Source organism: Rhinoderma darwinii, chromosome 2 (assembly GCF_050947455.1).
Source record: "Rhinoderma darwinii isolate aRhiDar2 chromosome 2, aRhiDar2.hap1, whole genome shotgun sequence".
NCBI lineage: Eukaryota > Metazoa > Chordata > Amphibia > Anura > Rhinodermatidae > Rhinoderma > Rhinoderma darwinii.
In genome coordinates this window covers 96,101,676-96,173,764 of record NC_134688.1, presented here as the reverse complement: position 1 = coordinate 96,173,764, position 72,089 = coordinate 96,101,676, and the positions used below count along the sequence as shown (strand labels likewise).

The following is a 72,089-nucleotide window of genomic DNA, read 5'->3' as shown; positions in this document are numbered from 1 at the left end:
AAATCAAAAATTTGGTACAAAAAATTGGCGGTGCACTTTGTCCAAATGGCATTGTACAACTCCTTTGTAATATACAGGAGCACTGGTCAGGAGGGGACATACCTGGAGTACCAGGAGAAGGTAATCAAATCCCTTCTCTTTGGGAATGTGGCAGAGGTAGGGGAAAGTTCTACCTCTGCAAGCAGTGATGTCCCCAGGATAGTTCCAGGACAGCACTTTCCTGGTGAAGTGCCGTCCACAGAAAAAAAAAAGCGCCCCCAGAAAAGGTGTCGTGTCTGTGCCAAAAGAGGCATAAGGAGAGACACGACATACCAGTGTAACACCTGTCCCACCCACCCTGGACTGTGTATCAAGGAGTGCTTCCAAATATATCACACCTCTCTGGAGTTCTAAATTAAATTTGTATCTGCCCCTTTCAATTATAATTATCGTCCCTTTCATTTAAAATTACAGTGCCTTACCATAACCATTTCACCATTTAAAAATTGAACATCCCCTCCATAACAAAACTAAAAATACCCATTATACCCCTAGATGAATACCTAGGATTTGTAATACCGTGTAGTATCTGCACAATTTTTTAGGCCTATGCAAACATGACATGTGCCCAAAAATCATCCAAGTAAAATAAGGCCTCAAAATCCTTGTGGTGTTCCAATACTTTCTGGCCCTGCCATATGTCCAGCAACAGCAGATTAGGGCCAAGTTGGGGGTATTTATAAACTCGAAATAGCCTGATAAATGTTGAGGTGCTTTTCTTCACTTGCATGCTCTGTGTCTGAAAAATCTGTCCTATAAATGAAGCATTTGTGAAAAAAATTGAAAATGTTCTTTTTCACACCACATTTCCACAAGATTCTGCAAAAAAACTGTGCGGTCAAAAAAGTGATGACACCCCTAGATAAATTCCTTGAGGGGTGTAGTATTCGAAATGGGGTCATTTCTGGGTGTTTTCTATCATTATGGGGGCTCAGAGTCTCTTCAAAGATCAAATGGAGCCGTTGAACCAATCATGCAAAACTTGGGCCCTGAAAATCAAAGGCTGCTCCTTCAATTCCAGGCACTGCCATGTGCCCACGCAACATATTTGGATCACTTTGAGGGTATCTCTGAACTCGGTTCAAATGGGCCAATAAATGTTGGTGTTTTTCTTCACTTGCATGCTCTGAACAATCTGTCCTATAAATGAAACATTGGTGAAAAAAATTGAAAATAGTTTTTTTCATGCCAGATTTCGACAAGATTCTGCAAAAAAATTGTGTGGTCAAAAATGTGATCGCACACCGAGAAAAATTCTTAGAGGGGTGTAGTTATCAAAATGGGGCTATTTATGGGGGTTTCCCATAATTATGGGGGCTCAGAGTCTCAAGCAAAACTTGAGTCCTGAAAAACTAAGGCTTCTGCTTCACTTCCCTGCACTGCCATGTGTCCACACAACATATTTGGACCACTTTGGGGGTATCTCTGAACTCGGTACAAATGGGCCAATAAATGTTAAGGTGCTTTTCTTCACTTGCATGCTCTGTGTCTGAAAACTCTGTCCTATGAATGAAGCAGTTATGAAAAAATGTTAAATTTTCTTTTTCACGCCAGATATCCACAAGATTCTGCAAAAAAAATATGGGGTTAAAAAATTGATCACACCCCTAGAAAAAATTCCTTGAGGGGTCCAGTTTCCAAAATGGGGTCACTTTTGGGGGGCTTCCACTGTTTTGGTCCCTCCAGGGCATTGCAAATGCGACATGGCACTGAAAACTATTCCAGCAAAATCCGTGCTCCAAAATCCAAATGACGCTCCTTCTCTTCTGAGCCTTGCTGTGGGTCCAAACAGCAGTGTATTACCACATATGTGGTATTGCCGTAATCGGGAGAAATTGCTTTACAAATGTAGTGGGGCTTTGTCTCCTTTATTCCTTGTCAAAATTAAAAATTTCTATGTTTTTCCAGAAAAAAAAGTAGATTTTCATATTCACACACTAATTCAAATAAATTTTGCAAAACAACTGTGTGGTCAAAATGCTAACTATACCCCTAGAAAGATTCCTTGAGGGGTCCAGTTTCAAAAATGGGGTCACTTTTTGGGCATTTCCACTGTTTTGGTCGCTCCAGGGAATTGCAAATGCGACATGGCACTGAAAACTATTCCAGCAAAATCCGTGCTCCAAAATCCAAATGACGCTCCTTCTCTTCTGAGCCTTGCTGTGGGTCCAAACAGCAGTGTATTACCACATATGTGGTATTGCCGTAACCGGGAGAAATTGCTTTACAAATGTAGTGGTGCTTTGTCTCCTTTATTCCTTGTCAAAATGAAAAATTTCTATGTTTTTCCAGAAAAAAAAGTAGATTTTCATATTCACACACTAATTCAAATAAATTTTGCAAAACAACTGTGTGGTCAAAATGCTAACTATACCCCTAGAAAGATTCCTTGAGGGGTGCAGTTTCCAAAATGGGGTCACTTTTTCTCTCTTTTTACTGTATCGGCAGCACAAGAACTCTTCAAATCTGACATGGTGCCTAAAATATATTCTAAAAAAAGGAGGCCCCAAAATCCCCTAGGTGTTCCTTTGCTTCTGAGGCCTGTGCTTCAGTCCGTTAGCACACAACAGCCACATGTGGGATATTTCTAAAAAGTGCAGAATCTGGGCAATAAATATTGAGTTGCATTTTTTGGAAAAAAACCTTCTGTGTTACAGAAAAAAATGGATTACATATGAATTTTGGCAAAAAAAATGAAAATTGTAAATTTCACCTCTACTTTGCTTTAATTCCTGTGAAACGCCTAAAGGGTTAAAACACTTTCTGAATGCTGTTTTGAATACTTTGAGGGGTGCAGTTTTCAAAATGGGGTGATTTATGGGAACCTTCTAGTATATAGGGCCCTCAAAGCCACTTCAGAACTGAACTGGTCCCTGAAAAAATAGGCTTTTGAAATTTTCTTGAAAATATGAGAAATTGCTGCTAAAATTCTAAGCCTTGTAACGTCCTAGAAAAAGAAAAGAATGTTCCAAAAACGATGCAAATATAAAGTAGACATATGGGAAATATAAACTAGTAAGTATTTTGTGTGGTAATACTATCTGTCTTCCAAGCAGATAGATTTAAATTTCGAAAAATTTTAATTTTTGCAAATTTTCTCTAAATTTTGATGTTTTTCACAAATAAATATTAAATTTATCGACCAAATTTTTTCACTAACATAAAGTACAATATGTCAAGAGAAAACAATCTCAGAATCGCTTGGATAGGTAAAAGCATTCCGGAGTTATTACCACATAAAGTGACACATGTCAGATTTGAAAAATCGGCTTCGTCCTGAAGGCCAAAACAGGCTCAGTCCTGAAGGGGTTAATGGCATAGAAATGTATCCGCAAATAACATCTCTGGGCCGCTGGTCATCAAGGCTCAGTGGACGTAGGGCTCTATGGGCACGATCAAGCTCAATATGGGTATTTGGCGGACGACCCAATAAGTTGTTGAAGATGGTGGACAATGTGGAGAAAAGATCGGATGCTGGAATAGATTCAGGTAGTCCCCAGATACGTATGTTGTTCCTCCGATTACGATTCTCAATGTCGTCAAGATCTTGTTGCAGAGTAAATAATTGAGCAGAATGATGCTGCAGGGTGGATTACACAGTGTCTAATGTTGCGTTGTCAGTGGCCGGGTCTTGAGCGAGGGTATCCACCCTAGTGGAGTGAGGAAAGTTCCGCTCGAAACCGGGAAAACTCCAATTTACATTCTTCCACAATCTGTTTGGCAAAGGAAGTCATATCGGCTCTAGTTGGTAGCATTTGGACCATCTGACGAATGTCCAGGAGAGTTCCCGGTCTATTTTCACAAACAGGTACAGGTGAGGAATCTATATGACTTAATCTGAAAACAACCGGAATATCATCCGGATTTGCAAGCAGAGTCCCGAACATGGTGGCTGGAAGAGAGGCTGGCGGAGCCCTGGCTGTGGGCAAGGGAAGGAGGTAAGGGCTGATAAGGCGGGGTAGACCCCTGGTGCATTGAGGATGAGGAGGTCGGCTGGGCATGAGGGGGGCTACCACAGGAGGAGCCAGAGGACCATGCAGGGGAAGCTCCCAAATGGTCTAGGGCCTAGGTGAGGTTGGGGGAGCATGGGGGCCTGAGCAGCATATATGGGGACATGAGGTCCATGACCCCTATACTCACAGTTTAGGCCCATCAGTGATGTGGATGCATCCTGCAGAAGAATGGCCTGAGTGCGAGGCAGCTCCCGAGGCTCAGAGACAGCAGGGCAGGAGTCCTCCAGTGCAGCTGTGTCTTGGTCGCGTGGAGACATCATGCACCCATCAGAGGTGGTAAGAGGGACCTCAAGCCTGAGAGATGATGTCGGGAGGGCTGCCAAATCAAGAGGCGACCGAGCACCTACTTCCGGTCCCCTCGTCCCATGCAGCAAGTGCCGGCGGCCATTTTGGAGGGCCGTGTGTGTGTCAGGGAGCAGAGCGTCATCCACGGCAGTAGCAGAATGCGGGGGGACCCCCAAAGGCACAACCCCCCTTCAGGTGAGTTTCGGCACATGCAAGGCCAGGATCCGCCATTGAGAAGTTGCGGCAGCCATCTTGGGCGGCATCCACCTGTGGAGCACCTTCTACGCCCCTGTCACGGAGTAAGGAGTCAGGGGTCCCTTGAGCAGGCATCCACAAAGGTAGGGAGACGTCTGTAGGTGGTGGAATAGAGCTCTTGGAGCACTGGGGCAACCCAGGTGTCGGGGCCAGGCGGCCATCTTGTCCTCGGGTCTCAGGCCGGACCAGGCCCGGAGTTGCATGGGTGTCTGCGTCCCGAAAAATGCCCCAATATCGTTCTGAGGGGATGAAGGCCGTGTAGATGAGGCAGGCTTGCCTTTTTTAGATGCCTTCCCCATCATAAAAGCTGGATGGCAGCTGATTTAGTGGAAGCTGGTGGAGAAGCTCAGAAAAGCACGTCCTCACTCACTCATAGCTGGCTACGCCACCCAATGTACTTATTTGTAACGATTTTGTCTTTCAATAAAATATTGTCTATTTTTCGCTAATAATGGTTCATGTGTGATTTCTTATATAGTTGTTCAAACCAATAAAGGAGCAAAGTGTACCTGCAGGCTTAACCTTTGTTACCCCTGTGCCTTTTCTGAATATTGTTACATAGTACGGTTGAAAAAAATGCTCGTTCATCGGCTGATCTGCTCTTTTATGCAGAATTGAAAATAACTTGTCAGCAGCACGTCTCCCTGTGTAAACGGAGATGCGCTGCCAACACGATTAAAATGTATGGGGACGAGTGATTGGTGTAACGATCCCTCGTCCCTAACATAAGCAATCATTGCTCCGTGTGAAAGGAGCAAACGAGTGCCGATCAACGAGCTGTCTCATTGACCGGCGCTCCTTTACATGGCCCACGTTGCGCAGTGTAATAGGATCCTTAGCTATATGAGAACATATAATCTGCCACAGCGAGGGAGGAAGCTCCCTGCCTTGATAATCCTCCTATTTGGACAAATATGCATGTTTAAGTGGAGTCACCTGTGTAGGCTAAGACAAAATTCCATATATGTCCGTGAGAAGACCTTTTGTAGAGGGACTCCGTTTACAAAGACGCTCAAAGAATGTAGGCAAAGAAAAAGGACATCAGTATGGAGAGAGAGGGTATAGTGTTTAATCTGTAAGTAATGAAAGCGTGCCATAATATCCCGTAAAGTGAGGATCCACTAAATCTGCAAAGTGGAAAAGTCGAGCTATCAGGTATTAAGGGGTATATAGAAAGGAGGTCATAGAATGTATTCTCTTTCCTCTCCTAAATCTCCTATTACTTACGTGCTATATATTCTTGGAGAATGCCATTGGACCGAATAAAGTCCCTGGGAGGGTGACCACAGAATCCGACTAAAGCCAACGCATTAGGATGGATTGGAGAAATCCACAGCTTCTCAATTACAGTTCAAATAGCATAGGCATGCAAAGAAAGCCAAAAAGGAATTCTACGGAAATGGACCGCTAAATAATAGCGATAAACATCAGTGACTCCCTAGACCTCCCTGAGATGTTTTAGATAGAAGAACTGATCTCCAGATGCGGTGGCATTTATTGGCCCAAAATGTAATTGAGAATTGAAGATTGACATTTTTTGACAGTAGATTAGGAATAGCCACTGGAATAATTTCAAAGAGCTACAAAAATGTAGGCAAAATGGTAATTTTAACTGCATCCACCCTGCCAAAATAAGATAGAGGGAGGGGATTCCATTTAGCAAGCAGGGCATTTATAAAGGATAACACCTACTAAGATAGTTGGGCTAATACATGCATATAGCAACCCAAGTGAACTGTGTGATATACGAATATGAACACCTATATAAGAAATCACACATGAACCATTATTAGCGGAAAATAGACAATATTTTATTGAAAGACAAAATAGTTAAAAATAAGAACATTGGCAGTAACATTACCCGCAGAAAAAGGATCCCCACATAGGTCGGGTCCCACAGCCTCTATAGTAAAGTGCAAATAACGCATGCAAAGACTGGTACATAAGTAATACGATGAATATGGATAGAAACCATCAAAAGCAAAGTAATATAAAAAACCTTCCGAAGCTACGTGCGAAATACATGTTGGGGGTTGATCCCCCATATTTCTGGTCTGTATGCCTCCTTAATTGTACCTTTCTGGTGTCATTTTTTTTATATTACTTTGCTTTGGATGGTTTCTAGCCATATTCATCGTATTACTTACGTACCAGTCTTTGCAAGCACTATTTGCACTTTACTATAGAGGCTGTGGGAGCCATACTTTTTCTATGGGTAACGTTACTGCCAATGTACTTATTTTTAAAGATTTTGTCTTTCAATAAAATATTGTCTATTTTTCGCTACTAATGGTTCATGTGTGATTTCTTATGTAGTTGTTCAAACCAATAAAGGAGCAAAGTGTACCTGCAGGTGCACGCTTAACCTTTGTTACCCCTGTGCCTTTCCTGAATATTATTACATAGTACAGTTGAAAAAAATGCTCGTTCATCGGCTGATCTGCTCTTTTATGCAGAATTGAAAATACGTCTCCATGTGGGAAATTCCATCTAGTGTATATGGGGTATCATATGAAGTGTTAAGATTGACATCTAGGTATTTAAGAGCGATGTCTGTGTTATAAACCAACAATTTCTCCACATGAGTAATTGAAAAGTCTTTCAGCTGCCCCATCACCAAAACAATGCATCTGAGTCCGCTTAGTATGCCCACATTCAAGGGATTTAAGACGCGTCGACAGGGTGTAGAATTGATGCAAGGCGTTATGTTTCAAATGTTATGCTAGAGAAATACAGTGTCCCACATCACTACTTTGTGGGCCTCCCAGAGGATAGAGAGAGAGAGAGAGAGAGAGGAAACAGAGGGCTTATTAATCGCAAAGTAATATGCAGCATGTTTTTTAAGTGTATCGACATGTACAGGGGATTTACGCAGAGATTGATTCAATCTCCAGTGGCATGTCCTTGCGGGGGTAAGTGTATAGCCGTAAATCAAGGGACACGGGCATGATCAGACCAGGAGATCCGACCTATATAAGCAGAGGCAGAAAGTTTAAGGCCAAGGTAGTTACCAAAAAGGAAGTCAATACGTTTATATGTTGAATGTGGATGTGAATAAAAAGTAAACTGTCTAGCGGTCGAGGTAGACATACACGAAAAGTCGAAGAACTCATAACGACGTACTAGTTTCTGAAATGCCGATGTGGGCCTAGTTAAGATGGAGAGGTAGAGCGAAGTGAGTATCAGAATCTATCAGAGTATCTATCAAAGTAAGGTACGTTAAAATCTCCCCTTAAAAACAAGGCAAAAGAAGCAAGATGGGTCAATTTAAGGAGATTTTTTTCAGGAATGGGAATTGGGAAGTAATAGGTCATACACATTACATAATGTAACTGGAGTCCCCCACAGAGAACATGTAATAAGATAGCGACCATAAAGTCAGTAATCTGTAAGGGACAAGTATTGGAGATCAATATTGCTACCCCTGCTTTTTTGTGATCTTGAGAGGCCACATACACTGTGGGATAGCAATGCCTTGCAAACTTAAACAATCCCAATCTATCATGATGCGTTTCTTGTAAAAAATAAAAAAAAAGGCAACATTCGCCTTAAACACCTTCCACTCACAGAGAAGTAATCATTATTTATTTAACATCAAAGTTAAGTTAAGAGACGCACCACGTAAATCAGTTCGATATAGTGCACAAATAGAGTAGATAAAGAACATACCCAAAGGAAAGTAGGAAATTCGGCCTTCTAGCAATGAGAAAGACTGGACCTGCCAAGTACAGTGGATATAAAAGGTCTACACACCCCTATTAAAATGCCAGGTTTTTGTCCAGTCAAAAAATCAGTACAAGATGACTTATTTCAGGACTTTTTCCATCTTTAGGCCAGATTCACACGAACGTGTTCGGTCCGTATTTCGGCCGCATTTCCCGGACTGAACACACTGCAGGGAGCCGGGCTCCTAGCATCATAGTGATCTATGACGCTAGATGCCACTGCCTCGCTGTGGGAAAACTGTCCCGTACTGTAATCATGTTTTCAGTACGGGACAGTAGTTCCATAGGGATGCAGGGACACCTAGCGTCATAGATAACTATGATGCTAGGAGCCCAGCTCCATGCAGTGTGTTCGGTGAAATGCGGCCAACATACGGACTGTATCTAGAAAGGACCGAACACGCTCGTGTGAATCCAGCCTTAACGTGACCCATAATCTGTACAATCCCATTGAAAAACAAACTGAAATCATTTAGAGGGGAAAAATAACAAAACTACAATAATGTGGTTGCATAAGTGTGAACACCCTCTTATATTTGGGGATGTGGTTGTGTTCAGAGTTAGACAATCACATTTAGGCGGGATTCACACGAACGGGTCGCGCCCGAGCCCGAGTGCCGGCCGGTAAAATCGGCCATTCTGCCTGGCTGGTTTGCATAAAGTTTTGCATCCGTGCCGGGCCGGGCAGATCTGGACAGTGACATCAGCGGCAACTCCTGAAGGGGAATCCCCATGTGTTCGGGGATTACGCTTCAGGAGTTCCCCCTGATGTCACTGCCCATATATGGACAGAGACATCAAGCGCTCTGTCCAGGAGCGGAATCCCCGAAAACACGGGGATTCCGCTCCTTCAAGGAGCTAAAGTGCGGCTAGCACATAGAGCGGGGAGATACCTCCCTGCCCTGCTATAGTGGCGTTGCTACAGTAGTAGCAGCCGCAGCAGCTGCTAGCGGCGCCATGGAAGGTGTCGCCGGGCCAGGAAACCAAGCAGTGGAAGGGAGCCAGCGCAGCGCTCCCTTCCACCTGCTGTACACCCCGGCCCTGCCACACAGTGTACAGCGATGCCATTCGTCAGAATGGCATCAACTCCTCCTCCTCACATGCACTCTGCGCAGTGAGGAGGAGGAGGAGCTAGAGCGCAAGCGCCTGAAAACCCGGCCATCACTCGGGACACATCCCGGTGATGGCCGTGTATTACCCGGCCCCATAGACTTCTATGGGAGCCGGGTGGCCAGATACCCGGCCGAAGATAGAGCATGTCCTATTTTTTGACGGCCGGTTTTCCTGGCTGTCAAAAAATCGGTCGTGTGAATAGCCCCATTAGGGGGTCTATTATTCCTAATGCAGCCGGGTGCCGGCCGATTTATGAACGGCCGGCACCCGGCCGGGAAACCCTGCCTTGTGAATGAGGCCTTAAACTCATGTTAATTAGTAGTCAGTACACAGCTGCCATTATTTAAAGTGATTTTGAGTAACCCCATATAAAGTTCAGGATTTTCCTGACATTTTCTTTGTTGCATGTGACAGCAAAAGCCATAGTCTGTAAAGAGTTTACAACGCATCAGAGGGATCTGATTGTTGTAAGGCATCAGTCAGAAGTGTACCAAAGAATTTACACGGCATTAGATATACCATGGAACACAGTGAAGACAATTAAGAAGTGGATTACATTTGGCACAACAGTGACATTAGCAAGAACAGGACGTCCCTCAAAAACTTGATGAAAAGACCAAACAAAAATTGGTGCGGGATGATACCAGGAGGCCTACAAATGCATTAAAGGAGATGTAGGACTTTAGGGCAGGTACTGGTTGTATAGTGCATGTGACAACAATCTCTTATATTCTTCATGTGTCTGAGCTGTGGGGTAGGGTGGCAAGACGGAAGCCTTTTCTAACAAAGAAAAACATCCAAGCCCGGCTGTGTTTTGCAAAGACCCACATCAAGTCTGCAAAAAGCATGTGGGAAAGTGCGTTATGGCCTGATGAGACGAAGGTTGAACTTTTTGGCCACAATACCAAAAGGTATGTTTGGTGCAAAGCCAACACTGCACATCACCAAAAGAACACCATACCCACAGTGAGGCATGGTGGAGATAGCATTATGCTTTGGGGTTGTTTATCTGCAGTTGGAACTGGGGCTTTAGTCGAGGAAATTATGAACCGTTCCAAACGTCAGCCAATATTGTCACAAAACTTGCATGCCTCTGCTAAACCGCTGAAGATGAATTTCACATTTCAGCACGACAACAACCCAAAGCATACCTCCAAATCAACCAAAGAATGGCTCCTAGAACCAAATTTAAAATGGCTTCAAGTGTGACTTTCAAATCCTCATTGTGCATTTCCTCAGGGAGATGATGTGGTGGCCCCCCACTATTGTCCAGGACCTCTAGGTGACTTGAATAGTCACAAATGGCATGATGTTGGGAAGAGACCATAAACTGCAACTTAATAGTATAGCTCCTAGTAGAATCATGATCATCTTCTAGCGTTTCCATGCTATTTGAAATGTGTTGAACATCTAACCAGACAGCTGTAATTTCCAAGCAACTTGTGCCTTGAACCTCAATAATTAGTAACTTAAAGTCCTCTTTAATAGGGAGTTATTTCTTGTAGGTCTGTCACATTTTCATATAAGGAACCAGTTCATCAGTATCGACTCAGCGTACGAGTACTAGGGCTGGGCCTCAGATCTAAAATTAAACAGGGTTGCAGCTAAGGAGAAATCAATAATGTCCAGAGGGGGCTGTGGCGCTGAGGGGGCAGGCAAAGGTTCAGAAGAATGGCACCTTTGTTCTTTTGGGGGGGGGGGGGGGGTAGGGCTTGAGCAGCATGAAACTACCCGTGTGGGGCCTTACTGGTCTACTGCTCTGAAGACACGGTTTTGGCTGATGAGCTCGGTTAGCCTGGCAGATTGCTAGAGGGAGCTCTGCATCCAAAGACCATGACCGTGAAGCATGGATGAAGTCTGTACAGGCTGCGTCCCGATGAAGGTGGTAGGCCAAACCCTCCTTTGGTGGTTCATTTCCGTCCCCCACAGTGGGAGATCAGCCAAATTATAAGCCCCTAGCAAACGGTATACTCGGCCATATGTAAGTGGCCCACTGTTTCAAGAAAAGTGCTTTGAGGAAGCACCTGACTTCAACGGTGCACGGCCGGGTGTGTGTGTGTGTGTGTGTGTGTGTGTGTGTGTGTGTGTGTGTGTGTGTGTGTGTGTAGGGGGCTCTATGCACCATGATTAAGACTGGTTGCTCAGCTAAACCACTGGTCAACCGCTGGTTTGGTGCAGTGGGAGAGTGGCACTCAAAAGCAACACATCTTGCTTGATCAAGGCGCGGTGAAGTGGTGATTTTTGCAGGCCAAGCTGTAGTTTTTATTGGTACATACAACTTTTGACCACTTTTTATTCCATCGTTTTGAGAAGCAACGTGACAAAAGACCAGAAATTTTGGCAGTTTGCGCTACGCCTGCATAAGGCGCACGGCAGAAGACCACAAAAATTTACAGTGTAGGTTTTTTTTCTCTTTAGACAGTGGATCCAGGAGAGCAGACATTTAAGCCTTTCTTTATACATTTCTTCTGTTAAGTTTCTGTTCCTAGTTTTGAATTAAAAAAAACCAATGTCTGTGAACCCAGCCTAAGGGGTGCAGTCGCACACAGAAGATTGTTGCAGAGATTTCTGCAACTGAAAACCCATTCATTCATCTGAATCAAACTTGCATAAATCCCTGCAGAAACTCCATTTGGATGAATGGAACAGATTTTCCATGAGCATATATTCACAGCAGTTGGTTAAATACACATCTGAAAAATGACATGTTTTTTTTTACCGTGACTGATTTGGTATAAAAAAAAACCCCAAAACAAATGTAACAGCATCAAAAGCAAATGTAGTTTTCCCAGAGGCTTTTTAATGCATTGCAATTGCTATGTGGGAATGTACTCCAAGTGTTAATGTAGCCCAACTCCAAAGGCAAATTTTATTAATATAAAGGAAGGTAAGAAACTTTTATTTAGAAAACTTTGGATCTGTAAATGCAGTATTACATTTCACAACTGTTTAGGAACAAGTAATGGATTACAATAGATATCTTGTATAGCAAACATTAGATATATTTACAAGAAAAACCAAACCCCCAAAAAAACCAACACTGGTATTTATGTCCATTACATATATGGTACAAACATGGTGTGAAAGACCAAGGTGATGTGGGGATAAGTATTATGGCTAGTGTTAGATTAAAATGAAAAAACCAAAAACAAAAGTATATACAGAATTCCTTAATTGGAAAAAGGAATGGCTGATGTTACAGATCTACATGTGCACTTTCACATAAAAATAGCTAAGGCCTCCAGAGTGTTTTCTGCTCCACTGCATTTCTGGTTTGGATCAGATATTACACCAAAATAAATAGGGAATTGATTTAGTCCATCACTTCTAGTCCACACTGGGTGCAGATCACATGAAGTATTCTTGCTTTTCTTCTCCAGGTTCACTGTTCATTTGTAAGGCCTTTTGTGCTTCCGCTTCCTCTTCCTCATCTGTCTCGTGGGTACGATAGGTGCCCTTGTGCTTATACAAGTAGACTGCAATCAGTGCCACCACAACCAACAATGTTACGAGAACTGCAGCTATTACACCTATAAGGAAAATACAGTCAGATTAGAGCACATTTAAAAGGGAAGTGGTCATGATTTTTTTTTTTTTTATCATATTGCTTTTAATATAATATTTTCAAAAATTGTATTTGTGTTCATGTTTTACTTTATGTATTCTTACTTCTCTATGGAGGCTGCCATTTTTTTTCCCATCTCTGTATGTGTCGATTATACGGCACATACAACCCCATAGAGAATGAAAACTTGAGCCGTTCCATTCTCTGTTGCATGCGCCGCTCCCACACAGACCAAAACGAAGCTCGTTTGCAGAGCGAAATCCAGCGCCATTTTCATGTGGACCGGAAGTCGCTGCCGGACAGTAAGATGACGACTTCCGGCCATATGTTCAATGAAGCGAAGGCGGAAGGAAGAGGAGCGTAGACCAGCGGAGGAAGGAGCAGGTAATTTATGTTAGTGTATGATGGGTGTATTATGTGCGTGTATGTGCATGTGATACTGTCTGCTGAGCCCTGTATCTAATCCTCCTAGCACTGCAGTCACTCAGAAAATGGCGGCACAGTCTATAAGGTTTGAAGACATTGAAACCCTTCCTTCTCCTGGCACTAGTCAGAAGAAGGGAGGGGGGGGGGGGGGGGGGGAATTGTGTGAGGACACTAGAGGAGAGTATGTCCACCCCAAATTTGCAGCATACATCAATGAGGTTGCTTTACCACAGTGACCATGCTGTAATTTTGGGAACCGCTCCCTCTAGTGGCCAACACATGGAAATGTTATCAATTAGAATGTAATTTATAATATTTCCCGACTTGTGAAAAAATTAAAACTAAAACAATGTGTAATCACTTAAATACTAATTGTTTGAACACGTTTACATTTTTGTATTATTCCTGGACATGTCAGCTGCGCGGGGGTCAAGCAGTTTATTATGCTAATGTGTTTATATGTCACCTTCAATAAACGGAGTTTAAAAAAAAAAAAATACTAATTGTTTAACTGCATTTTTTTTTTTTTAAATGTCTAGCAACACTACTGGACAATTGACTACATACAACTTACAAAATGATAACTAGAAGCGGGCTGAGGCAAAGAAGAGCAAACACCTGTTTGTGAGGCCTCATGCACACAAACGTATTTTTTCCCTCCCATAAATACGGGTCCTTGGTCACACGTATTCGACCAGGTATTGCACCAGTATTTACGGACCCGTGCCCGTAAATACGGGTCCGATGTTACCAGTATTCCACCCGTATTTACGGGCACGTTTTCGCTGCAAAATTGAACTGCACTAATCGGCAGCCCCTTCTCTCTATCCGTGCAGGATAAAGAAGAGACAGCCCTTTCCGAGGTAAAAGTAAAAGAAATTCATACTTACCCGGCCATTGCCTTGGTGACGCATCCCTCTCGTGACATCCAGCCCGACCTCCCTGTATGACGCAGCAGTCCATGTGACCGCTGTAGCCTGTGATTGGCTGCAACGGTCACATGGGCTGAACTGTCATCCAGGGAGGCCGGACTGGAGGAAGAAGCAGGGAGTTCTGGGTAAGTATGAACTTCTATTATTATTTTTTTACACGTTGATTTATATTGTGATCGGTAGTCACTGTTGATGATGCTGGAAGAGTTACTGCCGATCAGTTAACTCTTTAAGCACCCTGGACAGTGACTATCCACTGACGTCACCTAGCAACGCTCCCGTAATTACGGGTGCAAACACGTAGTCACCCGTAATTACAGGAGCCCCATAGACTTCTATGGGCCTGCCCGTACCGTAATTACGGCCTAAAATAGGACATGTTCTATATTTTTCAACGGCCCGGGCACCTTCCTGTAAGCATACGGGGAGGTACCGGTGGCCAATAGAAGTCTATGGGCCCGTGATTACGGCCGTGTGCATGGGGCCTTAGTCTGAAAGGGTTTCTGTAAGACTAGTGCAGATTGTTTCAGAAAAACTTCTGCGAATGAAAATCAGTTTGATTCAGATAATTGGAACTCGCAGAAATCCATATACCAGAAACCGCTCCATTGCAACAGATTTCAAGTTGCAGAAATCTCTGCAACAAAATCTGGTGCATGTGACTGCATCCTTAGTTCTCAAGTTTGCTGTTTCGGTTGAAAAATACAGTGTGAACCCAGGTTTAAGGCCCTCTTACACAGGTCAATGATCGTGAAAACAAGTGTTTATATGAACGCTCGTTCCCGATCATTGTCCTGTGCCAACATACAGCTGTGCAACGAACAAACTCGTTAATCTGATCTTTTATGCAGGCAATAAAATGGTCGCTAGTTGGCAGCACACGGCTCTGCATAAACAGGGAGAAGTGCTGGTGACATTATGCCAATGCATGGGGCAAATGATCCTAGTAGAGATTGTTCGCCCCATACATTAACTATCATCGCTCCTTGTGACTGGAGCAAACAAGTGGCGATACACGTGCCGTATTGACAACCTGCGCTCATTTTCACAGCCAATATTGGGCATTTTTTTTTTTGTTTTTTTTAGATCTCTTCAGGGAAAGAACTGCCTGGAGGACCATGCCTCTAGGGGCCATATTAATTAGCACATCCAGTCTATAATGCTTAGGGAAGGTATGCCATATCTTCCACGTAGCAGGTCTAAAATTGGAACAAGATCTGTGTTGCCTCCTAATTGACATATACATCTTATAATCTAATACATTAAGCAGGACATTTGTTTAGACAGCAGCATTTGTGTTTTTTAACCATCAACATGTAAACTGTAAATCAGACATCTCTGCTCCAGGAGTTTCCCCATTACAAAAATGTGTAAAGTAGGTGGAATCCATTACCTGCAATGACAGCTTTATCAGTACCATCCATATCAGAAGGAGAACTTGTAGTGACTATCACCTCTGGTGGAGATTGTGCTAAATAAGGAAATTCAAAGTGTTACATAGGGAGGGGGAGATAAATTCGAGCACTTGTTTTCTTAACTAATTACATTAAGGAAAAATAAAAGCACATCTACCAATTAGATTTTTACACAGGTACATTGGGTCAGTATCTTGGCAATGGGTACCGTCGGCCGCTGCTGGTGTCAGTCATGCAACAGAACCAGCATTTCCGGTTCTTCTGCTCCTCTGACTGAGCAGTACAACAATATGCTGATCGTTGGTGTGACAGCAAGCAAGTGTTTTGTAGATACAGAACCAGCATTAACCCATACATGTACGAGATAAGCCTAAGGGTATGTTCACACGGCCAAATTTCAGACGTATACGAGGAGTATTATGCCTCGTTTTAAGTCTGAAAATAGGGCTGCAATACGTCGGCAAACATCTGCCCATTCATTTGAATGGGTTTGCCGATGTATTGTGCAGATGACCTGTAATTTACGCGTCGTCGTTTGACAGCTGTCAAACGACGACGCGTAAATTTACTGCCTCGGCAAAGAAGTGCAGGGCACTTCTTTGCCACGTAATTTGAGCCGTTCTTCATTGAAATCAATGAAGCACGGCTCGAGGTTTACGAGCGTCTCAGACGCCTCGTAAATTACGAGGAGGAGCTTTTACGTGTGAAACGAGGCAGCTGTTAACAGTCTGTCTTTTCACACGTAACTACCTCTCAGCGTGTGAACATACCCTAAGGGTATGTTCACACGCAGTGTTTTCAGACGTAATTCGGGCCTTTTATGCCTCAAACTACTCCTGAAAAAAACACCCCTAATACGCCTACAAACATCTGCCTATTGCTTTCAATGGGAATTACGATGTTCTGTTCCCACGAGCCTTTATTTTACGCGTCGCTGTCAAAATACGGCGCGTAAAATGACGGCTCGTCAAAAGTGCAGGACACTTCTTGGGACGTTTTTGGAGGAGTTTTTCATTGACTCCATTGAAAAACAGCTCCAAACACAGCTGTTAAAAACGAGTGGCTACAAAAACGTCTGAAAATACGGAGCTGTTTTCAGGCGAAAACAGCTCCTGTTTTTCAGACGTTTTTTGGTCACTACGTGTGAACATACCCTTAAGGATGTATAGAGCGTGCACATGGGCTCCATATGTAAAACATGGCTGACACCTGGAATTAACAGCGCTGTTCCTTTCCGTTTAACCTCCCAAATGCTGCGGTCAATTGCGACAGCAGCATCTGAGGCATTAAAAAGGGAGTGGCCCCCTCTGACAGCTTATTGGTGCACCCACAACACAATCTGGGAGGTGCTGATTGTTGTGTAAAGACAGCCCAGGGGCCTAATAAAGGCCCTCAGGACTGCCTTCACTCTCCCCCTGTTAAGCTATACCTCTGGCTGGAAAAAAAAAAAAAAAAACTGGTGAAGAAACTATCCTATGTAGACAATGAACTCCAATGGTTACAAGTCACTCCAGTGGTAGTGCAGAGAATAGTTGTGCTCTGTGCCAACACAGAAGCCTGCAAAAATGACAATATACATTAGTATTACAGTGTATTGTACCTGCAATCTAATGATCACTGGTTAGAGTCCCCCAGTGTGGCTAATTAAAGGTGTAAAAAAAGTTTAAGTTATTAGAAGTGAAAAAAAATCCCCTTTATTTTTTACATTACTTTAGAGGAAAAATGGGAAAGGACTGCTACTAAGGAGAATAGTCATGGTACGGCTGGAGCCGATGTCTGGTCGTTCTTCTGTCACTTAGGTGAAGGACCTGCGGGAGGAAGTCACGTCACGGCATGATCTCACGCTGTGCTGTGAATAAAGCCAGGCATGAATGGAGAGAAGTGTACGATGCCGATCGGTCAGCGTCACACTTTGTTTACAACGCCCAGTTTGGTTTTTACATTTATGCAAATTTTTTGTAAGAGCCCCAGAACTGGTCAATAGCAGTTTTAAAAACCCCCCCCCCCCCAAAAAAAAGTAATTACCAAGAGTTTACTAGATTAGTTAGGAGTATTAAACTGCTGATAGAGCCTCTTTAAATAAATAGTTTGTAAAAAGTAGTAAAATATTAAAAAAATATTTTAAAAAACTATGAATTTGGCATCGTAATCGTATTGAGCCGCTGAATAAAATTAAGTTGTCGTTTTTACTGTGCGGTGAAAGACAGAAAAAAAATATAGGAATGGCAGTTTTCTTCCCCCGATTTCAGCCCGCAAAGAATTTTTCAGTTTCCCAGTACGTTATATGGTACTTTTCATGGTGTCAATAGAAACTACAACTCCTTCTGCAAAAAATAAGCCCTCACACCACTATTGATGGAAAACAAAAAAAAAACCCTGTCCTTAAGGGGTTAACGAGCAAATGGAAAAAATAAAAGAAAAAGCCTGTTAGGAGGATTTAAGCCCCCAAACCACCAACTTGTTACCCAGGACTTAAAAAAATGAGAACCTTAAATACAAGCAAGAGCTTGATCTGCGCCCGATGCCATTGGAGCGGACTGGTCATGATGTAGCAGTAGTCCATCAAGCCAGGAGGGGGAGCAGCCAGCATGACTCTTTAAAGACCATGCACACTACATGCAAATGACAGGTAAGGTTTTCGACATTATGCTGCATCAACAAGAATATACAAGTGCATCAATATCCAGGATGGTACAAGGTTGACAACAGGTTGGTGGCAGTTTGTGGGCCAAAATACTCCTTTTAACCCCTTCCCACGGCAGACACTCTTGACCTTCCTGACAGAGCCTTACTTTTCAAATCTGACATCTCACTTTGTGGTTATAGCTTTGGAATGCTTTTACCTATCCAAGCGATGCAGAGACTATTTTCTTAACATGTTAGGCTCCATACACACGACCATATTCCTCACTGGCAATTACAGACCCACTCATTTCTATTTGCCACGGACAGCTTTCAGTATTTTTACTGATGGGTGTCTGCTGAAATTTTTTTATAGAACCTGTCCTATTAGAAGTAATTACAGCACAGACTACGGAAGCTCCTATAGACTTCTATGGGATAAATACAGACGGCTACGGGTGTGCATCCGTAAGCCATCAGTGTTTATGGAAGCGTTGCTAGGCAACATGTTTATATCATTTGTAGCCTCCCTTTTTTTATAGATCTGTAGACCGTATTTACAGACACCCTTCTGTAAACAGATGAACAGATCGGTATTTACTGAAAATACGGTTGTGTGCATGGAGCCAGTGGTAAAATTTGGTCGATACATTCAGTATTGAACTGTGAAAAACAGATTTAGCAAAAAAAAAAAATTTTAAATTTGCACTATTGTCAATTTAAATGTATCGGCTTGCAAGACCGTTATACCTCAAATAGTTGCTATTTAACATTTCCCATAGGTCTACTTAGATTGGCATGGTTTTTTGAACACTTATTTTTCTAGGATGTTACAAGGCTTAGAACTTTTGACATTTTCTTGAAAACATGAGATTTCCACCAAAGGCTATTACAGGTGCAAAGTGGCTTTGAGAGGCCCATACAACGCAAACCCCCATAAATCACCCCATTTTAAAAAACTGCGCCCTCAAAGTATTCAAAACTGCATTTAGAAAGTTTAACCCTTTAGGCGTTTCACTAGAATTAAAGCAAAGTAGAGGTGAAATTTACAAAATTATTTTTTTGCAGAAATTAATTCATTTTTTTCTGTAACAAAGTTTTACCAGAGAAACACAACTCCATATTGCCCAGATTCTGCAGTTTAGAAATATCCCACATGTGGCTCTAGTGCGGTAATGGAATGATGATCAGGCCTCTGAATCAAAGGAGCACCTAGAGGATTTTGGGGCCTTATAATTTATTCGATTATATTTTAGGCACCATGTCCGGTTTGAAGAGGTCATGTGATGCCAAAACAAAGGAAATGCCCCCCAAAAAAAACATTTTGGAAACCACACAAGGAATTCATCTAGGGGTGTAGTGAGCATTTTGACCTCACAGGTATTTCATAGACTAGAACTTAGGCGTGAAAAAGGAAGAAAAAACCCCCAACATTCGTAGAGCAATTTCTCCAGAGTATGGAAATACCTCATATGTTGTCAAACTGCTGTTTGGGCACACGACAGAGCTCAGAAGAGGAGCACCATTTCACTTTTGGAGCACAGATTTTGCTGGATTGGTTTCTTGGCACCATGTTGCTTTTGCAAAGCCCCTGTGGGACCAAAATAGTGAAAACTCGCCAAAAGTGACTCCATATGGGAATCCACATCCCTTGAGGAATTCATCTAGGGGGTGTAGAGAGCATTTTGCCCGTACAGATGTTTTAGATTTTATTAGAATTGAGCAGTGAAAATAAAAATTAAATTTTTCCAAATAAGATGTAGCTTTAGCGCAACATTTTTTGTTTTAACAGGTAAAAGCACCCCAACAATTGTAAAACAATTTCTCCCAAGTACAGCAATACTCCATGTGGTCAGAAACTACTGTTTGGGCACACGGCAAGGATCAGAAGAGAAGGAGCGTCATTTAGCTTTTAGAGTGCAGATTTTGCTGGATTGGTTTCTTGGCACTATGTTGCATTTTCAAAGCCCCTGTGGGACCAAAACAGTGGAACCCCGCCCCCCAAAAGTGACCCCATTTTGGAAACTACACCCCTCAAGGCACTCAGTGGTGTAGTGAAAATGTTAACCCTGCAGGTGTTTACTAGAAATTAGTGTACACTCGATGTTGCAGAGTGAAAATGGTAATTTTTCCATAGAAATGCCTATGTGGTGCCCAGCTTGTGCCACCATGAAAAGACAGCTCTCTAATTATGCTGTGCTTCCCCAATTTTAGAAACACCCTACATGTTGCCCTAATCTTTTGCCTAAATAAATCGACAGATAGATGTCAGCATTATATTTTGGGGTTCGTTTTTACAGCATTCACCGTGCTGCAAACTTGTTGACCCGCACAATAAGGTTAATACGATTACAACGACACCACATTTATATGTTTGTTTTTTTTAGGTTTCACTACTTTTTACAAGGAAAAAACAAATTGAGAAAAAAAAATATTTGTGTCGCCATATTCTGAGACCATACCTTTATTTTTGTGTTGATTGAGCGGTGTGAGGGTTTATTTTTTGCAGGACTGGCCGTAGTTTATTGGTACATACGACTGATCACATTTTTTGTGGGAGATTAGGGGACCAGAATAGACTAAGTTTACATTCTTACTGAATTCACCATGCAGATTAATTATACTGTAATAGTTTGCATTGCTTTTGTGGGGAAAGGGAGGGTTTGAACTTAAAGTAATTTATATGAAGGATAAATAAATATTAACTATTAGTTCCCCTTGGAGACTTGTGCAAGCGATTCAACTGGTTCGATATACTGCAATACTAATGTATTGCAATATACTGTGAGTTTTACAGGTTTCTATTAAGACCTGTTTCTAAGGCTGTGTTCACACAGTTTTTTGCAGGAGAAAAATTCCTCCTGCAAAAACTGCTCCAGTAGGTTTTTGCACAGTGGTTTGACAAAAACTCGTCAAAACACTCGGAGGTTTTTTTTTCCTCTTTCTGACTCATTGAAATGGGGTTTTGGAGGTGGAAACCGCCTCACGATGGGTCATGTTGCTTCTTTTTACCACGACAAGTTTTTTTTACTCGTGGTAAAAAAACTCGTCTGCCTCCCATTGAAATCAATGGGAGGCATTTTCGGGCGGTTTTTGAGGAGTTTTGGCGCTGTTTCTGCCCCAAAAAAAACTCGTCAAAAAAACTCTGTGTGAACAGGGCCTAACAGCTTAGATTCTGTGGACGCTATTCACCATGGCAATTAAGGGGTTCAACTAGCAGGATCCTGCTCATTGTGGCAAAGTGTTGGCTGTTTCATATAGCCAACGCGCACAACAAAAAAAAACAAAAAACGGAAACCATAAGTTGAGCAAGGGCTCTGTCGTTTTGACGGAATACCGTAGTAGACTACGCGATTCATTCAGTCAAAACGAAGGAACCCTTACACAACGGTGACAAACGGAAACCATTGGCATCGGATCAGTCACCATTGAAATCAATGGCGATGGAAACGGAAGCTTATGGTTTGCGTTGGTCAGGGCTCTGTTCCAACGGAAAGCTCAGACGGAACGGAGCCCTAGTGCAGATGTGAACGAAGCCCTAAAAGTAGATAGTGTGTTTATTTGTGAAACAAATTGAGTAAAAGTTTCATTTTCCTAAATTGGCACTGAAGTTGTAAATTTTTTTTAGTTGATAAATTCAATGTGTCATGAGAAACCAATCTCAGAAATCACCTGGATAAGAAAATGCATTCCAATGTTATTAGCACATAAGGGCCACGTCAGATATGAAAAATGTGTCCACAGGCTAAAACTGGTTGTGTCCCATGTACACCTTTGAAAAGGTTTGTTTTTTTTGTCAAATAAATGTGTATCAGTGTGTATGGAGCAACTTTCTATTAAAAAATGGTTACTTTGTATCCTGTATACAGAGCAGCTGTATCTAGTAGGGTTGTCACGATACCAGAATTTAGATTTTAGTATCGCAATACTACACGAAGTATCGGTATCCAATACCAAAACGATACTATGCCAAAAAAAAAAAAAAAAAAAAGTTCTTCCATTTTCTGATGCGAGGCACATGGCGTGATGAAATTTGAACCTCCATATGCCTGATATTTATAGTAATTAACCCCATCATGCTCTTCAGTCAATGGACAAAATTGGGTATGTGTGAGGTACACAATGGGGTTAATAACTATTAGGCCGAGCGTGTGCATTCAGCGCGTGAAAAAACGCTGCGTTTTGCACACGCAAAAGATTCATGTGTCATTAGCATATGGTGCGTGGCTGCGTGATTTTCGCGCATTCGGCATCATGAGGACACTCTGGTTTTATGTCTACAAACAGAAAAGCATGTGGTGCTTTTCATTCATTTTTTACTGCTGTTGCGCGAGTTACACACGGCACCCGGAAGTGCTTCCGTGTGCCGAGCACGATTTGCACGCACCCATTGAATTCAATGGATGCGTTCAGCGCGAAACACGGCCAACTATAGGACATGTCGTGCGTTTCATGCAGGGGACATACGCTGCCTGAAATTCACTGACAGTCTGAACGGCCCCATTCATTAACATAGGTCTGTGCGACGCGCGTGAAAATCAAGCGTGTAGAACGGACGTATTACACGATAGTGTGAATAAGCCCTTAATGTGAGGCACATGGAGGTTCAAAATTCATAATACCTCGTGCCTCACATTAATAAGTGAAAGAAAGCAGTTTTTATTTTGAAACAGCGTAAACATAAATGACGCTATAAATGTGTTATTACGGTCACGACGATACAGAATGTATGTACAGTGGAAGAAATAAGTATTTGATCCCTTGCTGATTTTGTAAGTTTGCCCACTGTCAAAGTCATGAACAGTCTAGAATTTTTAGGCTAGGTTAATTTTACCAGTGAGAGGTAGATTATATAAAAAATAAAAATCAGTCAAAATTACAGTCAAAATTATATATATTTATTTGCATTGTGCACAGAGAAATAAGTATTTGATCCCCTACCAACCATTAAGAGTTCAGCCTCCTCCAGACCAGTTACACGCTCCAAATCAACTTGGTGCCTGCATTATAGACAGCTCTTACATGGTCACCTGTATAAAAGACTCCTGTCCACAGACTCAATTAATCAGTCTGACTCTAACCTCTACAACATGGGCAAGACCAAAGAGCTTTCTAAGGATGTCAGGAACAAGATCATAGACCTGCACAAGGCTGGAATGGGCTACAAAACCATAAGTAAGACGCTGGGTGAGAAGGAGACAACTGTTGGTGCAATAGTAAGAAAATGGCATACAAAATGACTGTCAATCGACATCGATCTGGGGCTCCATGCAAAATCTCACCTCGTGGGGTATCCTTGATCCTGAGGAAGGTGAGAGCTCAGCCGAAAACTACACGGGGGGAACTTGTTAATGATCTCAAGGCAGCTGGGACCACAGTCACAAGAAAACCATTGGTAACACATTACGCCGTAATGGATTAAAATCCTGCAGTGCCCGCAAGGTCCCCTTGCTCAAGAAGGCACATGTACAGGCCCGTCTGAAGTTTGCAAATGAACATCTGGATGATTCTGAGTGATTGGGAAAAGGTGCTGTGGTCAGATGAGACTAAAATTGAGCTCTTTGGCATTAACTCAACTCGCCGTGTTTGGAGGAAGAGAAATGCTGCCTATGACCCAAAGAACACCGTCCCCACTGTCAAGCATGGAGGTGGAAACATTATGTTTTGGGGGTGTTTCTCTGCTAAGGGCTCAGGACTACTTCACTGCATCAATGGGAGAATGGATGGAGCCATGTACCGTCAAATCCTGAGTGACAACCTCCTTCCCTCCACCAGGACATTAAAAATGGCTCGTGGCTGGGTCTTCCAGCACGACAATGACCCGAAACATACAGCCAAGGCAACAAAGGAGTGGCTCAAAAGGAAGCACATTAAGGTCATGCAGTGGCCTAGCCAGTCTCCAGACCTTAATCCCATCGAAAACTTATGGAGGGAGCTGAAGATCCGAGTTGCCAAGCGACAGCCTCGAAATCTTAATGATTTACAGATGATCTGCAAAGAGGAGTGGGCCAAAATTCCATCTAACATGTGTGCAAACCTCATCATCAACTACTAAAAATGTCTAACTGCTGTGCGTGCCAACAAGGGTTTTGCCACCAAGTATTAAGTCTTGTTTGCCAAAGGGATCAAATACTTATTTCCCTGTGCACAATGCAAATAAATATATATAATTTTGACAATGTGATTTTTTTTTTTTTAAATATAATCTATCTCTCACTGGTAAAATTAGCCTAGCCTAAAAATTCTTTTTTCTGCTGCTATTTTTTGTTCTTTCATGCTGGCTATGTAACAGAATATGCATATCATATAAATGTAATATACCACTGATGTATCTTTGCATTTCTGTAGCTTAACAGTGTCGCTTATTACCCACATATTTGGACATAATATTATATATTATATACGTGTGATCTGGTTGTCTTTTCTGCACTGTGGAATTCATCTCTGTTTTTTAATTCATGTTATTTTTTTAAAATGTATTTAATAAAGATATTTTTGTTTTAAAATATTTTTGGTGTGTCAGACTCCGAATTTTAGGTTTGTCATTTATTCAGCGGGTTCACCGTTTATTACCATGCTTCATTCCCCATAAACTATTATGTATCAGGTCATAGTTGTGACTTTAATAAATGTATCCGGGGGATAATCTTTGTGGTGTTCTTCATGTAGGTATACTACTCTCACTGGTAAAATTAACCTAGCATAAAAATTCTTGACTGTTCATGTCTTTGACAGTGGTCAAACTTACAAAATCAGCCCCCCCCCCCTTCTCATTTACCCCTTGAATGCTGCGGTCAGCTTTGATCGCAGCATTCAGGGGAATAGCGGCGATTAGGTTTCTCTGATCTCCACCATTAGAGCGGGGCTGCGGCTGTTAATCGCCATCGCCCCACTCCTGACAATAATTGCACATGCACGGTTAGCATGGGGTGATGCGGCAGACACTGCACTAATGAGCGGCGACGCAGGCACTGAAGACAGAACATTGGGATGTTATGTAGCATGCCCGCCATGTTCTATCTTCAGTGCAGCACTGGTCGCATCACATCATGCTGACCGCGCGCACACTTGTCAGGACTCAGAACTGTGGCAATGGATGTATTACATAGCCGCAGCACCGCCCTAACATTCATGTGTTACCATACTTAGCTGTGTGGCCGCAGTTAAAGAGGCTCTGTCCCCAGATTTTGCAACCCCTATCTGCTATTGCAGCAGATCGGCGCTGCAATGTAGATAAGAGTAATATTTTTATTTTTAAAAAACGAGCATTTTTGGCCAAGTTATGACCATTTTTGTATTTATGCAAATGAGGCTTGCAAAAGTACAACTGGGCGTGTTGAAAAGTAAAAGTACAACTGGGCGTGTATTGTGCGTACATCGGGGCGTGTTTACTACTTTTACTAGCTGGGCGTTCTGATGAGAAGTATCATCCACTTCTCTTTCAGAACGCCCAGCTTCTGGCAGTGCAGACAGCGTGTTCTCGAGAGATCACGCTGTGTCGTCACTCACAGGTCCTGCATCGTGTCAGACGAGCGGGGACACATCGGCACCAGAGGCTACAGATGATTCTGCAGCAGCATCGGCGTTTGCAGGTAAATCGATGTAGCTACTTACCTGCAAACGCTGATGCTGCTGCAGAATCAACTGTAGCCTCTGGTGCCGACACGATGCAGGACCTGTGAGTGACGTCACAGATCTGCACTGCCAGAAGCTGGGCGTTCTGAAGAGAAGTGGATGATACTTCTCATCAGAACGCCCAGCTAGTAAAAGTAGTAAACACACCCCGATGTACACACATAATACACGCCCAGTTGTACTTTTACTTTTCAACACGCCCAGTTGGACTTTTGCAAGCCTCATTTGCATAAATACAAAAATGGCCATAACTTGGCCAAAAATGCTCGTTTTTTAAAAATAAAAACGTTACTGTAATCTACATTGCAGCGCCGATCTGCTGCAATAGCAGATAGGGGTTGAAAAATCTGGTGACAGAGCCTCTTTAAGTATCGAAATACATGAAACGGTATTGAACTGTTTCAGGATGCACAGTATCTAAACCGCATCGTGCAACCCTATTATCTAGCGCTAAAACCTGTATCCGTCAGGTCAGCGACAGCAGGTCCTGCGTGTGACACGCAGGATCGAGCAATTGAATGTCACATCTAAGTGCATAACTTAGATGTTAATAACAGGTGGATCCTGCTGTCACTGAAGCGGGCCTGACAGATTCAGGTCTCAGTGCAAGATATAGCTGCTCTGTATACAGGATACAAAGCAGCTGTATTTCAAAAATAATAAATTTAATAAGTTAGAAAGTTGAACAAAACGCACGGATACACAGGGGGGTTAAGAAAGTTGGAGAACAGGCAGGATGAAACTATGTAGGGGCAGACAAAGATTGTAAGGAGGACGTGGTAAGAGCGTCAACCACGATTACAATGCCTGGTTGAGACGAGGGATCAGCAAGATTTATTCCCGAGACTGCTAATATTAGTGTATCTAGCAGCATCAGGAGTGCAGACAGAGAAGGCAGCACAATTTGATTGACATAAAGCACATGCCGCCAACATTTGCTCCTGCTCAGATTATTGTGCTTCAAGTAAATGAAAATAAATAAACTACACAACACTTCTGGGGGTAATATATCAGATGGCATGAATAGACTTAAAGAGGCTCTGTCACCAGATTTTGCAACCCCTATCTGCTATTGCAGCAGATAGGCGCTGCAATGTAGATTACAGTAACGTTTTTATTTTTAAAAAACGAGCATTTTTGGCCAAGTTATGACCATTTTCGTATTTATGCAAATGAGGCTTGCAAAAGTCCAAGTGGGTGTGTTGAAAAGTAAAAGTACAACTGGGCGTGTATTATGTGCGTACATCGGGGCGTGTTTACTACTTTTACTAGCTGGGCGTTGTGTATAGAAGTGTCATCCACTTCTCTTCACAACGCCCAGCTTCTGGCAGTGCAGACACAGCCGTGTTCTCCAGAGATCACGCTGTGACGTCACTCACAGGTCCTGCATCGTGTCGGCACCAGAGGCTACAGATGATTCTGCAGCAGCATCAGCGTTTGCAGGTAAGTCGATGTAGCTACTTACCTGCAAATGCTGATGCTGCTGCAGAATCAACTGTAGCCTCTGGTGCCGACACGATGCAGGACCTGTGAGTGACGTCACAGATCTGCACTGCCAGAAGCTGGGCGTTCTGAAGAGAAGTGGATGATACTGCTCATCAGAACGGCCAGCTAGTAAAAGTAGTAAACACACCCCGATGTACGCACATAATACACGCCCAGTTGTACTTTTACTTTTCAACACGCCCAGTTGTACTTTTGCAAGCCTCATTTGCATAAATACAAAAATGGTCATAACTTGGCCAAAAATGCTCGTTTTTTAAAAATAAAAACGTTACTGTAATCTACATTGCAGCGTCGATCTGCTGCAATAGCAGATAGGGGCTGCAAAATCTGGTGACAGAGCCTCTTTAAGGTTTTTTTGAAATTAACCCCTTAACGCCGAAGGACGGATATATCCGTCCTCAGCAGCTGCTAGTTCGCGCAGGAGGACTGATATATCCGTCCTGTGATCGCGCGGGTACTGATAGTTTACCCACGCGATCAGCGGCAGGAGCACGGCTGTTATACACAGCCTGGCTCCTGCTGCAACTGCCGGAATCGAAGCACGCGCCGATTCCGGCAGTTTAACCCATTAAATGCCGCTGTCAACAGTGACAGCGGCATTTAATGTGTTTGACAGAGGGGGGAACTCCCTCTGTCTCCCGATCGGCGCCCCCGCAAACAAATCGCGGGTCGCCGTCGGGTTTCTATGACAGCCGGGGGTCTAACAAAGACCCCCAGGTCTGTCTTCAGCATCTGCCTGTTAGGCGATGCCAGAGGCATGACCTAACAGGTTGCCTGTCAGTTTTACACTGACAGGCAATAATGCTTTGGTATACGAAGTATACCAAAGCATTATATATGCGATCGGCATATCGCATAGTGAAGTCCCCTGGTGGGACTAAAAAAAAAAAAGTAAAACCGTTAAATAAAGTTTGTGAAAAAAAAAATAAAAAAAATTACAGTCAAAGTCAAATAAAACTACTTTTTTGCCCCAAAAAGTGGTTTTATTTAATAAAACGGTCAAAACAAATCACACATACATGGTATCTCCGCGATCGTAACAACTTGACCAATAAAATGAACACATTAATTAAACCGCCGGATGAACGGCGTCCAAAGAAAACGCAAAAAACAACGGCAAAATTCTCTTTTCTCCCATTCCCCCCATAAAAAATAAAATAAAAGTTCATCTATAAGTCCTATGTACCCCAAAATAGTACTAATGAAAACTACACATTGTCCCGCAAAAATCAAGCCCACATACGGCCACATCGACGGAAAAATAAAAAAATTACGCCTCTTGGAACGCGGCGATGGAAAAACAAGTAATTTTTTTCTAAAAGGGTTTTTATTGTGCAAACGTAGAAAAAACATATAAAACCTTTACACATTCGGTATCCCTGTAATCGTGCCGACCCATAGAATAAAGTTAACATGTTATTTACGCTGCATAGTAAACGGCGTAAATTTATAACGTGAAAATTAATGCTGGAATAGCTGCTTATTTTCAATTCTCTCCTAAAATAAAGTTAATAAAAGTTAATCAATATGTTATAAGCATCTAAAAATGGTACAATTACAAAATACAACTCGTCCCGGAAAAAACAAGCCCTTATACGGCTATGTCGACGGAATAAAAAAAGAGTTACGACTCTTGGAATGCGACCGTGAAAAAACAAAAAATAATCCTTGGTCATTAACGTGCAAAATGGCCCGGTCATTAAGGGGTTAAGGAAAAAAATAAAATAAATGGCTCCAGGTGGAAATAACCCTTTAAAGAGGCTCTGTCACCATATTTTGCAACCCCTATCTGCTATTGCAGCAGATCGGCGCTGCAATGTAGATTACAGTAACGTTTTTATTTTTAAAAAACGAGCATTTTTGGCCAAGTTATGACCATTTTTGTAGTTATGCAAATGAGGCTTGCAAAAGTCCAAGTGGGCGTGTATTATGTGCGTACATCGGGGCGTTTTTAATACTTTTACTAGCTGGGCGCTCTGATGAGAAGTATCATCCACTTCTCTTCAGAACGCCCAGCTTCTGGCAGTGCAGACACAGCCGTGTTCTCGAGAGATCACGCTGTGTCGTCACTCACAGGTCCTGCATTGTGTCAGACGAGCGAGGACACATCGGCACCACAGGCTACAGTTGATTCTGCAGCAGCATCAGCGTTTGCAGGTAAGTAGCTACATCGACTTACCTGCTAACGCCGATGCTGCTGCAGAATCAACTGAAGCCTCTGGTGCCGATGTGTTCTCGCTCGTCTGACACGATGCAGGACCTGTGAGTGACGACACAGCGTGATCTCTCGAGAACACGGCTGTGTCTGCACTGCCAGAAGCTGGGCGTTGTGAAGAGAAGTGGATGATACTTCTCATCAGAGCGCCCAGCTAGTAAAAGTATTAAAAACGCCCCGATGTACGCACATAATACACGCCCAGTTGGACTTTTAAACACACCCACTTGGACTTTTGCAAGCCTCATTTGCATAACTACAAAAATGGTCATAACTTGGCCAAAAATGCTCGTTTTTTAAAAATAAAAACGTTACTGTAATCTACATTGCAGTGCCGATCTGCTGCAATAGCAGATAGGGGTTGCAAAATCTGGTGACCGAGCCTCTTTAACTGGATGCAAAGACTTTCTATGTCCAGACCCGAAACCAGAGGTTCACATACCAATAATGACCTAAAGAGTTAAACCAGTATCATAGTTATGGAGGTTTGAAGGCCTTTCAGCAATGGTTGAATGCGGTTCTTACCTGCAGCAGAAGCCATTGTTGTTGAAAGCACCATAATATAGATGTATTCACCTTCTTCAAGCTGTCAACCTGAGGTATATGGTGGTAAATCCTGCAAACACATCATAAACACTTTAAATTAATGTGCTCGAACCAATCCATTTTTAGAAACACCCAATATCAAGTCCAGGCAAAAGTCAAGAATTGTCATTTTACAATACAGTGATACTGAAAATAAAAGGTGCCCACCCTTGACGTCTCTCCAGGGTCTGCCAATCAGGAATCTACAGGCATCCTCTGGCAGGCTGATCCTGCATGTACATTGGTTCTGTGCTGTGGTTGTAACCCACCATGGGTATGAGAACTTTACATTGAGTTACTTCCTATAGATGTTCCTGGGTAGGTCATAACCACTTCCTAGGACATAAGTGCACAGGTGGGGACCACAGATGACTTTGTAGAACGGGTGGGATCCCCTACTCTGGGCAATAGCGGAATTTTAAGCTTATACCCACAGTATAGATTAAAGGAAAAATCTCTGGGCAAAACGTAGGCACTCCTGCCTCTAGGTAAGATAATTGCAGCTAGTCTGTGAAAAATTATTGTTTACGTTCTGCAGGAGTTCGCTCAGACATCTCCAGTGATTTGCATATTACAAAACACTACTGGCTATACATCCTTGTTCAGGACAAGGGTTTGTTTTTTTACTGACAGATTTTCTACAAGACCATCCTGGCCCCTCTTAAATAGATCTGTGTGATAGAGTCCCAGTGATGAGACAATGCAAAGTTGTATACGGGGAAAGAGTCATGAAGTTTCACCTATCCGATGCTTTGTTGCCCATAAGTAGCACCTTAGACGTCCAGTAGCGGCCTATCCTAGATCATTCTTGAAATAAACACGTACTCCGCTGACTGGAGAATGCACGTGTGGATAGACTGAACATAGCCACTGGCGACATCCAAACCATTTGGCACTAACCTTACAATCACGGTCTTCAGAAAATAGCTGGTCTTGTGCTGACAGTGCATTTAAAACGGTTGGCCCAGAATAAAAATAAAAAAAACGAACAAAAAAAAAAAATCAAAACACCTATCCACAGCATAGGTGAGAGTGGCCTTAGGCAGCCCCAGCGCTGGATCTCCTATTGATCGCAAGGACGGAGGTCCTAAGCCCCCAGATCCTTCTCACTGCAAACCCAGCAGTCCGTAAGAGATTGACTTGAGTAGCAGCACCAATGTCTATGGGACTGACGAAAATGGCAGAGCACTGTACTTTGCCATTTTAGTTCGTCCCCTAGACTTTAAATTGAGCAGCAGCACACATGCTCGACCGCCACTCCATTCAATTTCCTCGTCGCCGATCGAGAAGTGAGAGTTCAGGATCCAGTTCTAGCAATGGGTTGGGGGGGGGGGGCCTGTGATGGGACCCCTTGCAATCAGAAAATTATCACTTTCCTGTGAATAGTCGTAATTGTTAATTCTGTGAACACCACCATTGAGGGGCAAGTAAAAGGCCAACTTTTCAGGCGAGGAGGAGAAACTAATTTGAGAACGCCCATGGAAATTTTTTTGGAATAGGATGACAATCTGAACCCATTCAGTGTAGTGCCAAATTCATGCATACACATGCAGCGCCGCGTGACCCCAAAAGACATTATACAGGAGATATTGCGCCGCTTTCTAGCACACGCACTTGGAAGATATTCGGCCACGATATATCTGTAGAGCCGAGGCCTTATAAATTCATAAAAGTGTTAGTGAACCAAGGAAGGTATTACCTGGAGTTGTCCAGTAGACTTGTCTTATGTCTGAATAGACAGGTGCGATTTTAGGTTAAAGGGGTTTCCCCGAGATGAGAATTTTTGTTTGGACCAGTAGAATGAAATACCATAAGAGATCCATTACTCGCCTGATAAATCCACTTATTGCAGCACAGCTTCTCTGGTGTTCCCCTCAGCTCTGTTTACAGTGCTGCCTGTATACCCACATGATGGCTGCAGCGATCAAGACCGCCGAGGCCAGAAACGGACTGGGTATACAGCCAGGTCATCGCTGCAGCACGGCAAACAGCGCAGAAAGAAGCCCCAGAGCGGCTGCGCTAGAACGCAGGGGATTTCATTATGTGAGTAATGGGTCTTGTTTTATGGCATATCCACCCCATGGCCAGATTTTATCCAAAGAGAGTTAGGACAATCAGAACGCAGACAAAAAACAAAAACTGTTCTGGTCCTCAACAGGTTGAAGGGGCCGTGTCCAGAGTAACACCATTAGTGTCGGAGATGCAGATCTCACCTCTGGGACCCACAACCTCATCCTGCTGGGTGAGGCGGCCACGTGCAGGCAGAGCAGGACGGGTTTTTCAGCAGTTTCCATAACGCCAGTACAGGAGCATCTTCTGTAGCAGCGCAGAACAGCTGCTCCTGAAAAACTCCCCCTGCAAATTATTCTCAGTAGGAAGAGGGAAGCGGCTGCTAGACACCTCAGCTGGATTATCTCCCAAGGTAGAAAATCATCAGGCCTTTTCCCCCTGACATCTGGTGAGGGTCAGGACACCCCCATACTATTTATCATGTGTATGGCATGCACCAGTATCACCACCACAAGAAAACCTACACATACACCAGAGCTAGACCAGTCTTCCCATTGACAGTTAAGAACACAGCATAGCATTGACCTACCAGTTATACATCAAATATATAGTCCAAAACATGACACATCTGCATCACTAACCTGACTGCTTCACATACAGCACTAGCAAAGGACATAGCCAATCAGGTTACTACTCTAATGTTAAAACAAAGTGAGAGTTTCAAAGCAGCGACATGATTGGTTGCGGTTAGAACCTCCTTCACTATTTTCATAAAGCGCCCGCCCGGTGGTAGTTTGACCCACGCTGCTCTTTGTCTATGTGACCGGTGCCCTATGGGACTTGTAGTCCTGCAGTCAGGCCTGGATCTACTACCTAGGTACGTCAGTGGAGTGGTTTCCTGCGCACTCCAGGTTACTACTATACGATCCTCCTGCCTGATGCCACGTATATACAACCACACCTATCCAGTCACAAGTGTTCTGAGCATCGGACACAACTTTCAGTCTCACCGCCCCTGATATTACAGACAATCCCGAACACAGAGCAGTCTGTCAAGACGTACACCTTGTCCTCTACGAGGACGCGGATACCAATGCTACTCACCAGCTAATATCTCCACACAGCCTCCCCTCACCGAGCGCCTACAAACAATAGGACAGGTGCAGAGCAGCGTTATAATGAGCTCCCGCCACACCCAGCGCTGCACGTGTAACCCTTCATTATCCCCGGCCGCCTGTTATTATTGTCACATCATAAATGTATATTACATCATCCTGTGTACACGGCAAGGCGTAACATTCATCACCTCAGCCACCCTCATCACACAGCTCCATATTAAAAAAAGAATAATTATATAAATAAATATAAAGGTGAGAAAAGTTTAACAATCCTATTCACATGCGGCAGCAGTTATATTACAAAAATTGTAATATATGTCGGGTGCTTTACCCAGCGTATAAGTTAAGCAGAGACCATAAACGCAGGGTGGCGTAAACACTTCATATTTCCATTGCGTAAAATTCCCACTGAAGAGAATTAGGAGCGGGTTCACGCGGGACGGATACACTGCGTAAAAGCACGCAGCAGATACGCCCTGTGCGCTGAAGGGAATTCCGGGCGAAAAAACGCACCAAACTGTGGTGCGCTTTTTCGCTCGGAATGTCCTCTGCGGAAAACTGCTGCATTAAGCGGCCTGCTAGCGGGATGACGTTTCATCCCAGGAGACCGCTGCAGCCTGTTATTGGCTGCAGCGGCGGTCACATGGGATGAAGCGTCATCCCAGGAGGACGGGCTGGAGGAAGAAACAGTTGTTGTTTTTTTTTTTAGAGTTGCGTTTTTTGCGGCAGAATCGCTGCGAACCTGTCGCAAAAAATGCAACAACTGCTATTTGTTGCAGGTTTTACCTCCCCATTGAATTCAATGACCGGTTACGTAACTATAATTGACATGCTGCAGAATAAAATTCCATACCGCAGGTCCATTTCTTACCGTTTTTTCCGCTCAGTATTTGCGCAGCGTGTGGATGAGATTTGTTCTGTCTCATCCACTTTGCTGCTACTGTATTCTGCTGCGTTTTTTCCGCCTGCAATTCCGGACGGAAAAAAATGCAGCAATTCTGTTACAAGCCCCCTTACACCTTGTTATCCTAAGGAGAAAAAAAGTCTGTAATTCGTACATGGCATCATTTTCTATATGTAATTATTTCAGCTTTGGAAAATCTCTCTGCTGCGTACTTTATGTGTTGCGGATTATTGATGCAGAATTTCCGCATAGGCTACATGCACACGTTGTGTAATTTGATGAAGGAAAACCCTGCATCAAAACCCCAGGTGTACACACGTAATTCCGCAGCTAAAACCGCACCTAATAGTGTGTTTTTTAATGCGTTTTTAGGTGCGGTATTTGCATTTTGATGCAGAAATAGGTGCGGTTTTATGCTGCATATTTTGTTGCGTTTTTCTTTAAAACTAGTCAGATACAATTCACAAGCGAAAAATTGGTTCTGGTTTCTGACCGCCTAACGGATACCAGAACCGTGCTGTTAGGGGAAAAGCTCTAGCAGATACAGGGCGGATAGACAATATTGCACGAAAAACTGATGTGCTAATCTGCCCTGTCTCAATATACATGCCTCTGAAGAAACGTTCTATATAAAATAAGGACGTGGAAACGCGTAAGGGCCTATTCACATCACCGTTCATTTCCGTTCCGGGGTTCCGTCAGAGGTTTCCGTCTGGTGAACCCCGCAACGGAAAGTGAAAGCACAGCTTCTGTTTCAGTCACCATTGATCTCAATGGTGACGGAAACATCGCTAATGCTTTCCTTTCGTCACCATTCCGGCAGGTTTCCGGTTTTCCGACGGAATCAATAGCGGAGTCGATTGCGCTATTGATTCTGTTGGAAAACCGGAAACCTGCTGGAATGGTGACGAACGGAAAGCATTAGCGTGTGTATGAGGCTGCACATAGCGATATAAGGCGTTCAATTTTTGTTCAGTGTGAATGCTCACTCTTGTTATCAGGTGGACAATATTTATCAGGTGTGAATGCACACTACTACAATAGGTGTTACGCTGCTACTGAGGAGTGTGAATGCACGCTACCTGCATGAGCTGATGCTCATTTCAGCGATAATGTACTTTGTGTTGTAGGTTTTGCTGACTAGTGTGAATGCACACTTAGTATACAATATCTATTTAGTGTGAATGCACACTTTTGTTTAAATGTACAGTCCCTTGTAAGTGAATGCACAATACTGCTCGAGGCGCTGCACTGTTTATTTATGGGTGCTAATGCACAAGAAATATAGGTGCTGTGGCTCATTTCAGTGGTAATGCACACTGTGTCTCAGGTGTTGCGTTTTTGCTACTGAGTGTTCATACACACTCTGCTGCTAGGTATCAGATCTTTACTCGGTGTGAATGCACACTTAGCTATCTAGTCCAGGTATGGACAGAATTTATAGGTTTTAACTAGATATTTGGAGTAGTTCCATAATCATTTAAATCAGTATATTGGCACCCTTATCTAGTCCTACCTACCCGGTTAGGGTGTTATCTATAGGAATTATTGGCTTGAGTAGCCCATTTCAAAGATTTAATAAAAATAAAAATATTTTTTAAGCATTCTTATCCAGGCGATATTTTCTACCTTATGTTCTAAGCCTTGTAACGTCCTAGAAAAATAAAATAGTGTTCAAAAAATGATGCCAACATATAGTAGACATATGGGAAATGTGAACTAGTCACTATTTTGTGTGGTATTACTATCTGTCTTACAAGCAGCTAAATTTCCAAATTTTCTCTACATTTTTCTATTTTTCACAAATAAACACAAAATATATCGACCAAATTTTACCACTAACATAAAGTCCAATGTCACGAGAAAACAATCTCAGAATCACTTGGATAGGTATAAGCATCCCGAAGTTATTACCACATAAAATGACACGTCAGATTTGAAAAATTGGCTATGAGCCTTAAAGAGGCTCTGTCACCACATTATAAGTGGCCTATATTGTACACGATGTGATCGGCGCTGTAACGTAGATTATAGCAGTGTTTTTTATTTAGAAAAACGATCATTTTTGACGAAGTTATGACCTATATTAGCTTTATGCTAAAGAGTTTCTTAATGAACAACTGGGCGTGTTTTACTATATGACCAAGTGGGCGTTGTACAGAGGAGTGTATGACACTGACCAATCAGTGACCAATCAGCCTCATACACTTCTCTCCATTCATTTACACAGCACTAGTGATATAGCTATATCGCTATGTGCAGCCACATAAACACACTATAACATTACTGCAGTGTCCTGACAATGAATATACATTACCTTCAGCCAGGACATGATGTATATTCAGAATCCCGACACTACAGCACAGCAAGCGTAGTCTCGCGAGATTACGCTGTAATCTGTCATTTCAAACGAGATTACGCTTGCTGTGCTGTAGTGTCGGGATTGTATTAGCGAAGTGTAAGGATTGTGAATACACATGACGTCCTGGCTGGAGGTAATGTATATTCATTGTCATGACACATGAGTAGCGTTATAGTGTGTTTATGTGGCTGCACATAGCGATATAGCTATATCGCTATCTGCAGTGTAAATGAATGGAGAAAAGTGTATGACGCTGATTGGTCACTGATTGGTCAGCGTCATACACTTCTCTCTACAACGCCCACTTGGTCATATAGTAAAACACGCCCAGTTGTTCATTGAGAAACTCATTAGCATAAAGCTAATATAGGTCATAACTCCGTCAAAAATGATCGTTTTTCTAAATAAAAAACACTGCTGTAATCGACATTACAGCGCCGATCACATCATGTACAATATAGGCCACTTATAATGTGGTGACAGAGCCTCTTTAAGGCCCAAACTAGGCTGCATCATTAAAGGGTTAATAATGGCGTATTTTTTGCACCAATGAAATTGGGGAGGGTAGTTGGCGAGAACAGCGCCTAATTTATTAAAAGGCTTATGCCTCTAATAAATCTGATACATTTGGTTTGTCTGACTGAATTTATTTTTATGCCTGCTATTTGCGTCACTTATTTGTGCCCTTTTTAACCTTTGCCTTTGTTAAACGAGTGTAGACATACATTGACAGCTTCACCATGCCCACTTTTTTCATCTGTTTTCTTTTTTTGAAGTGAGAAAACAATTGTACATGTGACTCTTTGTGCAATATCCAGCAAAATTGGACATAAACGGAATAATAAATGTGGACCATAGTTCTCATATGGGTTTATTTATAGATTGAATAGCATTTTGTATCCACATTATGGTCCCTATGATAAAACTGAAGTTCAAAATCTTGAACTGCTGTCATGTTGGCAACTGTTAGCTGTAACTTCAAGCATTGATAACGTAGTTAAAAATATTAAAGAGAAGGAAATGGGCTGGCACTGTTGAACAAGAGATTAATAGTTGAATGGAGGCTCACATTGGCACTATTCACACTGATGAATGATGGCAGTCAACATGCCCACAGGGTGCTCATCGACTAGTACAGCATGTACAACTTGAAATCCAAAGTAGAGAAAATCAAGGCACTCACCGACTTGGCAATAACATTTTTTTTTTCAGGATCTTTGTCTAAATGATGCGGAATAAGCCTACGGCCATTTCACGTGCAAACACGCTTTGTCAAGGTAGCTAAAAATATATTAAAAACTTTTCACACTTATCATGTTCATTAAAAGGACTGACACATGAACATCTAAAGCAATTATTATGCGTTCATATGCTAATCAGTCTATATCTATAAATTGAACTATGAACTGGATGTTCATGTACTTCTGTATCAATGAACTAATCTTTCTTGGGTATTCAGATGAGTTATAATTAGAAGAAATATAAAGTAAGGACTTATTCACACGAACGTTGTATAGATCCGTGTGATGAACGGCCGTCACACGGACGCATATATTTCAATGGGGCCGTTGTTTTAATGGACCTTGTGAAGGGTCTGTTGAAAAATAGAACATGTCCTATTTTCTAACGTTTTCTTGGATCTCTCGATAGACTCAAGTGCAACTTGGACGTGCTGATTGCACTCGTTCATGTGAATAAGCCCTAAGGGTATGCTCGGACGTTTGTTGGGGCCGTAGACGCACGAAAAACGGGCGAAAAATCGGAAGCAGAAAGCCTCCAACACATCTGCCCCTTGATTTCAATCGGAAAAACGGCGTTCTGTTCCGATGGGCCGCGAAAAAGAAGTTCAGGTCACTTCTTGGGACGTTTTTGGAGCCGTTTTTCATTGACACTATAGAAAACAGCTCCAAAAACGGCCTAGAAAAACGCAGCGAAAATCACGAGTGGCTTAAAAAACATCTGAAAATCAGGAGCTGTTTTCCCTTCAAATGTGAACATACCCTAAGGCCTAATTCAGACGAGCGTGTCCGGTCCGTCATATACGATCCGTGTGTCGGCCGCATTTCCCGGACCGAACAAACTGCAGGGAGCCTGGCTCCTAGCATCATAGTTATCTATGACGCTAGATGTCACTGCCTCTCCGTGGAACTACTGTCCCGTACTGAAAACATGATTACAGTACGGGACAGTTGTCCTGCAGCCAGGCAGTAACACCCAGCGTCATAGATAACTATGATGCTAGGAGTAAAAATAATGATGGAAAAGGGAATGGGGAGGAAACCTCCAGCTCACCAGTCAAAACACTCCAGTGTTTGTAATCGCCCGGATCGACCGCGACGGCACACGGCAGCAATAGAAGAAAAAACCAGAGGAGATCCAGCGATGAAGATGTAAATAGGAAAAACTAGGTTTCCATTTTATTTAAATACAAGAGCAATGCTTGAAAAACACCAGGAGGAAAGAACGAGGTGGTGATATGCGGCAATAGATAGCCTACGCGTTTCAGGCACTGGCTGTGCCCTTAATCATGGCTAAGTCGAGTGAGCTCCAGCAAGCACACGGAGTGAATAAATACTGACTAAATGGGAGGTTGAACCTAGAACGAGGCGGCGCTCGCAGGTGAGTTGATTAGCTATAACAAAATCAATCCTCCATCGTTATTGTGTTTCAAAATTATATAATGGCTGTAATTATAAGCAATGCACTAATGCATATGATAGAAATAGGAATTGAAATAAATAAAATACAGCAGAAACTTATTATTTATAAAAAAATTGTGTGTATAATACGAGATTTCATAGAATTGATAGAGGATCATGTCCCCGAAGCTTGCGGAGCATCACCCGACATATATTGATACACGGAAAACATGTGTGCAGAAAAGACCCACAGAGAAAACACAAAATCATATGCATTATGTGAAAGAAAAAACCAAACAAACAACCGCATGAAGATATATATAAGTGTGAACACAGGGAATAAGAAAAAGCATATATATGAAGAGACAACATTGCTGATAAGTCTGACATGCAAACAATGACTATAAAAAAATGCCTGGTATTCCACCTAACACATATGTCCAGAAAATAGTACATCTTTAATGGCAAGGCTAATAAATAATCCTAATACAGCTGGACAATATATAAAGGCAAAATGATTGTAATGAGGCTATGTGGATAAAAACATAGCAGCCAGAAATAATCTTTATATACATGCAATAACAAAATTGAAATAAATATTGAATGATCAATAAATAATGCTAGAATAATTTTTGTAAGCTCCACTGGTTTGCCTAAACGAATATATTAAGATTAAAGCAAAAGGAGCTGAATCCCTATGTGAGGAACTAAATGTGAAGGATAAAAATAATGATAATAAAAACAAAACAAAACAAAAAATCTTGGTGATAGGATGTCAGAGTGAAAATATCACATTGGAGGCAGATAAAAGGCTCTGTTATATTGTAATATTCACAACCGTCCAATATGAGTGAACATAAATTGTAGAGTCCTCGTGGGTGTCCGTTTAATATGTTTGATGGAACATTAGTATGATAATTGGAAACATGAAAACCCACGAGGGTGACACAATTATATCGGACCACTTGGAATAACCGCAAGTGGGCACGAGAGCACCAACTAGAGCAAGACAATAGCCGCAATAACACAGAGGCAAAAAATGTATATATATTTCACCAGTGTCAAATCGGCAGGAAGTCGTGTCATTTCCAGAACAACTCGACGGAAATGCAGACAAAAGTGAATAACATAAGAGTACATATGCTAACTCAAACCTATATGGGTACATATGGAGAGATAATGACAGTGTGAGATAAAAATTAGCATGGTATAGTGTGTCTAACACAAAGCTAGGAGATCGCTATATTGTCCCAGTGTAGATGGAATGTAAAGACTATATGATAAGAGGGTCATTTGATTAATATGTATATGTCACCATAATAAATACCAACTAGTGGGCGAAATCTATAACGAAAGGACACATATGCCACTATATTGTTGAAAACGAATGGCCCTACTACATGCTATATGTGGTTGACCCAAGAAATGGCAACAGGATCAATATAATTGTCAGTATCACAAAATAGATGGTCCCAAATGAAGTAGAACCAGAGTAAGTCTGAATAGAAGCCCACAAGATAGGATATAATAAAGGCCAGACTAAAAACTTGATCTGTAAGTATAGTGGAAATGATAAGAATGCTATACACTAAATAACATGGAAGGAGAAAAGGAGGGAAAAAGACAAATTTAAGAAAAAATATATATATAGATGGAGCTGATCTAACACGGAAAAGCTAATTTAATGGTATCAATAGTGAAACATTAGATCCTTGCGGAGATTGAGACCGCTTGGAAATCTAGTATTCAAATGGTAGATCCAAAAAGCTTCCCGTGTATGTAATCTATGTTTAAGATCGCCCCCTCTGCTAGTTTTGATCATTTTTTCAATGCCGTAGATTTTGAGGGAGTTGATATTCCTGTTGTGGCAAGTGATAAAGTGTTTACTGGCATTTGAGATGTTGACCATTGCTGGGTTTCTAATATAACTTAGGTGTTCGAGGATTCTAATCTTTAATTTCCTTATGGTGCAGCCTACATATTTGAGCTTACACTGTGAGCATTCCACTATGTAGACCACATGATCACTGTTACAATTAATATGGGTTTTGATTGGAAAGTTGATAGTGTCATTAAAGTTAGAGAAGGTTTTTGTGGTTTTACTAACCGTACAAACCTTGCAAGGATGAGACCCACATTTGTAATAACCTGTGTAGTGCAACCATGTTGGAGACTTGGCTTTTGATGGTAAACAAGAAGGGGAAAGGATGTTTCCCAGGGTGGGTGCCCGACGGGAGACTATTCTAAAACCGTTTGCTAGAATGGATTCGAGTTTGGCATCTTCAAACAGTATGGGGATATAGCGTTGGACCATAGCACGGATTTCAGAGAACTGGTTGCTGTACTGCAATACAAGTGTTGGTTTTGATGTATTGCTTGTTGTAGGAGTATCTTTATTTGTCTTAACCCTGTTGAGAGAGAGTAGATCTTTCCTATCCTTCTGGTTCACTATTGCTTGTGCTCGATCCAATGTCCATTTTTTGTAGCCCCTATTGCTTAGTTTGTTATATATTTTTTGCTGTTCCGATAGAAAACCCTGTTGGTTGGTGCAATTTCTTTTTGCCCTAGTTAGTTCTCCTACAGGAATGGACATGATGGTGTGTCTAGGGTGGCTGCTAGAGGCATGAAGGATTGTATTACCTGAAATGGGTTTATGAAAAATCTCAGTGTGTATACTCTTGCCTGCAAACCCCGTGAGTGTCAAATCTAGAAAATGAATTATGGTGGAATGGCACGTATGCGTAAATTTCAAGTTGAATGTATTCAAGTTGAGGAATTCCAAAAATTCAGGTATGGCAGATACATCGCCCTCCCAGATGATCAAGAGGTCGTCAATGTATCTGCCATACCAATGTAGATGGTGAAAAAAAGGATTGCGGGCGGAGAAAATCGTAGTTTCCTCCCACCAAGCCATAACCAAGTTGGCAATGGAGGGGGAAAACTTAGCCCCCATGGATACTCCTCTGTTTTGGAGGAAAAAAGTGCCCTCGTAGTAGAAAAAATTATGTGTTAGCAGAAACAACAAAACCTCGGACATGAAGACTTGTAACATCTCGTCATATGCGCTGTATTTGGATATGTGATGTTGTAGTGCCTGAATTGCTATATGATGTGGTATCGATGTATATAATGCCACAACATCACAGCATAGCCACGAAAATTCGGACTCCCATATTTTTTCATCAAAGATGTGAAGCACATCCTTGGTGTCTCTAAGATGTCCTGGGGTTCTTTGAACAAGGGGCTGCAACAAATAATCGAGCCACTCGGAGAGCTTTTCTGTGAGTGACCCGATGCCCGACACAATGGGACGCATAGGTGGAGGGATAATGCCCTTGTGGGTCTTAGGTAAGGCATATAAAATTGGAGTAATGGGGTTCTTAATAAGCAGATAGTCATATTGTTTTTTAGTTATAATGCCACTATCTAGACCTTTATTAAGTAGCTTGGTTAAGCGCTGTTGGAAAATTATGGTGGGGTTAGAGTCTAATTTGATGTAAGTTTCTATGTCATGTAACATCTTTGTTATTTGTTCAGTATACATACATCGGTCCATGACAGTTACACTCCCCCCTTTGTCCGACATGCGGATCACTATGTCTAGGTTGTTTTTCAAAGATTTTATCGCATCTTTCTGTTCATTTGTGAGATTATTTTGTGATGAAGTTTTATAGCTATTATTGGCAATTTTGTGTAACTCCCTCTCCATAATGGACTGGAATTTATCCATTGAGTCAGTTCTAGACTGAGTGGGATAATATGTAGGATTGGATGTTGGAAACTTGCTCACCAATATGTCAGAAGATGATACATTCTGTTCTGCAAGATCCACTAAGTTAGATAGAGTGACTTGTTCTTGAAACATGAGTGAACGAAAAATGTTGTTGTCATATGGTGCGCAGTCTAAAGTGACAGAAGCATATTCCAGAGATGTGTCACTATCTAAGGAAAAGTGCCTCTTGATGGTCAGGTTGCGTATAAATTTGTTAATATCTAACAGTGTGTGAAAAACGTCAAAATCTTTATTGGGAGCAAAATTCAGACCTAAGGCCAGTACTTCTATGTGAGAAGGGGAAAGAGGGAACTGGGACAAGTTGATAACATCCATGGACTCCTTTACAGTCTCTGGTTGCGCAGTCGGCGTGGTAGAATGCTGTCCGTGGCTTCTATGTTTCCTACCCCCCCTGCGCCCCCGTTTTTTGGAGGTCCACGTTTGGAAGGAAAGGGGTGTCTGTATGAGCCTGCTTCTCGTGGTAAATCGAGATCGGATGTTCCCTCGCCTCCATCCGTTGTTTCTGGCTCGGTAGAGCTGAAGCTAACTCTACGTTGGCTTGTATGGCGTTGTTTAAATCTTCTGCGGTCCTTCAGAATGGATTTGGATTTATATGACATATTGTCCCTTCTGGTCCAGTTGAACACTTCACCTTTAGCGTAATCCTCTGTGTCTCTGAGGAACTTGCTTTTTTTGGTGTCCATAATGGATTGTTCTAGTTGGTCGATGTATTTGTGTGTTCTGGATTCCAGGATAGAAAAATCAGGTGAGCTGGACAACTTATTGGTTTCCTCCTTTAACTTCTGAATTTCCAGATTAAGTTCAGCCAATTTGATGTCTTCCTGTTCGGTAATAAGACCCATCAGTTTGAGAGAACATTCTGATAGGGTGCTGTTCCATGCCTCTGTGAATGCCGCAGAATATTGAAACGTCGGGATTTTTCGAAGACGCAATCCTCGTGGTACCATGTTCTTGGAAATGTAATTCCTAAGTGTGGTTACATCCCACCAGACACGTGCTTCCTGGGCTAGGAGTTTCTCCAGTTCTCTAAATTGACTTTGTAACGATGAGTCTGGATTCTGCGTGTAACTGGAATCTCCAAACACTGCTGCTGCTCTCTCAGCTCTGGATCTACTATAATCCTGTGTCATTGTGAGACGTCAGATATACACCAAGATTATCGTGTTAAAAATCAGTAATAAACAGGTTGATGTTACTGATGGTATAATTTTCTCAATGGGAATTGATTCAAAATATATGTCCCATGTTGCCATATGCAACCACCTTGTAGCCAATGTTCTAGTGAGTTTATATAACCAGAGTAAATCTCAAAAAAAATCCAAAGACAATGGCTAAGAAAAACGGCTGGTGTGCACGGAGGTTGAAGCCGTATACATGAGTAAAAATAATGATGGAAAAGGGAATGGGGAGGAAACCTCCAGCTCACCAGTCAAAACACTCCAGTGTTTGTAATCGCCCGGATCGACCGCGACGGCACACGGCAGCAATAGAAGAAAAAACCAGAGGAGATCCAGCGATGAAGATGTAAATAGGAAAAACTAGGTTTCCATTTTATTTAAATACAAGAGCAATGCTTGAAAAACACCAGGAGGAAAGAACGAGGTGGTGATATGCGGCAATAGATAGCCTACGCGTTTCAGGCACTGGCTGTGCCCTTAATCATGGCTAAGTCGAGTGAGCTCCAGCAAGCACACGGAGTGAATAAATACTGACTAAATGGGAGGTTGAACCTAGAACGAGGCGGCGCTTGCAGGTGAGTTGATTAGCTATAACAAAATCAATCCTCCATCGTTATTGTGTTTCAAAATTATATAATGGCTGTAATTATAAGCAATGCACTAATGCATATGATAGAAATAGGAATTGAAATAAATAAAATACAGCAGAAACTTATTATTTATAAAAAAATTGTGTGTATAATACGAGATTTCATAGAATTGATAGAGGATCATGTCCCCGAAGCTTGCGGAGCATCACCCGACATATATTGATACACGGAAAACATGTGTGCAGAAAAGACCCACAGAGAAAACACAAAATCATATGCATTATGTGAAAGAAAAAACCAAACAAACAACCGCATGAAGATATATATAAGTGTGAACACAGGGAATAAGAAAAAGCATATATATGAAGAGACAACATTGCTGATACCGAGCCAGAAACAACGGATGGAGGCGAGGGAACATCCGATCTCGATTTACCACGAGAAGCAGGCTCATACAGACACCCCTTTCCTTCCAAACGTGGACCTCCAAAAAACGGGGGCGCAGGGGGGGTAGGAAACATAGAAGCCACGGACAGCATTCTACCACGCCGACTGCGCAACCAGAGACTGTAAAGGAGTCCATGGATGTTATCAACTTGTCCCAGTTCCCTCCTTCCCCTTCTCACATAGAAGTACTGGCCTTAGGTCTGAATTTTGCTCCCAATAAAGATTTTGACGTTTTTCACACACTGTTAGATATTAACAAATTTATACGCAACCTGACCATCAAGAGGCACTTTTCCTTAGATAGTGACACATCTCTGGAATATGCTTCTGTCACTTTAGACTGCGCACCATATGACAACAACATTTTTCGTTCACTCATGTTTCAAGAACAAGTCACTCTATCTAACTTAGTGGATCTTGCAGAACAGAATGTATCATCTTCTGACATATTGGTGAGCAAGTTTCCAACATCCAATCCTACATATTATCCCACTCAGTCTAGAACTGACTCAATGGATAAATTCCAGTCCATTATGGAGAGGGAGTTACACAAAATTGCCAATAATAGCTATAAAACTTCATCACAAAATAATCTCACAAATGAACAGAAAGATGCGATAAAATCTTTGAAAAACAACCTAGACATAGTGATCCGCATGTCGGACAAAGGGGGGAGTGTAACTGTCATGGACCGAAGTATGTATACTGAACAAATAACAAAGATGTTACATGACATAGAAACTTACATCAAATTAGACTCTAACCCCACCATAATTTTCCAACAGCGCTTAACCAAGCTACTTAATAAAGGTCTAGATAGTGGCATTATAACTAAAAAACAATATGACTATCTGCTTATTAAGAACCCCATTACTCCAATTTTATATGCCTTACCTAAGACCCACAAGGGCATTATCCCTCCACCTATGCGTCCCATTGTGTCGGGCATCGGGTCACTCACAGAAAAGCTCTCCGAGTGGCTCGATTATTTGTTGCAGCCCCTTGTCCAAAGAACCCCAGGACATCTTAGAGACACCAAGGATGTGCTTCACATCTTTGATGAAAAAATATGGGAGTCCGAATTTTCGTGGCTATGCTGTGATGTTGTGGCATTATATACATCGATACCACATCATATAGCAATTCAGGCACTACAACATCACATATCCAAATACAGCGCATATGACGAGATGTTACAAGTCTTCATGTCCGAGGTTTTGTTGTTTCTGCTAACACATAATTTTTTCTACTACGAGGGCACTTTTTTCCTCCAAAACAGAGGAGTATCCATGGGGGCTTAGTTTTCCCCCTCCATTGCCAACTTGGTTATGGCTTGGTGGGAGGAAACTACGATTTTCTCCGCCCGCAATCCTTTTTTTCACCATCTACATTGGTATGGCAGATACATTGACGACCTCTTGATCATCTGGGAGGGCGATGTATCTGCCATACCTGAATTTTTGGAATTCCTCAACTTGAATACATTCAACTTGAAATTTACGCATACGTGCCATTCCACCATAATTCATTTTCTAGATTTGACACTCACGGGGTTTGCAGGCAAGAGTATACACACTGAGATTTTTCATAAACCCATTTCAGGTAATACAATCCTTCATGCCTCTAGCAGCCACCCTAGACACACCATCATGTCCATTCCTGTAGGAGAACTAACTAGGGCAAAAAGAAATTGCACCAACCAACAGGGTTTTCTATCGGAACAGCAAAAAATATATAACAAACTAAGCAATAGGGGCTACAAAAAATGGACATTGGATCGAGCACAAGCAATAGTGAACCAGAAGGATAGGAAAGATCTACTCTCTCTCAACAGGGTTAAGACAAATAAAGATACTCCTACAACAAGCAATACATCAAAACCAACACTTGTATTGCAGTACAGCAACCAGTTCTCTGAAATCCGTGCTATGGTCCAACGCTATATCCCCATACTGTTTGAAGATGCCAAACTCGAATCCATTCTAGCAAACGGTTTTAGAATAGTCTCACGTCGGGCACCCACCCTGGGAAACATCCTTTCCCCTTCTTGTTTACCATCAAAAGCCAAGTCTCCAACATGGTTGCACTACACAGGTTATTACAAATGTGGGTCTCATCCTTGCAAGGTTTGTACGGTTAGTAAAACCACAAAAACCTTCTCTAACTTTAATGACACTATCAACTTTCCAATCAAAACCCATATTAATTGTAACAGTGATCATGTGGTCTACATAGTGGAATGCTCACAGTGTAAGCTCAAATATGTAGGCTGCACCATAAGGAAATTAAAGATTAGAATCCTCGAACACCTAAGTTATATTAGAAACCCAGCAATGGTCAACATCTCAAATGCCAGTAAACACTTTATCACTTGCCACAACAGGAATATCAACTCCCTCAAAATCTACGGCATTGAAAAAATGATCAAAACTAGCAGAGGGGGCGATCTTAAACATAGATTACATACACGGGAAGCTTTTTGGATCTACCATTTGAATACTAGATTTCCAAGCGGTCTCAATCTCCGCAAGGATCTAATGTTTCACTATTGATACCATTAAATTAGCTTTTCCGTGTTAGATCAGCTCCATCTATATATATATTTTTTCTTAAATTTGTCTTTTTCCCTCCTTTTCTCCTTCCATGTTATTTAGTGTATAGCATTCTTATCATTTCCACTATACTTACAGATCAAGTTTTTAGTCTGGCCTTTATTATATCCTATCTTGTGGGCTTCTATTCAGACTTACTCTGGTTCTACTTCATTTGGGACCATCTATTTTGTGATACTGACAATTATATTGATCCTGTTGCCATTTCTTGGGTCAACCACATATAGCATGTAGTAGGGCCATTCGTTTTCAACAATATAGTGGCATATGTGTCCTTTCGTTATAGATTTCGCCCACTAGTTGGTATTTATTATGGTGACATATACATATTAATCAAATGACCCTCTTATCATATAGTCTTTACATTCCATCTACACTGGGACAATATAGCGATCTCCTAGCTTTGTGTTAGACACACTATACCATGCTAATTTTTATCTCACACTGTCATTATCTCTCCATATGTACCCATATAGGTTTGAGTTAGCATATGTACTCTTATGTTATTCACTTTTGTCTGCATTTCCGTCGAGTTGTTCTGGAAATGACACGACTTCCTGCCGATTTGACACTGGTGAAATATATATACATTTTTTGCCTCTGTGTTATTGCGGCTATTGTCTTGCTCTAGTTGGTGCTCTCGTGCCCACTTGCGGTTATTCCAAGTGGTCCGATATAATTGTGTCACCCTCGTGGGTTTTCATGTTTCCAATTATCATACTAATGTTCCATCAAACATATTAAACGGACACCCACGAGGACTCTACAATTTATGTTCACTCATATTGGACGGTTGTGAATATTACAATATAACAGAGCCTTTTATCTGCCTCCAATGTGATATTTTCACTCTGACATCCTATCACCAAGATTTTTTGTTTTGTTTTGTTTTTATTATCATTATTTTTATCCTTCACATTTAGTTCCTCACATAGGGATTCAGCTCCTTTTGCTTTAATCTTAATATATTCGTTTAGGCAAACCAGTGGAGCTTACAAAAATTATTCTAGCATTATTTATTGATCATTCAATATTTATTTCAATTTTGTTATTGCATGTATATAAAGATTATTTCTGGCTGCTATGTTTTTATCCACATAGCCTCATTACAATCATTTTGCCTTTATATATTGTCCAGCTGTATTAGGATTATTTATTAGCCTTGCCATTAAAGATGTACTATTTTCTGGACATATGTGTTAGGTGGAATACCAGGCATTTTTTTATAGTCATTGTTTGCATGTCAGACTTATCAGCAATGTTGTCTCTTCATATATATGCTTTTTCTTATTCCCTGTTTTCACACTTATATATATCTTCATGCGGTTGTTTGTTTGGTTTTTTCTTTCACATAATGCATATGATTTTGTGTTTTCTCTGTGGGTCTTTTCTGCACACATGTTTTCCGTGTATCAATATATGTCGGGTGATGCTCCGCAAGCTTCGGGGACATGATCCTCTATCAATTCTATGAAATCTCGTATTATACACACAATTTTTTTATAAATAATAAGTTTCTGCTGTATTTTATTTATTTCAATTCCTATTTCTATCATATGCATTAGTGCATTGCTTATAATTACAGCCATTATATAATTTTGAAACACAATAACGATGGAGGATTGATTTTGTTATAGCTAATCAACTCACCTGCGAGCGCCGCCTCGTTCTAGGTTCAACCTCCCATTTAGTCAGTATTTATTCACTCCGTGTGCTTGCTGGAGCTCACTCGACTTAGCCATGATTAAGGGCACAGCCAGTGCCTGAAACGCGTAGGCTATCTATTGCCGCATATCACCACCTCGTTCTTTCCTCCTGGTGTTTTTCAAGCATTGCTCTTGTATTTAAATAAAATGGAAACCTAGTTTTTCCTATTTACATCTTCATCGCTGGATCTCCTCTGGTTTTTTCTTATGATGCTAGGAGCCCGGCTCCTTGCAGTGTATTCGGTCTGGAAAATGCGGCCGACGCACAGACCGTATATCACGGACCGAACACGCTCGTCTGAATCAGTCCTAAGGGCTTATTTACACGAACGTGATATACAGCCGTGCAACGCGCGTGATTTTCACGCGTGTCGTACGGACCTATGTTAGTCTATAGGGCCATGCAGACAGTCCGTGATTTTTGCGCAACGTGAGTCCGTTGCGTAAAACTCACGACATGTCCTATATTTGTGCGTTGTTCGCGCATCACGCACCCAATGGGTGCGTGAAAATCACGCGCACCACACGGAAGCACTTTCGTGGGACGAGCGTGATTTGCGCAACAGCTGTCAGACTATGACTGTAAACAGAAAAGCACCACGTACTTTTCTGTTTACTAACATCCAAACGGAGTGTCATGATGATGGCAGCTGCACGAAAATCACGCAGCCGCGCATCATACGGGGCGGACATGGAGGTGTTAAGTTCCTTTTGCGCACGCAAAACGCCGAGTTTTTTGTGTGCGCAAAACGCACACGCTCGTGTAAGTCCGCCCTAAGAGTAATATCTGTCAGCAGCAATTAGCTTGCTTTTTGATGGTTTCCAGGTAGCAACTATGGCTGTGGCTGTTAAGGCTAGGACTACACAGCGACTTCACAGGTCACATGGCCATAGATTGCTGTGTCCTGCTGCCTGAATTGCTAGTAATGAAGTAAAGTGGCCGCATTGCGATGAGCAAGTTTCCGCAGCTGCGACACAACAGTCACAAGAAAATCAAACCTGCTGGATTTCTTGCAACTGTCTAATCACCATCGTGGCAACTTGTGGGTCGCAAAATTACTACATTCACTTTCAGTACTTGCGATGCAGGCAGAGGGAAAAAGTGATCTTTGACCTTGCAACCTGTGTCGCTGCCAAAGTCGCTAGGTGGCCCTAGCCTAAATCTGGTATAGTTGCTAGTGAAGCATAAATTGTAACAAAAACAGGCAAAACATATAACAAAGAAACGGGGTCATACATGTTGTGTGGGTCACTTTTTAAAATATGTAGTGTGGCTACATCAGAGGTGTAGCTGGGTTCTCCAGCACCCGGGGCAAAGATTCAGTTTGGTACCCCCCCCCAACATCTTTCCCGGCATCTCCTTCCCCCTCGCCATATTTGTTTTCTCTACCAATTGACGTGTCATTTCTTTTCCACATTTCTTTTTATGTAACTCGAGCATAAAAATATTTGTTATATATTTGGATGGGTATTACCCCCGTACAATTTATATATAATATATGTCGGAGTAACTCACACTAGGTGTACACCACCGATTGTCAATATATGATTGAAGGAACAGGGGGAGTAGGAAAAGTAGTGTGTTTCATAGATGTAAAAAATAAAAAATACTTTATTATTAAATTGTTATTAAAAACAATGTTGGATGTAATTTACGTTGCGCCAAAGTCCCCTAGATTGGCACAATATGACAAATTATGTCTAAATTAAATTGCTCCAATTCTATAGTAGTATATTGATTTATATAGACGACTGACCTCTCAGTGTTGGTGAGAAAACAGTCAATTGCAAGCAAAAAATTATTATTAACGTTCCTCCAACGGGCTGTAGATAAAGCCCAGCGATGGGGAAACCCCTACATCAATCTTGCTGCAATGGGTTCCATGTACATGCATATAACTGCATTAATATTTGTACATTTTACAAGCAATATAGTTCTATACGCAACACCAGAATAGATACAGTGAAGGAAATAAGTATTTGATACCTTGCTGATTTTGTATGTTTGCCCACTGTCAAAGACATGAACAGTCTAGAATTTTTAGGCTAGGTTAATTTTACCAATGAGAGATAGATTATATAAAAAAATTTTAAAAAAAATACCATTGTCAAAATTATATATATTTATTTGCATTGTGCACAGAGAAATAAGTATTTGATCCCTTTGGCAAACAAGACTTAATACTTGGTGGCAAAACCCTTGTTGGCAAGCACAGCAGTAAGACATTTTTAGTAGTTGATGATGAGGTTTGCACACATGTTAGATGGAATTTTGGCCCACTCCTCTTTGCAGATCATCTGTAAATCAGTAAGATTTCGAGGCTGTCGCTTGGCAACTCGGATCTTCAGCTCCCTCCATAAGTTTTCGATGGGATTAAGGTCTGGAGACTGGCTAGGCCACTCCATGACCTTAATGTGCTTCTTTTTGAGCCACTCCTTTGTTGCCTTGGCTGTATGTTTTGGGTCATTGTTGTGCTGGAAGACCCAGCCACGAGCCATTTTTAATGTCCTGGTGGAGGGAAGGAGGTTGTCACTCAGGATTTGACGGTACATGGCTCCATCCATTCTCCCATTGATGCGGTGAAGTAGTCCTGTGCCCTTAGCAGAGAAACACCCCCAAAACATAATGTTTCCACCTCCATGCTTGACAGTGGGGACGATGTTCTTTGGGTCATAGGCAGCATTTCTCTTCCTCCAAACACGGCGAGTTGAGTTAATGCCAAAGAGCTCAATTTTAGTCTCATCTGACCACAGCACCTTCTCCCAATCACTCTCAGAATCATCCAGATGTTCATTTGCAAACTTCAGACGGGCCTGTACATGTGCCTTCTTGAGCAGGGGGACCTTGCGGGCACTGCAGGATTTTAATCCATTACGGCGTAATGTGTTACCAATGATTTTCTTGGTGACTGTGGTCCCAGCTGCCTTGAGATCATTAACAAGTTCCCCCCGTGTAGTTTTCGGCTGAGCTCTCACCTTCCTCAGGATCAAGGATACCCCACGAGGTGAGATTTTGCATGGAGCCCCAGATCGATGTCGATTGACAGTCATTTTGTACGTCTTCCATTTTCTTACTATTGCACCAACAGTTGTCTCCTTCTCACCCAGCGTCTTACTTATGGTTTTGTAGCCCATTCCAGCCTTGTGCAGGTCTATGATCTTGTCCCTGACATCTTTAGAAAGCTCTTTGGTCTTGCCCATGTTGTAGAGGTTAGAGTCAGACTGATTCATTGAGTCTGTGGACAGGAGTCTTTTATACAGGTGACCATGTAAGAGCTGTCTATAATGCAGGCACCAAGCTGATTTGGAGCGTGTAACTGGTCTGGAGGAGGCTGAACTCTTAATGGTTGGTAGGTGATCAAATACTTATTTCTCTGTGCACAATGCAAATAAATATATAGAATTTTGATAATGTGATTTTCTTTTTTTTTTTTTATATATAATCTATCTCTCACTGGTAAAAATTAACCTAGCCTAAAAATTCTAGACTGTTCATGACTTTGACAGTGGGCAAACTTACAAAATCCTCAAGGGATCAAATACTTATTTCCTCCACTGTATATACAGCACCAGCACAAATACAGCTCAATTTAGTGCAACCCCTGACGTATAGATTCACACTAATTTGTTTCCAGCTCCCAGCATGGCCCGAACAATGGTGAGGATATGCTGGGAGATGCTGTTTCACAAAAAAATAAATCATATCATAATCATACCACCCATCATCTCACTTTAGATCATACAGTGACTACAGTGCTGATTAGAGGCAGAATAAACATTTACATTAAGTGACTCACCGGTGACGTCTCAGATTCTAGTTCTTTTTCTCCATCCGGTCCAGACCTCTATGATGACTTCTCCAGGTCACAGCCTATTTCTGCAGTTTGCCGCTCAGATGTCTTCAGCTTCTAATTTTTCCAACATTTCTACACCTATAAACAAAGATAAAGTTCTCATTATACCACACACTACGCCCCTAAATATAATAGCGCCATACACTGCACCTCTAATTATAATAGCACCATACACCGTGTCCCACACACACACACTGTATCCCCTGTAGATAGTGCCTACCATAGAGCCCCCTGTAGATAGTGCCCCCCATAGAGCGCCCTGTAGATAGTGCCACCATATAGCCCACCCCTGTATAGTGTCCCACTTATAGCTCCCCCTATAGTGCTCTACAGATAGCCCACCCCTGTATATAGCCCCCCTTTAGATATAGCCCACCCCTGTATATAGTTCTCCACAGATAGCCCACCCCTGTATATAGCCCCCCTGTAGATATAGCCCACCCCTGTATATAGTGCTCCATAGATAGCCCACCCCTGTATATAGCGCCCCTGTAGATATAGGCCACCCCTATATATAGTGCTCCACATATAGCGCACCACAGTATGTAGCCCCCCCATAGATAGAGCCCCACCATTGAAAACGCCCCCCCTGGTAGATAAAGCCCCCCATAGATAAAGCCCCCCTGTAGATAAAGCCCCCCCCCTGTAGATAAAGCCACCCCCGTAGATAATGCCACACACATTTTTGTTACGTTAAAATAACAAACTATTCAAACTCACCTTAATCCCATTTCCAAGCCGTCCTGCAGCAAAGGAGACCTGCTCTCTTCTGCGCATGTCTCCTGGGGTTGAACGCTTCCCTGTCAATCAGCGAATTTCAACGACACAAGCAGTGAAAAGTATCACGCCGTTTCACTCATAGAAAGGCGCTGAATGGCCGGCAGTGGCGGATTAAGTAGACCATAGGCCCTGGGCTGTTCCACAAACTTGGGCCCCTCTTTCCCACCGCCGCCCTGCCGTGTCTATAGTGAACACCACCTATTTGTGTGAGCATTGACAAATGGTTGTTACGATTACCCTTGTCAAAGGGCTGTGTCCCTACATACTGACAGTCTCCAACCATCGCTGACAGTATCACACTGTGTAGGGACACATCCTCCTGACAAGGGGAACGGTAACACGAATTTGTCTATTAGCTCTGGGTACACAGAGATATGTAGAATACAAGAATTACCTGCAACAGATGTGTCAGGAGAGGAGATCCCCTATAGATCCAGTGATGTCTTCTTTGATGGGAGCCGTTTTCTTCTCCATCTGACGCAGACCGTTATGGCGACTTCTCCTGATGAGACATCTTTGCCCATCACTTCTGCAGCCATTTCCAGACCCTATAGAAACACACAAATTTAGACACCAAGGCCCAGCATCCTACATTAAAGGGGTGGTGCGGGCACAGACTGTTTTTTATACTGATGACCTATCGATGTGCCCGGACAACCCCTTTTATTCAGACTAATAAATTAGGACCACAGACTAGATCATATAATACATACAGACCCCAGACCTTCTAAACTATTGCAGTCCCCGGACCAGACCCCCGAAACACATCCAGACCCCATTACAAGCACCCTGAATAAATACAGACCTCAGACCGGACCACTAAATACAGACACCAGACCTGACCCCTACACTAATAATGACCCCAGACCTGACTCCCTTAATACAGACCTCAGACCAGACCCCCTAAACTAATACAGACCCCTAAATAATGACCCCAAAACTAATACAGACCCCTAAATACAGACCCCATAAAGTAATACAGACCCCAGACCACACCCCCAGATGCAGACCTCCTAAATACAGACACCAGACCTCAAACTAATACAGACCCCCGAAATACAGACCGCAGACCAGACCCTCTATTCTCATAGAGACCCCAGACCAGACCCCTAAATACAGACCCCTAACCTAATACAGACCCTAGAACAGGCCCCCTCAATAGACCCTGTAAACTAATACAGACCCCAAATCAGACCCCCTAAATACAGACCCCTAAATAAAGACCCCTAAACTAATACAGACCCTATAACAGGCCCCCTAAATAGACCCTATAAACTAATCCAGACCCCAAACTACAACAGACCCCCTAAATACTGACCCCAGACCTCAAACTAAAACACCCCCTAAATACCGACCCCAGACCTCAAACTAAAACAGACCCCCTAAATACCGACCCCAGACCAGTTAAACTAACACAGACTCCTAAATATACAGACCCTAAACCCCTTAAACTGATACAGACCCCAGACTAGACCCTAAATACAGACTCCTTAAACTAATAGACACCAAACCTCCTAAATACAGTCCCCAAACTAGGCCCCCTAAATACAGACCCCACACCAGACCCCCTAAATACAGTCCCCCTAAATACAGACCCATTAAACAAATCAATCCCCTTATACTTACATAGTCAGTCTTCTCTGTGGAGTCTTGATGCTTATGCTTCTGCTGCTGCTCGAAGTCCTGCGGTCATGTGACCAGCAGGTCTCTAAGCAATAGTAAGAACTTCAGAGATAAGGTCATGTGACCTTATGTCTAAAGGTACTTTTGCAGGACATACACAATGCAGTTTCATCGTGGTTTTTGCCACGATTCGCGGCAAAATCGTGACAAAACTACAATAATATGCCATTGATGGCCGGGCACGGAACGTACCCGGCCATTCATTGGTTCTAATTGTACCTGTGTCCTATAGACGCAGGTACAATTATAGTGCAGGAGGGGTTGGCGCTGGCGCCCCCCTCTAAGTTGCGCCCTGGGCACATGCCCCGCCTGCCCCCCCTGGCTACTCCCCTGGGCTACATTCTGTATTATACTTTGTGACGCCTCCCTGATGGTATTGCATGATGGATAAGTATCTGCCTGTATTTCTCAGCATTGAGGACACCATTAATCCTGACCAAATCCCCAACTCCATTTGCTGAAATGCAGCCCCAAACTTGCGAGGAACCTCCACTATGCTTCACTGTTGCCTGCAGTTATTGTACCACTCTCCAGCCCTTCAGCGAACAAACGTTCTTCTGTTACAACCAAATATTTCAATATGTTGTCTCATCAGTCTGGCGAACCTGCTGCCTTTTTTCTGCACCCGTTTCTATGTTTTCGTGCAAGTCACTTGGCCTTGTTTCCACGTTGGAGGTATGGGTTTCATGAAGTCCTTTGAAATCTTTGCCTTGCTGATGCAGTATAACTACCTTGTGTCTTGTTTTTGTACTCAGTTTTGCCGTAGTGGCCCTGTGACATGAGACTGTCTTTCACAACCTCAGCTTTGTAGCAGAGCTTGCCTGTTCCTCACTAAGTGTAAGCTGTTTCTCTTACAGTTAAAGGGAATGTGTCGCTAGAAATTATTTATTTTTTTCCCGTTAAACAGTTAGTATTTAAGTGATTAAACATTATTTTAATTTTTTACATTTTTTCACAAATCAGGAAATATTATAAATTCGATTCTAATTTATAACATTTCCATGTGCTGGTCACTAGAGGGAGCAATTCCCAAAATTGCAGCATTGCATTGTGGTAAAGCAACCTCATTGCTTTATGCTGCAAATTTGGTGTAGACACACACACGCTCTAGTGTCCTCACACAATCCCCCCTCCCTTATCCTGGCTAGTGCCAGGAGAAGGAGGTGGTTGAATCTTCTAATCCTCCTACACTGTGCATTCGCTCAGAAAATGGCGGCACACAGTGTAGGAGGATTAGATACAGTGGTAATCATACAGTATAACACGAACATAATACACACATCACATACACAAACATAACTTACCTGCTCCTGCTGCCTCCGATCCAACTCCTCGCGTCTTCGCTGCCTGGAACATATGTCCAGAAGCCGCGACCGGAAATAGTTATCTTACTGTCCGGCTGCTGCTTCCGGATGTCGCTCTGCCGAAGACCTTCCTTTTGGACTGTCTGGGAGCGGCGCATGCGCCGTTCCCACAAAGACGGCGTACACTATAGTGAATGGAACGGCTCCCGTTCGCATTCTCTATGTGGGTGTATGTGCCGTATTCCATCTCTGTATGTGTCGATAATCGACACATACAGAGATGAAAAAAAAAATGGCAGCCCCCATAGTGAAGTGAAAGTAAGAAAAAAGAAAAAAGTAAAACACAAAAACACAAATAAATAACATTTCTTTTAATAACACACTAAAAGCAATTTTATATATAAAAAAATAAATTTCCGCGACAACTGTCCTTTAATGACTGTGTTTCAATGAAAATGATGATCAATATCATCTGTTTGGTATAATGGTTAATTATGCAACTGACTAAAATCCTACAAAATCCATGACTTTGTGCAAGTGTACCTAGAAGAATTTATGCTGTTTTGAAGGCAAAGGTTGGTCACACCAAATATTGATTTGACTTAGATTTCTCTTCTGTTCATTCACTTTGTATTTTGTTAATTACTGAAAAAAAAAACTATTAACACTTCTATTTTTCATAGCATTCTTACTTAGCAGCATTTTTCCACAACTGCCTAAAACTTTTGCACCGTACTGTATGTGTATTTTTGTTTTTTTACACTTTTACAGAAAAAAAGCCATTGTTGAACTGTATTTAATTATTTGTTTTTTAGTCCCACTAGGGGACTTCACAAAGCAATCTTCTGATCATTGATAATAACTCTTTGATATATTCAGTATACCAAAGCATTACTGCCTATCAGTGCAAGACTTACAGACAGTCCATTAGACCAGGACTCCGGCATACAACCGTGGCAGGCCTGGGAGCCTTTCACCCTAGCAGCTATGGAAATTAATTGATGGTCAGTGATTGTGTTCATAGGCTGCTGATGGCTGACAGAGGGAGCCCTATCTCTCTGTCAAACCACTTAAATGCTACACATTATGTGACCACTGGCACTGATTTAAGGCTACTTTGATATCGATGTGGGAAAATAACTCTTAATGCAGCACGTTTCTGGCAAAACTACAAACACCTTGGACCCTATTATAAATCAGTGACTGAAGTGGAGAATACTGCTATCCTATCTCTATCTATCACATATATGTATATAAAAGCTTCTGGAACATGGAGAAAATTATATAACCAGTAATAAGCAGTGCAGCTGATAATCCAGCACTGTGGTATGCTATAACCCCGACCAGGAAGCTGCAGCATGTCTATGGGCAGTGTGTCTGCGTTTCCTCTCACTGCTCCTGCTCTCTCCTCCTGTTCATTCTGTTTCACTGCCTCTGCCTCCTGTAGGAGAAGCTTTACAAATGTCCCACATTACATGTCTTTTTAGAGGGAGAGCCCAGCCCTATATAACTCAAAAGACTATATAACACCCAGTTAGAGACAGAGCAGGACATAGAGGAGAGTTCAATGCTCTGTGTAAGTAGAGCTGTATGCAGACTTCCTTTTTATCTGAGCAAACTACGATCAGTGACAGTAATGAAGGGGAATCAGCGTTTGTACCAGTGCAACATCCCCTTCAAAGCAGCTGATTGGCGGTGGTGCCAGGAGTTGGACCACCACCGTTAAGATATTGATGACCTAACCTGAGAATAGTCACTCAATTTTTTATGACTCGACAACCCCATCATGGCCCTTTTACATGAACCAATGACTGAGCCCTCATCTGAACGCTCGTTCCCAATCATTGCTTTCTGTAAACAGGGCAGCGATCAGCAAACACTAATTTGTCGGCTGCTCGAATCTTTTATTCACCCGAACTTTGGGGATGACAAGAAGAGAGATTGTTTCTTTGTGAAGGACTTCTAGTTGCAAGGAGATGAGGATGGTTTGCCAGTGAAATATGCCTCTGGGGATACCACTCCCATTGATGGCACTCAGGGTGATGGGGTGCTCCAAGGTTTCCAGAGGAATGCAGAGTTTGCAAACAAGAAACATAGTGAAGACATTTCCTGTGGGTGCAGAATCAATTAGGGCTCAGACAGACTGGAAAGACCCCGGTGAAAATAGAGAATGTCAATGGAAAAATCAGACTGAAGAAATAATAATAGATAACTCTTGTCGGAAAGGACAAGAGTCCAAATGTTTTTAGGACCCACAGTAAAGTCACAGTATCAGCCTCTGCCTTCTTTCATGTTCTTCAGGAGTAAGTCTAAATCTGCATGGGTTCTTCAGAAGACAATGATGGTAATGGTAATGATTGACTGGTTTGCTGGAAACAAAAGTATGTCTAATGGTGATGCACTTGGTCTGTTCGCTCTTCTGAGGGCTCTTACTGAAACGTAAATCGTCGAGGCTGCAGTCAGATAATCCCTGCCAGAATGTTTCTACAAAAGCCTCGTTGTTCCAGGAGAGTTCAAAGGTTAAGGCCCAAAATTGTAAGGCATATTGACCTACTGTAAAGCCTGACCGCTGGCATCACCCACTTACCGGCAACAGCAGGAATCTGAAACTTTGTCGGCATCACCTTCGGCTGGTGCCCGTAGACTGCGTGTGCGCAATCGTCCCTGGTCTTAAAGGGCACCATTAATATCACCCCACACCAATCCCAGCACACCTGGGACTTTAAAAAGAGCTCTGCCCACTTCCTCATTGCCTGATCAATGTTGTGTCTAACCCAGTGTTCGTCTGCAAAGGTACATAGTGTTATCCTGTGTCCGTGTCGAGTCCGGTGGTTATGAGGACTTTACTATCCGCCATCCGTGTCAAGTCCAGTGTCCGTGACGACTTCAGTATGCGTGTTAAGTCCAGTGTTCATGATGACTTTAGTATCCGTGTCTGGTGTTTGTGCCAAGACCAGTGTACGTGACGACTTCAGTTTCCGTGTCTGTGCCAAGTCCAGTGTCCGTGAAGACTTCAGTATCCGTGTCTGGTGTCTGTGCCAAGTCCAGTGTCCGTGACGACTTCAGTGTCAAGTGGCCGTGATGACACAGTTTCTGTGTCCTGTATCTGAGACAAGTCCGAGTGTCCAGCACAAGCCAGCTTCCGATAGTCTGGCACAAGCCAGCTTCCGATAGTCCGGCACAAGCTGGCCTCCAATAGTCCGGCACAAGCCAGCTTCCGATAGTCTGGCACAAACCAGCTTCTGATTAACCAGCACAAACCAACTTCCGATAAACCAGCACAAGTTAGCTATATAGATACTCTCCTCCTAGTAACTGTCATTGACATTTGTTTGGCCAGCTGCTACTCTGTTACGGCGGAGTGGCCGTGGATCCACTTTCCCCATAGCCGTGACAGTTTGCTCAGGCCATGGATCCCGCTGGTCAACCCAAATCGGCCATCCAGACTATGCAAGTGGACATGCGAGATCTCCGATCACGTCAGGATCAGCTTTTGCGAGCGGTCATTTGTATTGCCACATGTCTGGACCTCGCTTCAATTGCTCCCGTGATTACCTCTCAAGTTGCTACTCCATCAACTCCTCCACCCGTCATAACTCCAGCCAGTTCCAGGGCCGGAATTCCTTTGCCACTTCCACCTCTTTATGGTGGAGATGCAAGAACCTGTCGAGGCTTTCTTAACCAGTGCAAGATCCACTTCCAGCTGCATGCATATCTGTTAACTTCTGATCTGACCAAAGTTGCCTTTATTATCTTCCTACTGTCTGGCAAAGCTCTGGCAAGGGTGAACCCTACCTGGGAATGTGGAGTCTTCCAACCTGCAGCAGTTCTTAGAGACTTTCCGCACAGTATTTGAAGAACCAGGACATATGTCTTCTGCCGTTGACTCACTTCTGACACTCTGTCAAGAACAGTCGACTGTAGGGGAGTACGCCATACAATTCCGCCGTTTTCCAGCCGAACTCTCCTGGAACAACCAGGGCCTGGTGGCAGCCTTCTGGCAGGGATTAGCGAGTAAATTTAAGGTTAAACTGGCAGATCGTGATCTCCCTTCTACCTTGGATGCTCGAATCCTCCTGGCTACACGTATCGACAAGGGGTTCCAAGAGCGCACCCAGGAACTTAATCGAGAAAGAAGGTCATACAGACTGGCACCTAAGTTTCAGAGAACCCTGCTGTCAAGTAGGGTTCATGGACCCACAGGGCTGTACCGCCTTGGCGGTATGGCAGCTGGCCAACAGAGCGCAGGTCACAGTCTATAGTTCATATAGGGTACCTGTGGCAGCTCGGACAGTAGCAAGGCAGGCTCGGCTGGGACTAGGCAGTATGTAGACGTCAGGCGTGGAGTAGTAGGACAGGCGTAGATACAGCACAGCACGACTACAGCTCAGCACGGCACTTGACCAGGATAGCGCGGCATACAGGATACAGGAACAGGGAACACTGGGAACTGTAAAACACTAGGAGACCATTTGCTTAGACAAACTAGGATACGACAAACAACACTCAGGCATTGCAGGAAGGGGCTGGACCCTTCTTATAATCCAGGGTGGTCATGGGCTAATTTAGCATCAAAGTCCGTTGCGCGCGCTGCCCCATTACGAGTGAGCACGAGCGTGCGTGCGCACCCTACGGGACCCGGCCGAGGTGAGTGGAAGTGAATGCTGGCGTCTCCTGAGGAGGAGACTGGGGCCAGCGCTCGCCAACCCATGACTGTGGCCGTCAGGAGGTGAGTGAACCTAATGCCCTTCTTGGGGCCAGAGCGAGAGAGAGACTTCTTCAGAAGGGTAGGAGCATTGAGGTTCTCCTCTGGCTCCCAGGACCTCTCTTCAGGACCAAACCCCCTTCAATCCACCAAATAAAAAGTCTTTCCTCTTTCTTTCTTGGTGTCCAAGATCTCCTTAACCTCGAAGATGGCTGGAGGCAACTGCAGGGCTAGGAGTCTTGGTAAAGTAGTTCAGAACCACCGGTTTCAGGAGAGAGACATGGAAGGAGTTGGGGATCCTGAGGGTAGGAGGAAGCCGAAGCTTGTAGACGACAGGGTTGATCTGCTGCAGGATCTCGAAGGGTCCGAGGAACCTGGGAACAAATTTGTATGATGGCACCCTCAGTTGAATATTCCTGGAGGACAGCCAGATCTTCGTGCCAGGAAGAAACTGAGGAGGTTCTCTTCTCCTTGTGTCTGCCTTCCGTTTCATGCGGTCGACCGGCAGCAGGATGGAGGATCGAGCCTGCTGCCAGATCTGCAGAAAGTCCCTAAAAGCACTATCAGCAGCTGGTACCTTGGACGTATCAGGCAGCGGGAGAGGACTTCGTGGGTGTTGGCCATAGACGATAAAGAACGGTGTATTCCTTGTGGACTCGCTGGTGTGATTATTGTAGGAGAATTCAGCCCACGGGAGCAACTGCACCCAGTCATCATACTGCTTGAAGATGAAGTGGCGTAAGTAGTCCTCCAAGATCTGATTAATAAACTCTCGACTTGACCATTGGACTGAGAATTGTAGGCCGAGGAAAAGTGCAACTTTACACCTAGGAGTCCGCGGAGGGCTCTCCAGAACTTCGAGGTGAACTGAACCCCCCGATCAGACACAATATGCTGCGGCAAGCCATGCAGGTGGAAGATGTGTTGGATGAAAAGCTTGGCGAGTTGTGGAGCAGAAGGAAGACCGGTCAGAGGAACAAAGTGGGCCATCTTCGAATATCGATCCACCACCACCCAGACAGTACTGCATCCAGCAGAGAGAGGCAGGTCAGTGATAAAGTCAATAGCTATATGCTGCCAGGGAGCATCGGGCAAAGGCTGGAGCAGGCCAGCAGGTCTGGAGTGAGTGACCTTGTTAGCTGCACACACTGAGCAGGAAGAAACAAAGTCCATAATGTTCATGGGCAGCGTGGGCCACCAGAAATGACATGCAATCAGATACCGAGTCTTACGGGTCCCCGCGTGACCTGCCAGTTTAGAGGAGTGTCCCCAGCGGAGGATTCTCCCTCTGTCAGCCAGTCGCACAAAAGTCCTCCCTGGAGGAATGTCCCCAACTTGCAAGGGATTGACAAAGACAATGCAAGACGGATGAATAATGTTCTGTGGAATTTCCATGGTGTCTTCTATCTCGAAAGACCTGGACAAGGCATCGGCCCTCACATTCTTGTCGGCCGGGCGATAATGGGGCTCAAACTGGAACCTGGTAAAGAACAGTGACCACCTGGCCTGACGAGGGTTCAGCCGTTGGGCCGTCTGAAGATAGGTAAGGTTCTTGTCCATAAAAATCAGGATGGGATGAGCTGCACCCACTAGTAGATGTCTCCACTCCTCCAGAGCCAATTTGATGGCAGTAACTCCCAATCCCCAATTGAGTAGTTGCATTCTGCGGAAGAGAAGAGCTTAGAGAAATATCCACATACCATTGACTTGCCCTTGGAACCTCTCTGGAACAGGAGTGCGCCAGCACCTACAGAGGATGTGTCTACCTCCAACGAGAATTGCAGAGAAATATCTGGATGATGGAGGATAGAGACTGACGTGAAGGCACTCTTCAGGCTATTGAATGTGGGCTCTGCCTCAGGAGTCCACACCTTTGCGTTCATGCCCTTCTTAGTGAGGTTAGAGATAGGAGAAGTCTGTATGGAGAAGTTTGGAATAAACTGTCTGTAAAAATTGGCGAATCCCAGAAAGCGCTGTATGGCCTTCAAGCCTTGAGGGTGTGGCCATTCCAGGATAGACTTTACCTATTCAGGATCCATCTTGAGACCTCTATTCGAGACAATGTGGCCCAGGAAGGGTAGAGCATCTTTTTCAAACACGCACTTCTCCAGCTTGGCGTACAGACGATTCTCCCTTAACCGCAGTAAAACTTGACGGACATGTCTCAAAAGTCAAGAGGTCATCAAGATAGACCACAACACAAGCATAGAGGAGGTCACGGAAAATGTCATTAACAAACTCCTGGAAGACCGCGGGAGCATTACACAGGCCGAAAGGCATTACTAGATATTCATAGTGTCCATCACAGGTGTTAAATTAAGTCTTCCATTCGTCACCCCGCGAATCCGGATTAGGTTGTAAGCCCCACGCAGGTCTAGTTTGGAAAAAATCTTGGCACCACGTATACGATCAACAGTTCTGAGATCAGTGGCAACGGATACTTATTTTTCACCGTGATCTGGTTGAGACCCCGGTAGTCAATACAAGGACGCACGGAGCCATCCTTCTTTTTGACGAAGAAGAACCCGGCTCCTGCCGGGGAGGAAGACTTCCGTATGAAGCCCCTCTCCAAGTTCTCTTTAACATACGCGGACATGGACAGAGTCTCTGGCAAGCAGAGAGGATATACCCTACCACGGGGAAGGGATGCACCAGGAATCAGCTTGATAGAACAGTCATACGCCCAGTGTGGGGGCAGTGTCTCCGCCTCCCGTTTGCTGAAGACGTCCGAAAATGCAGCATAATGACCAGGCAATCCTGCCAATGACCGAGGCAGAGGAGACTGAGCCGAACGAATCTGCACCAGGCAACGGCTGTGACACTCGGGGCCCCACTGGAGAACCTCTCCAGAGTTCCAGTCCAGGACTGGGGCATGTAGTCGGAGCCAAGGCAGGCCCAGCAGCACAGGGTTAAGGGCCTTGGACAGGACATAGAACAATAGCAGCTCGGAATGGAGAGCTCCCACCTGGAGCCTCAGCGGCTTGGTCACAGCTATAACTGGGTCTGGCAGAGATAGTCCATTTACCGATGCTACCATCAACGGTCTCTCCAGAGGGGTAGTGGGTAATTGAAGAAAATCCACCAGGTCTCTACAAATGAAATTAGCAGCGCATCCAGAGTGCAGATACGCAGAGACCTGATGCATTTTCTCACCGGACACTATGGTCACGGGTATGGACAATTTAGACGGGAGTCCTTCTTTGCCCAAGTTTGTCTCTCCTACCAACTCTAGGCTTTGTTGCTTTTGGGGACACAGATACACAGGATGGCCTCCGAGGCCGCAATAAAGACAGAGTCCCGAAGTGCATCTGATTTGTCTCTCCTGGGTAGATAGCTTACATTGGTCCTTCCTCACAGACTCTTTAGGAGGATTGGCATCTGAGGACAGCAGGGGTTGCTGCAAGGTAGAGACCGGACTAGGAAGTCCTCCCTCCCGACGAACCTCTTGGAGCCATTCTCGGAGCCTTCTATAAATCCGTGCGGCCAGAAAGATGAGGTCATCCAGGGTAGACAGCAGATCTCAAGCGGCAAGTTCGTCCTTAATTTTAGGAGACAGTACATGCCAGAATTTAGCCACCAGGGCCTCATTGTTCCACAACAGTTCTCCCGCCAGGGTGCGGAAGTGGATGGCATACTCGCCCACGAAGATGTCTCCTTGGCGTAGGTTCAGCAAGGAAGCCGCAGCAGAGGAGACTCGTCCAGGCTCCTCAAACACCGTGCGAAATGTCCGGAGGAACCCCTGGAAGTCACGGGTCTCTTGTCCTTGTCTCTCCCAGATAGGGTTCGCACATGCAAGGGCATTGCCAGTAAGAAGAGGGATGATAAAAGCGACCCTTGCGCCATCAGAAGAAAATGCCCCTGAATACAGGCTGAAGTGGATCTGGCGCTGGTTCAAAAATACACGACAGGGACCTGCGTCTCCATCATAGCGGTCAGGAACTGGCAAAGAAAAACGAGGATCAACACTGGATCAACGCTGCCAGGAGGTGTAGTCTGAGGATTAGTACTGCCAGGAGGTGTAGTAGGAGGAACGGCAGCTTGTGCCTCCTGCCGACGTGCGAGAATATTCAAGGCCTGGAGGAGTTTGTCCTGTCGAGACCAGAGGTCTAGCATATCCGCACGCATATCTTGTGACGTCGTCATGGTCTTGAATCGACCAGCGGGGTCCATGGCCTGAGCGTACTGTCACGTAGGGTTCGTGGACCCACAGGGCCATACCGCCTTGGCAGCTCGGACAGTAGCAAGGGAGGCTCGGCTGGGACTAGGCAGCAGGTAGACGTCTGGCGTGGAGTAGCAGGACAGGCGCTGATACAGCACAGCACGACTACAGCTCAGTACAGCACTTGACCAGGATAGAGCAAAATACAGGAACAGGGAACACTGGGAACTGTAAAACACTAGGAGACCATTTGCTTAGACAAACTAGGATTCGACAAACAATGCTCAGGCATTGCAAGAAGGGGCTGGACCCTTCTCATAGTCTAGTGTGCTCATGGGCTAATTTAGCATCAAAGTCTGGTGCACCCTACCGGACCCGGCCGAGGTGAGTGGAAGTGAGTGCTGGCGTCTCCTGAGGAGGATACTGGGGCCAGCGCTCGCCGACCCATGGCTGCGGCCGTCATGAGGTGAGTGAACATGACGGCCCGCAGCCATGGACATGACACCTGCTACCCCCTTTGGTTGTCGTTCCTGAAGAGCCTATGCAGGTGGACATTGTCAGACTATCTGACCAGGAACGACAGTGCAGACGTTCCGCTGGCCTATGTTTGTGCTTCGCTTGCAAGTGTCATTTTGTGCGCCAATGTCCCCAGAAGACGGGAAACTCCAGCACCTAGGGTTGATAGGAGAGACTACCCTAGGTGGATCGATGCCTTCTGCAAAATTCTCTCCTAAACTCTGTATTCCTGTAACAATCTCCTCAGGCGAAGAATTGCACTCTGTTTCCGCTTATCTGGACTCTGGAGCGGCTGCGAACTGTCCGATAGAATTGCTTCCTGAAGTGCTCGCTTCAGCAGCACACATACTAAAATTGGAACGATACAGAGAAGATTAGCATGGCCTTTGCGCAAGGATGACATGCAAATTCATGAAACGTTCCATATTTTTCTCCGGCTGATCCCCCATCTGATCCAACTTAGACACAAGGAGACTTACGACACAGTTAATGTAAATGTCTTCATCTGAAGATTTCGACAACCTGATAGTCATATATATTTGTCTGCTGTACCCTTCATGTTCTCTTGATTTTCTTTTTAGGTAGCATTAAGGTACATTTAACCATCTGTTGTCATTTAATACAATACCAGAACAAGTATAATGCAATACACTAATCAGATGCAAACGAGGAGGTTACTTTGATAATCTTACCCTCATTAGTTTACTATATTTAGAGTTCCACTCCCATCCTAGAAGCCTCCTCCCTATACAGTAGTTCATGTGATGTACAAGTATGCACTTGCCAGATTGTACTACTCTGCCACCTAATCAGACTATTGAACTGACGTTCCTAAGACACAATATACACTCTTTACATTGAAGTATAGTCTGTGAATTTCAACATTCATGACATCATACACAAAAGTAGATAAGACAGTATCCTCTTCAGGATGTATAGTCATACTTATGTATTTTTGACAGTCTCATTTTCTTCAGACAGAGTTCGTGTGACGGGGACACCTAGTAGCTTTGTTTTTTTTCCTCTCGATTGTATACTTTATTCATTGCCCTTTCCCAGGGATTTGATGACTTTACTGTTGTCTGTTGGTTATGCACTTCGTACCTATTCTAATATCCTCATGCGATTAAAATATAATGTTACCCTGACACTTTACAGGTATACAGCTCTTATGATATCTGACTGATTTAGATGTGATGTTGTTTGCTATTTGTTATTTCTTTGTTCTCTCCAGTGAACAACCACAAGACAACGCAACAAATTTTGTGAAAAATGCTTCAAACTGTAAATACACTTGAAACGGCTATTATTCTTATAGCCTTGAATTTCTCATACCGTGAATATTCATAATTTGAATATTTTTTGTTTATACTTACCTTGCACCCCCTCCCATTAAACCTTTCCACCCTGAGTTTCTATGAGGTACAAAAATACAAGACACTCACAATACAAAATGATAATGGCTAATCAGTCTCCAGCTTGGTCCTTAGTCACATGCAATGTTAGGGGAATTAACTCTCCAGTTAAAAGATAGCACATTCTAGCTTTCCCCAGGAAAACAAAAGTAGACATAGTCGTGTTACAAGAAACCCATTTTCTTGAAAGAAAATCCCCAAAATTTCACAACTCTTACTTTAACCAATGGTTTAATTCTTATACTCCGACTAAAAACCCTAGAGGAGTGGCTATTGCATTTGTAAAACATGTCCCTTTTACCCTACAGGACTCTCTAGCCGATGATGAAGGGAGATATATTATTATTAAAGGTATGTTGGCTGGTTCCTTAGTAACAATTGGGAATATTTATGCTCCAAATTCAAATCAGGCCTCATGGATCCCATCCGTATTGGATATCACTAGATCCTTCATTGGGGGCACATTAATTCTGTATGGGGACATGAATGTATCTTTAGACCCACGCATGGATGCTTCTTCCAAAAATTCTGCTATCTCCCGTACAGCATTATCACGTATTGAAAAATCCCTATGTTCATACTCACTAGTAGACACTTGTGACATATGCACCCAAACACGATTGACTACACCCATTTTTCATCCCCTTATAATTCCTATCATAGGCTCGATTACATTTTTCTTCCTTTCTACACTATCTAACATTGAAGAAACTCATATACTCACATCGGTTCATTCTGATCACTTCCCCTTACTATTAAGGCTGCGCCACCCCAACAGTTTAAATCGTGGAAGCTAAATGAAAGTCTTCTTAAATCGACGCATCTAAAAGACTGCATTTCTAAAGCCCTTCCATCTTACTTTCAACATAATACAACAGCTCATAGCTCTATGCCAATGATCTGGGAAGCACATAAGGCAGTGTTTAGGGGCGAACTGATATCAATCAGCTCATTTCAAAATAAAAATAGCAAACAATTGGTCAACAAGCTATATGGTGAAATCTCCGAACTTGAACAGACACATAAAAAGTCACAATCTTCAGATACTACTATTCTGTCAACTAAACGTCAACAGCTTAAAGATATCCTAAATAAACAATCAGCTAAATTTTTCATGAATTGGAAGTACCAATTGTTCCTACATGGTGACAAAGTTACCAAACTGATTATCTTGTTAATAAAAAACAGGACAGCTAGATCTTACAGTCATGCCCTTAAAGAGAATGTCGCTAGAAATGATTATTATTTTTTTTTCAGTTAAACAATTAGTATTTGAGTGATTACACATTGTTTTATTTTTTTTAATTTGTTCACAAGTCAGGAAATATTATAAATTAGATTCTAATTTATAACATTTCCATGTGCTGGGCACTAGAGGGAGCAGTTCCAAAAATTGCAGCATGGTCACTGTGGTAAAGCAACCTCATTGATTTATGCTGCAAATTTGGGGTGGACACACTCCACTAGTGTCCTCACACAATTCTCACACTCCCTTCTTCTGGCTAGTTCCTGGAGAAGGAAGGGTTTGAATTTTAAAACCTCCTACACTGTGTGCCGCCATTTTCTGAGCGACTGCACAGTGTAGGAGGATTAGATACAGGGCTCAGCAGACAGTATCACACAAACATAATACACACATCATATACACGAACATAAATTACCTGCCGCCACCTCCGCTGGTCTACGCTCTTATTCCTTGCGCCTGAACATAAGGCCGGAAGCCGCGTCCGGAAGTCGTCATCTTACTGTCCGAAAGCGGCTTCCGATCCACATGAAAATGCCGGATTTCGCTCTGCGAACGAGTTTTGTTTTGGTCTGTGTGAGAGCGGCGCATGCGCCGTTCCACTCAGAAGGCGTACGCTTCTGAGAATGGAACGGCTCCCGTTCGCATTCTCTATGGGGTTGTATGTGCCGTATTCCATCTCTGTATTTGTCGTTAATCAACATATACAGAGATGAAAAAAAAAATGGCAGCCCTCATAGAGAGGTAAAAGTTTGAACACAGTAAAAATTAGAATGTGACAACATTAATAAATAAAATTTTTGTTTATATTTTATTAAAAGCAATATAATAATAAAAAAAAAAAAAAATCATGACCCCCTTCCCTTCAAGCTCCCTAATGGTATAAAAACAAGCGACGTTAAAACAATCTCTGATGCCTTTCTCAACTATTATGCCTCCCTTTATCAAATCCGTTCGAAAGACACGCCTAGCGATCAAGAGTCACAACGACGACAAGATATAAAATCTTTCATTTAACACTCCCTCAATTATCCTCATTCCAGCAAGATGCTCTGAATGCTCCATTCACAAACCAGGAACTCCAATCTATCCTGTCGAAGAGCCCAGGTCCAGATGGTTTGCCTATCCAGTATTACAAAGTGTTCTGCCAAGAGTTGCAGTCTCACCTGCTTAACTGGTGTAATGCCGTTTAAAAGGGTTCTACGTTTCCTGGACAGTCACTAGAAGCGCACATTACACTAATACTTAAAGATAACAAGGACCCTGAGGTATGTAGTAATTATAGACCCATATCGTTACTCAACGCAGATCTAAAAACTTTCGCAAAACTCCTAGTTTCATGCTTCAGTCCTCTTCTACCCAGATTGATTGCACCCGAACACGTGTGTTTTGTACAAGGAAGGGAGGGGAGAGACAATACTCTACGCCTTTTACATATAATGCAACTTGCTAAGGTAAAACGTCTACCTTTGACCCTGTTGAGCACGAATGCGGAAAAAGCCAGAACGATTTTCATGGAGGAGACATTGACGCGCTTTAACCTTCCCACACCGTAAATACTAGCTATCCTACAAATGTATAATCAGCCAATGGCAATACTACTGATTAATGGCACATTATCCACTCCTTTCCAAATACAGAATGGAACTAGACAAGGGTGCCCACTTTCACCGCTGTTGTTTGTATTGGTGATGGAAACACTCATACAAACCATAAGATAATACCCTAATATTATAGATATTAAGACACATGATGTATGTCACAAAACAGACGCATTCGCGGATGACCTTTTAATATTCATGTTGAACCCCTTAGTGGAAATACCAGCATCAATTAATATATTTGATAAATTTGGCTCATTATCACATTTTTTAATTAATATGGACAAATCAGAAGCTCTAGGGATAAACATCTCTGATTCTGTAATTAAACGTTTGGAAAAACTATACCCCCTCAAATGGCCCCCTCAAAGCATAACATACTTAGGAATATAATTGTGTAGGAAGTGGTCAGACCACTTCGCTCTGAATTATAATCCACTTATACAATCAGCTAAATCTATCATAGACTCATGGCTAGCAACTTTAATTTCTTGGATAGGAAGGAAAAATCTAGTAAAGGGTCTGGTGCTCCCCAAATTTAACAATCTTTTCCAAATGTTACCGATATCGGTTCCAAAAACCAACTTCGCACGTGTAAAAGCTTTGCTTTTTTACTTCATTTCGAATGATAAGCACCCTAAGATCAGCTCAGCAACATTATGTCTCCCCAAGATTTTAGACGGAATAGGAGATCCGGGTCTACAGTTATATTACCATTCAGCAGTCATACCCAGGACAATAGATTGGTTCCTTAAATCAGACGATAAACTTTGGCCCTCTATTGAGGAAGCATTAGCACCAGCTCCCCTGAGAGCTATATTACTCACTTATGACGACAATCTAAACAACATTGTGTTCAAAAATTACCTGACTAAATCGGTAATTAAAATATGGACTCAATATAGGAATATACTTGTTCCTGCCCCCTCCCCTCTAACCCGAGTTACAGATCTGATTGATCTCTACCAGGGTAGTCAAAATACACATATTAATAACCCTGTTAAAAAAATTCTCGATCCTATAGACTCAATCCTAGTAAATGGAGCTCTTGTAACTCTTCAAGAATGGACAAATGATCCTAACCATCCAAAGCTTCATTCACTGCACTATTCAACTCTTAAGGCTGTTCTCCTTGATTA

General features: G+C 42.9%; 1 protein-coding gene, 1 long non-coding RNA gene and 1 other non-coding gene across 5 annotated transcripts; 2 read left to right on the top strand and 1 right to left on the bottom strand.

The window, feature by feature from the left end:
• Window positions 1–12,308: 12,308 nt before the first annotated feature.
• On the bottom strand, window positions 12,309–33,591 carry SMAGP (small cell adhesion glycoprotein). 3 transcript variants are annotated; one of them, XM_075850143.1, is made up of 4 exons: window positions 33,446–33,591; window positions 30,272–30,362; window positions 15,747–15,824; window positions 12,309–12,960 (listed from the first exon to the last, which is right to left on the bottom strand). In XM_075850143.1, the coding sequence occupies exons 2-4, from the start codon at window positions 30,303–30,305 to the stop codon at window positions 12,779–12,781; spliced, it is 294 nt and encodes a 97-aa protein (XP_075706258.1). In that variant the 5' UTR covers window positions 30,306–30,362; window positions 33,446–33,591; the 3' UTR covers window positions 12,309–12,778. The 3 variants fall into 3 exon arrangements, with proteins under 3 accessions (XP_075706258.1, XP_075706259.1, XP_075706260.1); XM_075850144.1 differs by lacking the exon at window positions 33,446–33,591 and adding an exon at window positions 32,983–33,202; XM_075850145.1 differs by lacking the exon at window positions 33,446–33,591 and adding an exon at window positions 32,931–32,954.
• Window positions 33,137–68,457, top strand: LOC142740727 (uncharacterized). Its single transcript, XR_012880863.1, has 3 exons — window positions 33,137–33,218; window positions 37,938–38,002; window positions 68,415–68,457. It is a non-coding gene; the product is annotated as an uncharacterized LOC142740727 (long non-coding RNA).
• On the top strand, window positions 67,016–67,122 carry LOC142747798 (U6 spliceosomal RNA). Its single transcript, XR_012882037.1, has one exon. It is a non-coding gene; the product is annotated as a U6 spliceosomal RNA (small nuclear RNA).
• Window positions 68,458–72,089: the final 3,632 nt, after the last annotated feature.

What these genes read in the sequence shown, in the direction of transcription:
- SMAGP (XM_075850143.1), bottom strand. Translation starts at nt 30,305, where the DNA reads ATGGTGCTTTCAACAACAATGGCTTCTGCTGCAG. An exon ending in AACAATGGCTTCTGCTGCAG is followed by an intron (nt 15,825 to 30,271) that starts GTAAGAACCGCA and finishes TTCCTTATTTAG; the next exon opens with CACAATCTCCACCAGAGGTG. An exon ending in TGATAAAGCTGTCATTGCAG is followed by an intron (nt 12,961 to 15,746) that starts GTAATGGATTCC and finishes TTTTCCTTATAG; the next exon opens with GTGTAATAGCTGCAGTTCTC.